The sequence below is a fragment of the Acipenser ruthenus genome, chromosome 53 (genome assembly GCF_902713425.1).
Source record: "Acipenser ruthenus chromosome 53, fAciRut3.2 maternal haplotype, whole genome shotgun sequence".
Taxonomy (NCBI): Eukaryota; Metazoa; Chordata; class Actinopteri; order Acipenseriformes; family Acipenseridae; genus Acipenser; species Acipenser ruthenus.
The window spans coordinates 3638435-3710523 of record NC_081241.1 but is presented as its reverse complement, the minus strand read 5'-3'; the positions used below and the strand labels follow the sequence as shown (position 1 = coordinate 3710523).

The 72089-nt window shown below is 42.4% G+C and overlaps 1 protein-coding gene across 5 annotated transcripts; it reads right to left on the bottom strand.

Moving 5' to 3' along the window:
• Positions 1-40795: 40795 nt before the first annotated feature.
• LOC131723097 (disks large-associated protein 5-like) lies at positions 40796-67283 on the bottom strand. 5 transcript variants are annotated; one of them, XM_059016459.1, is made up of 18 exons: positions 67179-67283; positions 65748-65993; positions 64621-64835; positions 60832-60906; positions 60463-60571; positions 54550-54654; positions 54040-54107; positions 52524-52813; positions 49222-50043; positions 47770-47858; positions 46606-46766; positions 44282-44383; positions 43627-43843; positions 42897-43092; positions 42559-42616; positions 42034-42253; positions 41436-41494; positions 40796-41106 (listed from the first exon to the last, which is right to left on the bottom strand). In XM_059016459.1, exons 2-18 carry the CDS (start codon positions 65983-65985, stop codon positions 41002-41004), a joined length of 3129 nt encoding a protein of 1042 aa, XP_058872442.1. In that variant the 5' UTR covers positions 65986-65993; positions 67179-67283; the 3' UTR covers positions 40796-41001. The 5 variants fall into 5 exon arrangements, with proteins under 5 accessions (XP_058872442.1, XP_058872443.1, XP_058872444.1 ...); XM_059016460.1 differs by having other exon boundaries at positions 42034-42250; XM_059016461.1 differs by having other exon boundaries at positions 54550-54651.
• Between the last annotated feature and the right edge of the window lie 4806 nt (positions 67284-72089).

Here is a 72089-nt window from a genome sequence, read left to right as displayed (position 1 = left end):
ATCAGCACTCAACACACCCCTCAATATACACAGACATATCAGCACTCAACACACCCCTCAATAAACAGATACACCAGCACTCAACACACCCCTCAATAAACACAGATACATCAGCACTCAACACTCCCCTCAATAAACAGAGATATATCAGCACTCAACACACCCCTCAATATACACAGATATATCAGCACTCAACACACCCCTCAATAAACACAGATACACCCGCACTTAACACTCCCCTCAATAAACACAGATATATCAGCACTCAACACACCCCTCAATAAACACAGATACATCAGCACTCAATTAACACAGATACACACCAGCACTCAACACACCCCTCAATAAACACAGATACATCAGCACTCAACACACCCCTCAATAAACACAGATACACCAGCACTCAACACACCCCTCAATAAACACAGATACACCAGCACTCAACACACCCCTCAATAAACACAGATACATCAGCACTCAACACACCCCTCAATAAACACAGATACATCAGCACTCAACACACCCCTCAATAAACACAGATACACCAGCACTCAACACACCCCTCAATAAACACAGATACACCAGCACTCAACACACCCCTCAATAAACACAGATACACCAGCACTCAACACACCACTCAATAAACACAGATACATCAGCACTCAACACACCCCTCAATATACATAGACATATCAGCACTCAACACACCCCTCAATAAACACAGATACACCCGCACTCAACACTCCCCTCAATAAACAGAGATATATCAGCACTCAACACACCCCTCAATATACACAGATATATCAGCACTCAACACACCCGTCAATAAACACAGATACACCCGCATTCAACACACCCCTCAATAAACACAGATACACCAGCACTCAACACTCCCCTCAATAAACACAGATACACCAGCAGTCAACACACCCCTCAATAAACACAGATACACCAGCACTCAACACACCCCTCAATAAACACAGATACACCAGCACTCAACACTCCCCTCAATAAACACAGATACATCAGCACTCAACACACCCCTCAATAAACAGAGATACATCAGCACTCAACACTCCCCTCAATAAACACAGATACACCAGCACTCAACTCTCCCCTCAATAAACACAGATACACCAGCACTCAACACTCCCCTCAATAAACACAGATACACCAGCACTCAACACTCCCCTTAATAAACACAGATACACCAGCACTCAACACACCCCTCAATAAACACATACACCAGCACTCAACACTCCCCTCAATAAACACAGATACACCAGCACTCAACACACCCCTCAATAAACACAGATACACCAGCACTCAACACTCCCCTCAATAAACACAGATACACCAGCACTAAACACTCCCCTCAATAAACACAGATACACCAGCACTCAACACTCCCCTCAATAAACACAGATACATCAGCACTCAATTAACACAGATACACCAGCACTCAACACACCCCTCAATAAACACAGATACATCAGCACTCAACACACCCCTCAATAAACACAGATACACCAGCACTCAACACACCCCTCAATAAACACAGATACACCAGCACTCAACACACCCCTCAATAAACACAGATACATCAGCACTCAACACACCCCTCAATAAACACAGATACATCAGCACTCAACACACCCCTCAATATACACAGACATATCAGCACTCAACACACCCCTCAATAAACAGATACACCAGCACTCAACACACCCCTCAATAAACACAGATACATCAGCACTCAACACTCCCCTCAATAAACAGAGATATATCAGCACTCAACACACCCCTAAATATACACAGATATATCAGCACTCAACACACCCCTCAATAAACACAGATACACCCGCACTTAACACTCCCCTCAATAAACACAGATATATCAGCACTCAACACACCCCTCAATAAACACAGATACATCAGCACTCAATTAACACAGATACACACCAGCAATCAACACACCCCTCAATAAACACAGATACATCAGCACTCAACACACCCATCAATAAACACAGATACACCAGCACTCAACACACCCCTCAATAAACACAGATACACCAGCACTCAACACACCCCTCAATAAACACAGATACATCAGCACTCAACACACCCCTCAATAAACACAGATACATCAGCACTCAACACACCCCTCAATAAACACAGATACACCAGCACTCAACACACCCCTCAATAAACACAGATACACCAGCACTCAACACACCCCTCAATAAACACAGATACACCAGCACTCAACACACCCCTCAATAAACACAGATACATCAGCACTCAACACACCCCTCAATATACACAGACATATCAGCACTCAACACACCCCTCAATAAACACAGATACACCCGCACTCAACACTCCCCTCAATAAACAGAGATATATCAGCACTCAACACACCCCTCAATATATACAGATATATCAGCACTCAACACACCCCTCAATAAACACAGATACACCCGCACTCAACACACCCCTCAATAAACACAGATACACCAGCACTCAACACTCCCCTCAATAAACACAGATACACCAGCACTCAACACACCCCTCAATAAACACAGATACACCAGCACTCAACACACCCCTCAATAAACACAGATACACCAGCACTCAACACTCCCCTCAATAAACACAGATACATCAGCACTCAACACACCCCTCAATAAACAGAGATACATCAGCACTCAACACTCCCCTCAATAAACACAGATACACCAGCACTCAACTCTCCCCTCAATAAACACAGATACACCAGCACTCAACACTCCCCTCAATAAACACAGATACACCAGCACTCAACACTCCCCTTAATAAACACAGATACACCAGCACTCAACACACCCCTCAATAAACACATACACCAGCACTCAACACTCCCCTCAATAAACACAGATACACCAGCACTCAACACACCCCTCAATAAACACAGATACACCAGCACTCAACACTCCCCTCAATAAACACAGATACACCAGCACTCAACACTCCCCTCAATAAACACAGATACACCAGCACTCAACACTCCCCTCAATAAACACAGATACATCAGCACTCAATTAACACAGATACACCAGCACTCAACACACCCCTCAATAAACACAGATACACCAGCACTCAACACTCCCCTCAATAAACACAGATACATCAGCACTCAACACACCCCTCAATAAACACAGATACACCAGCACTCAACACACCCCTCAATAAACACAGATACATCAGCACTCAACACACCCCTCAATAAACACAGATACATCAGCACTCAACACACCCCTCAATATACACAGACATATCAGCACTCAACACACCCCTCAATAAACAGATACACCAGCACTCAACACACCCCTCAATAAACACAGATACACCAGCACTCAACACTCCCCTCAATAAACAGAGATATATCAGCACTCAACACACCCCTCAATATACACAGATATATCAGCACTCAACACACCCCTCAATAAACACAGATACACCCACACTTAACACTCCCCTCAATAAACACAGATATATCAGCACTCAACACACCCCTCAATAAACACAGATACATCAGCACTCAATTAACACAGATACACACCAGCACTCAACACACCCCTCAATAAACACAGATACATCAGCACTCAACACTCCCCTCAATAAACACAGATACACCAGCACTCAACACACCCCTCAATAAACACAGATACACCAGCACTCAACACTCCCCTCAATAAACACAGATACACCAGCACTCAACACACCCCTCAATAAACACAGATACACCAGCACTCAACACACCCCTCAATAAACACAGATACACCAGCACTCAACACTCCCCTCAATAAACACAGATATATCAGCACTCAACACACCCCTCAATAAACACAGATACACCAGCACTCATCACACCCCTCATTAAGCACAGATACACCAGCACTCAACACACCCCTCAATAAACACAGATACACCAGCACTCAACACTCCCCTCAATAAACACAGATACATCAGCACTCAACACACCCCTCAATAAACAGAGATACATCAGCACTCAACACTCCCCTCAATAAACACAGATACACCAGCACTCAACTCTCCCCTCAATAAACACAGATACACCAGCACTCAACACTCCCCTCAATAAACACAGATACACCAGCACTCAACACTCCCCTTAATAAACACAGATACACCAGCACTCAACACACCCCTCAATAAACACATACACCAGCACTCAACTCTCCCCTCAATAAACACAGATACACCAGCACTCAACACACCCCTCAATAAACACAGATACACCAGCACTCAACACTCCCCTCAATAAACACAGATACACCAGCAGTAAACACTCCCCTCAATAAACACAGATACACCAGCACTCAACACTCCCCTCAATAAACACAGATACATCAGCACTCAATTAATACAGATACACCAGCACTCAACACACCCCTCAATAAACACAGATACATCAGCACTCAACACACCCCTCAATAAACACAGATACACCAGCACTCAACACACCCCTCAATAAACACAGATACACCAGCACTCAACACACCCCTCAATAAACACAGATACATCAGCACTCAACACACCCCTCAATAAACACAGATACATCAGCACTCAACACACCCCTCAATATACACAGACATATCAGCACTCAACACACCCCTCAATAAACAGATACACCAGCACTCAACACACCCCTCAATAAACACAGATACATCAGCACTCAACACTCCCCTCAATAAACAGTGATATATCAGCACTCAACACACCCCTCAATATACACAGATATATCAGCACTCAACACACCCCTCAATAAACACAGATACACCCGCACTTAACACTCCCCTCAATAAACACAGATATATTAGCACTCAACACACCCCTCAATAAACACAGATACATCAGCACTCAATTAACACAGATACACACCAGCACTCAACACACCCCTCAATAAACACAGATACATCAGCACTCAACACACCCCTCAATAAACACAGATACACCAGCACTCAACACACCCCTCAATAAACACAGATACACCAGCACTCAACACACCCCTCAATAAACACAGATACATCAGCACTCAACACACCCCTCAATAAACACAGATACATCAGCACTCAACACACCCCTCAATAAACACAGATACACCAGCACTCAACACACCCCTCAATAAACACAGATACACTAGCACTCAACACACCCCTCAATAAACACAGATACACCAGCACTCAACACACCCCTCAATAAACACAGATACATCAGCACTCAACACACCCCTCAATATACACAGACATATCAGCACTCAACACACCCCTCAATAAACACAGATACACCAGCACTCAACACACCCCTCAATAAACACAGATACATCAGCACTCAACACACCCCTCAATATACACAGACATATCAGCACTCAACACACCCCTCAATAAACAGATACACCAGCACTCAACACACCCCTCAATAAACACAGATACACCAGCACTCAACACTCCCCTCAATAAACAGAGATATATCAGCACTCAACACACCCCTCAATATACACAGATATATCAGCACTCAACACACCCCTCAATAAACACAGATACACCCGCACTTAACACTCCCCTCAATAAACACAGATATATCAGCACTCAACACACCCCTCAATAAACACAGATACATCAGCACTCAATTAACACAGATACACACCAGCACTCAACACACCCCTCAATAAACACAGATACATCAGCACTCAACACTCCCCTCAATAAACACAGATACACCAGCACTCAACACACCCCTCAATAAACACAGATACACCAGCACTCAACACTCCCCTCAATAAACACAGATACACCAGCACTCAACACAACCCTCAATAAACACAGATACACCAGCACTCAACACACCCCTCAATAAACAGAGATATATCAGCACTCAACACACTCCTCAATAAACACAGATACACCCGCACTTAACACTCCCCTCAATAAACACAGATATATCAGCACTCAACAAACAGATATAGCACTCAACACACCCCTCAATAAACACAGATACACCAGCACTCAACACACCCCTCAATAAACACAGATACACCAGCACTCAACACTCCCCTCAATAAACACAGATATATCAGCACTCAACACACCCCTCAATAAACACAGATACACCAGCACTCAACACACCCCTCAATAAACACAGATACACCAGCACTCAACACACCCCTTAATAAACACAGATACACCAGCACTCAACACTCCCCTCAATAAACACAGATACACCAGCACTCAACTCTCCCCTCAATAAACACAGATACACCAGCACTCAACACTCCCCTCAATAAACACAGATACAGCAGCACTCAACACTCCCCTTAATAAACACAGATACACCAGCACTCAACACACCCCTCAATAAACACATACACCAGCACTCAACACTCCCCTCAATAAACACAGATACACCAGCACTCAACACACCCCTCAATAAACACAGATACACCAGCACTCAACACTCCCCTCAATAAACACAGATACACCAGCACTAAACACTCCCCTCAATAAACACAGATACACCAGCACTCAACACTCCCCTCAATAAACACAGATACATCAGCACTCAATTAACACAGATACACCAGCACTCAACACACCCCTCAATAAACACAGATACATCAGCACTCAACACACCCCTCAATAAACACAGATACACCAGCACTCAACACACCCCTCAATAAACACAGATACACCAGCACTCAACACACCCCTCAATAAACACAGATACATCAGCACTCAACACACCCCTCAATAAACACAGATACATCAGCACTCAACACACCCCTCAATATACACAGACATATCAGCACTCAACACACCCCTCAATAAACAGATACACCAGCACTCAACACACCCCTCAATAAACACAGATACATAAGCACTCAACACTCCCCTCAATAAACAGAGATATATCAGCACTCAACACACCCCTCAATATACACAGATATATCAGCACTCAACACACCCCTCAATAAACACAGATATACCCGCACTTAACACTCCCCTCAATAAACACAGATATATTAGCACTCAACACACCCCTCAATAAACACAGATACATCAGCACTCAATTAACACAGATACACACCAGCACTCAACACACCCCTCAATAAACACAGATACATCAGCACTCAACACACCCCTCAATAAACACAGATACACCAGCACTCAACACACCCCTCAATAAACACAGATACACCAGCACTCAACACACCCCTCAATAAACACAGATACATCAGCACTCAACACACCCCTCAATAAACACAGATACATCAGCACTCAACACACCCCTCAATAAACACAGATACACCAGCACTCAACACACCCCTCAATAAACACAGATACACCAGCACTCAACACACCCCTCAATAAACACAGATACACCAGCACTCAACACACCCCTCAATAAACACAGATACATCAGCACTCAACACACCCCTCAATATACACAGACATATCAGCACTCAACACACCCCTCAATAAACACAGATACACCCGCACTCAACACTCCCCTCAATAAACAGAGATATATCAGCACTCAACACACCCCTCAATATACACAGATATATCAGCACTCAACACACCCGTCAATAAACACAGATACACCCGCACTCAACACACCCCTCAATAAACACAGATACACCAGCACTCAACACTCCCCTCAATAAACACAGATACACCAGCACTCAACACACCCCTCAATAAACACAGATACATCAGCACTCAACACACCCCTCAATATACACAGACATATCAGCACTCAACACACCCCTCAATAAACACAGATACACCAGCACTCAACACTCCCCTCAATAAACAGAGATATATCAGCACTCAACACACCCCTCAATATACACAGATATATCAGCACTCAACACACCCCTCAATAAACACAGATACACCCACACTTAACACTCCCCTCAATAAACACAGATACATCAGCACTCAACACACCCCTCAATAAACACAGATACATCAGCACTCAATTAACACAGATACACACCAGCACTCAACACACCCCTCAATAAACACAGATACATCAGCACTCAACACACCCCTCAATAAACACAGATACATCAGCACTCAATTAATACAGATACACCAGCACTCAACACACCCCTCAATAAACACAGATACATCAGCACTCAACATACCCCTCAATAAACACAGATACACCAGCACTCAACACATCCCTCAATAAACACAGATACACCAGCACTCAACACTCCGCTCAATAAACACAGATACACCAGCACTCAACACACCCCTCAATAAACACAGATACACCAGCACTCAACACACCCCTCAATAAACAGAGATATATCAGCACTCAACACACCCCTCAATAAACAAAGATACACCCGCACTTAACACTCCCCTCAATAAACACAGATATATCAGCACTCAACAAACAGATATATCAGCACTCAATAAACATAGATATATCAGCACTCAACACACCCCTCAATAAACACAGATACACCAGCACTCAACACACCCCTCAATAAACACAGATACACCAGCACTCATCATACCCCTCAATAAACACAGATACATCAGCACTCAACACTCCCCTCAATAAACACAGATACACCAGCACTCAACTCTCCCCACAATAAACACAGATACATCAGCACTCAACACTCCCCTCAGTAAACACAGATACACCAGCACTCAACACTCCCCTCAATAAACACAGATACACCAGCACTCAACACACCCCTCAATTAACACAGATACACACCAGCACTCAACACACCCCTCAATAAACACAGATACACCAGCACTCAACACACCCCTCAATAAACACAGATACATCAGCACTCAACACACCCCTCAATATACACAGATATATCAGCACTCAACACACCCCTCAATAAACAGATACACCAGCACTCAACACACCCCTCAATAAATACAGATACACCAGCACTCAACACTCCCCTCAATAAACAGAGATATATCAGCACTCAACACACCCCTCAATATACACAGATATATCAGCACTCAACACACCCCTCAATAAACACAGATACACCCGTACTTAACACTCCCCTCAATAAACACAGATATATCAGCACTCAACAAACAGATATAGCACTCAACACACCCCTCAATAAACACAGATACACCAGCACTCAACACACCCCTCAATAAACACAGATACACCAGCACCCAACACTCCCCTCAATAAACACAGATACATCAGCACTCAACACACCCCTCAATAAACACAGATACACCAGCACTCAACACTCCCCTCAATAAACACAGATACACCAGAACTCAACTCTCCCCTCAAAAACACAGATACACCAGCACTCAACACTCCCCTCAATAAACACAGATACACCAGCACTCAACACTCCCCTCAATAAACAGAGATATATCAGCACTCAACACACCCCTTAATAAACACAGATACACCAGCACTTAACACTCCCCTCAATAAACACAGATATATCAGCACTCAACACACGCCTCAATAAACAGATACACCAGCACTCAACACACCCCTCAATAAACACAGATACACCAGCACTCAACACACCCCTCAATAAACACGGATACATCAGCACTCAACACACCCCTCAATATACACAGATATATCAGCACTCAACACACCCCTCAATAAACAGATACACCAGCACTCAACAAACCCCTCAATAAACACAGATACACCAGCACTCAACACACCCCTCAATAAATACAGATACATCAGCACTCAACACACCCCTCAATATACACAGATATATCAGCACTCAACACACCCCTAAATAAACTGATACACCAGCACTCAACACACCCCTCAATAAACACAGATACACCAGCACTCAACACTCCCCTCAATAAACAGAGATATATCAGCACTCAACACACCCCTCAATATACACAGATATATCAGCACTCAACACACCCCTAAATAAACTGATACACCAGCACTCAACACACCCCTCATTAAACACAGATACACCAGCACTCAACACTCCCCTCAATAAATACAGATACATCAGCACTCAACACACCCCTCAATATACACAGATATATCAGCACTCAACACACCCCTCAATAAACAGATACACCAGCACTCAACACACCCCTCAATAAACACAGATACACCAGCACTCAACACACCCCTCAATAAATACAGATACATCAGAACTCAACACACCCCTCAATATACACAGATATATCAGCACTCAACACACCCCTAAATAAACACAGATACACCAGCAGTCAACACACCCCTCAATAAACAGATACACCAGCACTCAACACACCCCTCAATAAACACAGATACACCAGCACTCAACACACCCCTCAATAAACACAGATACATCAGCACTCAACACACCCCTCAATAAACAGATACACCAGCACTCAACACACCCCTCAATAAACACAGATACACCAGCACTCAAAACTCCCCTCAATAAACAGAGATATATCAGCACTCAACACACCCCTCAATATACACAGATATATCAGCACTCAAAACACCCCTCAATAAACACAGATACACCAGCACTTAACACTCCCCCCAATAAACACAGATATATCAGCACTCAACACACCCCTCAATATACACAGATATATCAGCACTCAACACACCCCTCAATAAACAGATACACCAGCACTCAACACTCCCCTCAATAAACACAGAAACACCAGCACTCAACACACCCCTCAATAAACACAGATACACCAGCACTCAACACACCCCTCAATAAACAGAGATATATCAGCACTCAACACACCCCTCAATAAACACAGATACACCCGCACTTAACACTCCCCTCAATAAACACAGATATATCAGCACTCAACAAACAGATATAGCACTCAACACACCCCTCAATAAACACAGATACACCAGCACTCAACACACCCCTCAATAAACACAGATACACCAGCACTCAACACTCCCCTCAATAAACACAGATACACCAGAACTCAACTCTCCCCTCAATAAACACAGATACACCAGCACTCAACACTCCCCTCAATAAACACAGATACACCAGCACTCAACACTCCCCTCAATAAACACAGATACACCAGCACTCAACACACCCCTCAATAAACAGAGATATATCAGCACTCAACACACCCCTCAATAAACACAGATACACCAGCACTCAACACACCCCTCAATAAACACAGATACACCAGCACTCAACACTCCCCTCAATAAACACGGATACACCAGAACTCAACACTCCCCTCAATAAACACAGATATATCAGCACTCAACACACCCCTCAATAAACAGATACACCAGCACTCAACACACCCCTCAATAAACACAGATACACCAGCACTCAACACACCCCTCAATAAACACGGATACATCAGCACTCAACACACCCCTCAATATACACAGATATATCAGCACTCAACACACCCCTCAATAAACAGATACACCAGCACTCAACACACCCCTCAATAAACACAGATACACCAGCACTCAACACACCCCTCAATAAACACAGATACATCAGCACTCAACACACCCCTCAATATACACAGATATATCAGCACTCAACACACCCCTAAATAAACTGATACACCAGCACTCAACACACCCCTCAATAAACACAGATACACAAGCACTCAACACTCCCCTCAATAAACAGAGATATATCAGCACTCAACACACCCCTCAATATACACAGATATATCAGCACTCAACACACCCCTCAATAAACACAGATACACCCGCACTTAAGACTCCCCCCAATAAACACAGATATATCAGCACTCAACACACCCATCAATATACACAGATATATCAGCACTCAACACACCCGTCAATAAACAGATACACCAGCACTCAACACCCCCCTCAATAAACACAGATACACCAGCACTCAACACTCCCCTCAATAAACACAGATACACCAGCACTCAACACACCCCTCAATAAACACAGATACACCAGCACTCATCATACCCCTCAATAAACACAGATACACCAGCACTCAACACACCCCTCAATAAACAGAGATATACCAGCACTCAACACTCCCCTCAATAAACACAGAAACACCAGCACTCAACACTCCCCTCAATAAACACAGATACACCAGCACTCAAGACACCCCTCAATAAACACAGATACATCAGCACTCAACACACCCCTCAATATACACAGATATATCAGCACTCAACACACCCCTCAATAAACAGATACACCAGCACTCAACACACCCCTCAATAAACACAGATACACCAGCACTCAACACACCCCTCAATAAACACAGATATATCAGCACTCAACACACCCCTCAATATACACAGATATATCAGCACTCAACACACCCCTCAATAAAAGATACACCAGCACTCAACACACCCCTCAATAAACACAGATACACCAGCACTCAACACACCCCTCAATAAACACAGATACATCAGCACTCAACACACCCCTCAATATACACAGATATATCAGCACTCAACACACCCCTCAATAAACAGATACACCAGCACTCAACACACCCCTCAATAAACAGAGATATATCAGCACTCAACACACCCCTCAATAAACACAGATACACCCGCACTTAACACTCCCCTCAATAAACACAGATATATCAGCACTCAACACACCCCTCAATATACACAGATATATCAGCACTCAACACACCCCTCAATAAACAGATACACCAGCACTCAACACACCCCTCAATAAACAGAGATATATCAGCACTCAACACACCCCTCAATAAACACAGATACACCCGCACTTAACACTCCCCTCAATAAACACAGATATATCAGCACTCAACACACCCCTCAATAAACACAGATACACCAGCACTCAACACTCCCCTCAATAAACACAGATACATCAGCACTCAACACACCCCTCAATAAACAGAGATACACCAGCACTCATCATACCCCTCAATATACACAGACATATCAGCACTCAACACACCCCTCAATAAACAGATACACCAGCACTCAACACACCCCTCAATAAACACAGATACATCAGCACTCAACACTCCCCTCAATAAACAGAGATACACCAGCACTCATCATACCCCTCAATAAACACAGATACACCAGCACTCAACACACCCCTCAATAAACACAGATACACCAGCACTCAACACACCCCTCAATAAACACAGATACATCAGCACTCAACACACCCCTCAATAAACAGAGATACACCAGCACTCATCATACCCCTCAATAAACACAGATACACCAGCACTCAACACACCCCTCAATAAACACAGATACACCAGCACTCAACACTCCCCTCAATAAACACAGATACATCAGCACTCAACACACCCCTCAATAAACACAGATACACCAGCACTCATCATACCCCTCAATAAACACAGATACATCAGCACTCAACACTCCCCTCAATAAACACAGATACACCAGCACTCAACTCTCCCCACAATAAACACAGATACATCAGCACTCAACACTCCCCTCAGTAAACACAGATACACCAGCACTCAACACTCCCCTCAATAAACACAGATACACCAGCACTCAACACACCCCTCAATTAACACAGATACACACCAGCACTCAACACACCCCTCAATAAACACAGATACACCAGCACTCAACACACCCCTCAATAAACACAGATACATCAGCACTCAACACACCCCTCAATATACACAGATATATCAGCACTCAACACACCCCTCAATAAACAGATACACCAGCACTCAACACACCCCTCAATAAATACAGATACACCAGCACTCAACACTCCCCTCAATAAACAGAGATATATCAGCACTCAACACACCCCTCAATATACACAGATATATCAGCACTCAACACACCCCTCAATAAACACAGATACACCCGTACTTAACACTCCCCTCAATAAACACAGATATATCAGCACTCAACAAACAGATATAGCACTCAACACACCCCTCAATAAACACAGATACACCAGCACTCAACACACCCCTCAATAAACACAGATACACCAGCACCCAACACTCCCCTCAATAAACACAGATACATCAGCACTCAACACACCCCTCAATAAACACAGATACACCAGCACTCAACACTCCCCTCAATAAACACAGATACACCAGAACTCAACTCTCCCCTCAAAAACACAGATACACCAGCACTCAACACTCCCCTCAATAAACACAGATACACCAGCACTCAACACTCCCCTCAATAAACAGAGATATATCAGCACTCAACACACCCCTTAATAAACACAGATACACCAGCACTTAACACTCCCCTCAATAAACACAGATATATCAGCACTCAACACACGCCTCAATAAACAGATACACCAGCACTCAACACACCCCTCAATAAACACAGATACACCAGCACTCAACACACCCCTCAATAAACACGGATACATCAGCACTCAACACACCCCTCAATATACACAGATATATCAGCACTCAACACACCCCTCAATAAACAGATACACCAGCACTCAACAAACCCCTCAATAAACACAGATACACCAGCACTCAACACACCCCTCAATAAATACAGATACATCAGCACTCAACACACCCCTCAATATACACAGATATATCAGCACTCAACACACCCCTAAATAAACTGATACACCAGCACTCAACACACCCCTCAATAAACACAGATACACCAGCACTCAACACTCCCCTCAATAAACAGAGATATATCAGCACTCAACACACCCCTCAATATACACAGATATATCAGCACTCAACACACCCCTAAATAAACTGATACACCAGCACTCAACACACCCCTCATTAAACACAGATACACCAGCACTCAACACTCCCCTCAATAAATACAGATACATCAGCACTCAACACACCCCTCAATATACACAGATATATCAGCACTCAACACACCCCTCAATAAACAGATACACCAGCACTCAACACACCCCTCAATAAACACAGATACACCAGCACTCAACACACCCCTCAATAAATACAGATACATCAGAACTCAACACACCCCTCAATATACACAGATATATCAGCACTCAACACACCCCTAAATAAACACAGATACACCAGCAGTCAACACACCCCTCAATAAACAGATACACCAGCACTCAACACACCCCTCAATAAACACAGATACACCAGCACTCAACACACCCCTCAATAAACACAGATACATCAGCACTCAACACACCCCTCAATAAACAGATACACCAGCACTCAACACACCCCTCAATAAACACAGATACACCAGCACTCAAAACTCCCCTCAATAAACAGAGATATATCAGCACTCAACACACCCCTCAATATACACAGATATATCAGCACTCAAAACACCCCTCAATAAACACAGATACACCAGCACTTAACACTCCCCCCAATAAACACAGATATATCAGCACTCAACACACCCCTCAATATACACAGATATATCAGCACTCAACACACCCCTCAATAAACAGATACACCAGCACTCAACACTCCCCTCAATAAACACAGAAACACCAGCACTCAACACACCCCTCAATAAACACAGATACACCAGCACTCAACACACCCCTCAATAAACAGAGATATATCAGCACTCAACACACCCCTCAATAAACACAGATACACCCGCACTTAACACTCCCCTCAATAAACACAGATATATCAGCACTCAACAAACAGATATAGCACTCAACACACCCCTCAATAAACACAGATACACCAGCACTCAACACACCCCTCAATAAACACAGATACACCAGCACTCAACACTCCCCTCAATAAACACAGATACACCAGAACTCAACTCTCCCCTCAATAAACACAGATACACCAGCACTCAACACTCCCCTCAATAAACACAGATACACCAGCACTCAACACTCCCCTCAATAAACACAGATACACCAGCACTCAACACACCCCTCAATAAACAGAGATATATCAGCACTCAACACACCCCTCAATAAACACAGATACACCAGCACTCAACACACCCCTCAATAAACACAGATACACCAGCACTCAACACTCCCCTCAATAAACACGGATACACCAGAACTCAACACTCCCCTCAATAAACACAGATATATCAGCACTCAACACACCCCTCAATAAACAGATACACCAGCACTCAACACACCCCTCAATAAACACAGATACACCAGCACTCAACACACCCCTCAATAAACACGGATACATCAGCACTCAACACACCCCTCAATATACACAGATATATCAGCACTCAACACACCCCTCAATAAACAGATACACCAGCACTCAACACACCCCTCAATAAACACAGATACACCAGCACTCAACACACCCCTCAATAAACACAGATACATCAGCACTCAACACACCCCTCAATATACACAGATATATCAGCACTCAACACACCCCTAAATAAACTGATACACCAGCACTCAACACACCCCTCAATAAACACAGATACACAAGCACTCAACACTCCCCTCAATAAACAGAGATATATCAGCACTCAACACACCCCTCAATATACACAGATATATCAGCACTCAACACACCCCTCAATAAACAGATACACCAGCACTCAACACCCCCCTCAATAAACACAGATACACCAGCACTCAACACTCCCCTCAATAAACACAGATACACCAGCACTCAACACACCCCTCAATAAACACAGATACACCAGCACTCATCATACCCCTCAATAAACACAGATACACCAGCACTCAACACACCCCTCAATAAACAGAGATATACCAGCACTCAACACTCCCCTCAATAAACACAGAAACACCAGCACTCAACACTCCCCTCAATAAACACAGATACACCAGCACTCAAGACACCCCTCAATAAACACAGATACATCAGCACTCAACACACCCCTCAATATACACAGATATATCAGCACTCAACACACCCCTCAATAAACAGATACACCAGCACTCAACACACCCCTCAATAAACACAGATACACCAGCACTCAACACACCCCTCAATAAACACAGATATATCAGCACTCAACACACCCCTCAATATACACAGATATATCAGCACTCAACACACCCCTCAATAAAAGATACACCAGCACTCAACACACCCCTCAATAAACACAGATACACCAGCACTCAACACACCCCTCAATAAACACAGATACATCAGCACTCAACACACCCCTCAATATACACAGATATATCAGCACTCAACACACCCCTCAATAAACAGATACACCAGCACTCAACACACCCCTCAATAAACAGAGATATATCAGCACTCAACACACCCCTCAATAAACACAGATACACCCGCACTTAACACTCCCCTCAATAAACACAGATATATCAGCACTCAACACACCCCTCAATATACACAGATATATCAGCACTCAACACACCCCTCAATAAACAGATACACCAGCACTCAACACACCCCTCAATAAACAGAGATATATCAGCACTCAACACACCCCTCAATAAACACAGATACACCCGCACTTAACACTCCCCTCAATAAACACAGATATATCAGCACTCAACACACCCCTCAATAAACACAGATACACCAGCACTCAACACTCCCCTCAATAAACACAGATACATCAGCACTCAACACACCCCTCAATAAACAGAGATACACCAGCACTCATCATACCCCTCAATATACACAGACATATCAGCACTCAACACACCCCTCAATAAACAGATACACCAGCACTCAACACACCCCTCAATAAACACAGATACATCAGCACTCAACACTCCCCTCAATAAACAGAGATACACCAGCACTCATCATACCCCTCAATAAACACAGATACACCAGCACTCAACACACCCCTCAATAAACACAGATACACCAGCACTCAACACACCCCTCAATAAACACAGATACATCAGCACTCAACACACCCCTCAATAAACAGAGATACACCAGCACTCATCATACCCCTCAATAAACACAGATACACCAGCACTCAACACACCCCTCAATAAACACAGATACACCAGCACTCAACACTCCCCTCAATAAACACAGATACATCAGCACTCAACACACCCCTCAATAAACACAGATACACCAGCACTCATCATACCCTTCAATAAACACAGATACACCAGCACTCAACACACCCCTCAATAAACACAGATACATCAGCACTCAACACTCCCCTCAATAAACACAGATACACCAGCACTCAACTCTCCCCTCAATAAACACAGATACACCAGCACTCAACACTCCCCTCAATAAACACAGATACACCAGCACTCAACACTCCCCTCAATAAACACAGATACACCAGCACTCAACACACCCCTCAATAAACACAGATATATCAGCACTCAACACACCCCTCAATAAACACAGATATATCAGCACTCAACAAACAGATATATCAGCACTCAATAAACACAGATATATCAGCACTCAACACACCCCTCAATAAACACAGATACACCAGCACTCAACACTCCCCTCAATAAACACAGATACATCAGCACTCAACACACCCCTCAATAAACACAGATACACCAGCACTCAACACACCCCTCAATAAACACAGATACACCAGCACTCAACACACCCCTCAATAAACACAGATACACCAGCACTCAACACTCCCCTCAATAAACACAGATACATCAGCACTCAACACACCCCTCAATAAACACAGATACACCAGCACTCATCATACCCCTCAATAAACACAGATACACCAGCACTCAACTCTCCCCTCAATAAACACAGATACACCAGCACTTAACACTCCCCTCAATAAACACAGATATATCAGCACTCAACAAACAGATATATCAGCACTCAATAAACACAGATATATCAGCACTCAACACACCCCTCAATAAACACAGATACACCAGCACTCATCATACCCCTCAATAAACACAGATACACCAGCACTCAACACACCCCTCAATAAACACAGATACACCAGCACTCAACACACCCCCCAATAAACACAGATACACCAGCACTCAACACTCCCCTCAATAAACACAGATACATCAGCACTCAACACACCCCTCAATAAACACAGATACACCAGCACTCATCATACCCCTCAATAAACACAGATACACCAGCACTCAACTCTCCCCTCAATAAACACAGATACACCAGCACTCAACACTCCCCTTAATAAACACAGATACACCAGCACTCAACACTCCCCTCAATAAACACAGATACACCAGCACTCAACACACCCCTCAATAAACAGAGATATATCAGCACTCAACACACCCCTCAATAAACACGGATATACCAGCACTTAACACTCCCCTCAATAAACACAGATATATCAGCACTCAACAAACAGATATATCAGCACTCAATAAACACAGATATATCAGCACTCAACACACCCCTCAATAAACACAGATATATCAGCACTCAATAAACACAGATATATCAGCACTCTACAAACAGATATATCAGCACTCAATAAACACAGATATATCAGCACTCAACACACCCCTCAATAAACAGAGATACACCAGCACTCAACACTCCCCTCAATAAACACAGATACATCAGCACTCAACACACCCCTCAATAAACACAGATACACCAGCACTCATCATACCCCTCAATATACACAGACATATCAGCACTCAACACGCCCCTCAATAAACAGATACACCAGCACTCAACACACCCCTCAATAAACACAGATATATCAGCACTCAACACACCCCTCAATAAACACAGATATATCAGCACTCAACACTCCCCTCAATAAACACAGATACACCAGCACTCAACACTCCCCTCAATAAACACAGATACATCAGCACTCAACACACCCCTCAATAAACACAGATACACCAGCACTCATCATACCCCTCAATAAACACAGATACACCAGCACTCAACACACCCCTCAATAAACAGAGATATATCAGCACTCAACACTCCCCTCAATAAACACAGATACACCAGCACTCAACACACCCCTCAATAAACAGAGATATATCAGCACTCAACACTCCCCTCAATAAACACAGATACACCAGCACTCAACACTCCCCTCAATAAACACAGATACATCAGCACTCAACACACCCCTCAATAAACACAGATACACCAGCACTCATCATACCCCTCAATAAACACAGATACACCAGCACTCAACACACCCCTCAATAAACAGAGATATATCAGCACTCAACACTCCCCTCAATAAACACAGATACACCAGCACTCAACACACCCCTCAATAAACACAGATACACCAGCACTCAACACACCCCTCAATAAATACAGATACATCAGCACTCAACACACCCCTCAATATACACAGATATATCAGCACTCAACACACCCCTCAATAAACACAGATACACCAGCACTCAACACTCCCCTCAATAAACACAGATACACCAGCACTCAACACACCCCTCAATAAACAGAGATATATCAGCACTCAACACACCCCTCAATAAACACGGATATACCAGCACTTAACACTCCCCTCAATAAACACAGATATATCAGCACTCAACAAACAGATATATCAGCACTCAATAAACACAGATATATCAGCACTCAACACACCCCTCAATAAACACAGATATATCAGCACTCAATAAACACAGATATATCAGCACTCTACAAACAGATATATCAGCACTCAATAAACACAGATATATCAGCACTCAACACACCCCTCAATAAACAGAGATACACCAGCACTCAACACTCCCCTCAATAAACACAGATACATCAGCACTCAACACACCCCTCAATAAACACAGATACACCAGCACTCATCATACCCCTCAATATACACAGACATATCAGCACTCAACACACCCCTCAATAAACAGATACACCAGCACTCAACACACCCCTCAATAAACACAGATATATCAGCACTCAACACACCCCTCAATAAACACAGATATATCAGCACTCAACACTCCCCTCAATAAACACAGATACACCAGCACTCAACACTCCCCTCAATAAACACAGATACATCAGCACTCAACACACCCCTCAATAAACACAGATACACCAGCACTCATCATACCCCTCAATAAACACAGATACACCAGCACTCAACACACCCCTCAATAAACAGAGATATATCAGCACTCAACACTCCCCTCAATAAACACAGATACACCAGCACTCAACACACCCCTCAATAAACAGAGATATATCAGCACTCAACACTCCCCTCAATAAACACAGATACACCAGCACTCAACACTCCCCTCAATAAACACAGATACATCAGCACTCAACACACCCCTCAATAAACACAGATACACCAGCACTCATCATACCCCTCAATAAACACAGATACACCAGCACTCAACACACCCCTCAATAAACAGAGATATATCAGCACTCAACACTCCCCTCAATAAACACAGATACACCAGCACTCAACACACCCCTCAATAAACACAGATACACCAGCACTCAACACACCCCTCAATAAATACAGATACATCAGCACTCAACACACCCCTCAATATACACAGATATATCAGCACTCAACACACCCCTAAATAGACTGATACACCAGCACTCAACACACCCCTCAATAAACACAGATACACCAGCACTCAACACTCCCCTCAATAAACAGAGATATATCAGCACTCAACACACCCCTCAATATACACAGATATATCAGCACTCAACACACCCCTAAATAAACTGATACACCAGCACTCAACACACCCCTCATTAAACACAGATACACCAGCACTCAACACTCCCCTCAATAAATACAGATACATCAGCACTCAACACACCCCTCAATATACACAGATATATCAGCACTCAACACACCCCTCAATAAACAGATACACCAGCACTCAACACACCCCTCAATAAACACAGATACACCAGCACTCAACACACCCCTCAATAAATACAGATACATCAGCACTCAACACACCCCTCAATATACACAGATATATCAGCACTCAACACACCCCTAAATAAACACAGATACACCAGCAGTCAACACACCCCTCAATAAACAGATACACCAGCACTCAACACACCCCTCAATAAACACAGATACACCAGCACTCAACACACCCCTCAATAAACACAGATACATCAGCACTCAACACACCCCTCAATATACACAGATATATCAGCACTCAACACACCCCTCAATAAACAGATACACCAGCACTCAACACACCCCTCAATAAACACAGATACACCAGCACTCAACACTCCCCTCAATAAACAGAGATATATCAGCACTCAACACACCCCTCAATATACACAGATATATCAGCACTCAAAACACCCCTCAATAAACACAGATACACCCGCACTTAACACTCCCCCCAATAAACACAGATATATCAGCACTCAACACACCCCTCAATATACACAGATATATCAGCACTCAACACACCCCTCAATAAACAGATACACCAGCACTCAACACTCCCCTCAATAAACACAGAAACACCAGCACTCAACACACCCCTCAATAAACACAGATACACCAGCACTCAACACACCCCTCAATAAACAGAGATATATCAGCACTCAACACACCCCTCAATAAACACAGATACACCCGCACTTAACACTCCCCTCAATAAACACAGATATATCAGCACTCAACAAACAGATATAGCACTCAACACACCCCTCAATAAACACAGATACACCAGCACTCAACACACCCCTCAATAAACACAGATACACCAGCACCCAACACTCCCCTCAATAAACACAGATACATCAGCACTCAACACACCCCTCAATAAACACAGATACACCAGCACTCAACACTCCCCTCAATAAACACAGATACACCAGAACTCAACTCTCCCCTCAATAAACACAGATACACCAGCACTCAACACTCCCCTCAATAAACACAGATACACCAGCACTCAACACTCCCCTCAATAAACACAGATACACCAGCACTCAACACACCCCTCAATAAACAGAGATATATCAGCACTCAACACACCCCTCAATAAACACAGATACACCAGCACTCAACACACCCCTCAATAAACACAGATACACCAGCACTCAACACTCCCCTCAATAAACACGGATACACCAGAACTCAACACTCCCCTCAATAAACACAGATATATCAGCACTCAACACACCCCTCAATAAAAAGATACACCAGCACTCAACACACCCCTCAATAAACACAGATACACCAGCACTCAACACACCCCTCAATAAACACGGATACATCAGCACTCAACACACCCCTCAATATACACAGATATATCAGCACTCAACACACCCCTCAATAAACAGATACACCAGCACTCAACACACCCGTCAATAAACACAGATACACCAGCACTCAACACACCCCTCAATAAACACAGATACATCAGCACTCAACACACCCCTCAATATACACAGATATATCAGCACTCAACACACCCCTAAATAAACTGATACACCAGCACTCAACACACCCCTCAATAAACACAGATACACAAGCACTCAACACTCCCCTCAATAAACACAGATACACCAGCACTCAACACTCCCCTCAATAAACACAGATACACCAGCACTCAACACTCCCCTCAATAAACACAGATACACCAGCACTCAACACACCCCTCAATAAACACAGATACACCAGCACTCATCATACCCCTCAATAAACACAGATACACCAGCACTCAACACACCCCTCAATAAACAGAGATATACCAGCACTCAACACTCCCCTCAATAAACACAGAAACACCAGCACTCAACACTCCCCTCAATAAACACAGTTACACCAGCACTCAAGACACCCCTCAATAAACACAGATACATCAGCACTCAACACACCCCTCAATATACAGATATATCAGCACTCAACACACCCCTCAATAAACAGATACACCAGCACTCAACACACCCCTCAATAAACACAGATACACCAGCACTCAACACACCCCTCAATAAACACAGATATATCAGCACTCAACACACCCCTCAATATACACAGATATATCAGCACTCAACACACCCCTCAATAAAAGATACACCAGCACTCAACACACCCCTCAATAAACACAGATACACCAGCACTCAACACACCCCTCAATAAACACAGATACATCAGCACTCAACACACCCCTCAATATACACAGATATATCAGCACTCAACACACCCCTCAATAAACAGATACACCAGCACTCAACACACCCCTCAATAAACAGAGATATATCAGCACTCAACACACCCCTCAATAAACACAGATACACCCGCACTTAACACTCCCCTCAATAAACACAGATATATCAGCACTCAACACACCCCTCAATATACACAGATATATCAGCACTCAACACACCCCTCAATAAACAGATACACCAGCACTCAACACACCCCTCAATAAACAGAGATATATCAGCACTCAACACACCCCTCAATAAACACAGATACACCCGCACTTAACACTCCCCTCAATAAACACAGATATATCAGCACTCAACACACCCCTCAATAAACACAGATACACCAGCACTCAACACTCCCCTCAATAAACACAGATACATCAGCACTCAACACACCCCTCAATAAACAGATACACCAGCACTCAACACACCCCTCAATAAACACAGAAACACCAGCACTCAACACTCCCCTCAATAAACACAGTTACACCAGCACTCAAGACACCCCTCAATAAACACAGATACATCAGCACTCAACACACCCCTCAATATACAGATATATCAGCACTCAACACACCCCTCAATAAACAGATACACCAGCACTCAACACACCCCTCAATAAACACAGATACACCAGCACTCAACACACCCCTCAATAAACACAGATATATCAGCACTCAACACACCCCTCAATATACACAGATATATCAGCACTCAACACACCCCTCAATAAAAGATACACCAGCACTCAACACACCCCTCAATAAACACAGATACACCAGCACTCAACACACCCCTCAATAAACACAGATACATCAGCACTCAACACACCCCTCAATATACACAGATATATCAGCACTCAACACACCCCTCAATAAACAGATACACCAGCACTCAACACACCCCTCAATAAACAGATATATCAGCACTCAACACACCCCTCAATAAACACAGATACACCCGCACTTAACACTCCCCTCAATAAACACAGATATATCAGCACTCAACACACCCCTCAATATACACAGATATATCAGCACTCAACACACCCCTCAATAAACAGATACACCAGCACTCAACACACCCCTCAATAAACAGAGATATATCAGCACTCAACACACCCCTCAATAAACACAGATACACCCGCACTTAACACTCCCCTCAATAAACACAGATATATCAGCACTCAACACACCCCTCAATAAACACAGATACACCAGCACTCAACACTCCCCTCAATAAACACAGATACATCAGCACTCAACACACCCCTCAATAAACAGATACACCAGCACTCAACACACCCCTCAATAAACACAGATACATCAGCACTAAACACTCCCCTCAATAAACAGAGATACACCAGCACTCATCATACCCCTCAATAAACACAGATACACCAGCACTCAACACACCCCTTAATAAACACAGATACACCAGCACTCAACACACCCCTCAATAAACACAGATACATCAGCACTCAACACACCCCTCAATAAACAGAGATACACCAGCACTCATCATACCCCTCAATAAACACAGATACACCAGCACTCAACACTCCCCTCAATAAACACAGATACACCAGCACTCAACACTCCCCTCAATAAACACAGATACACCAGCACTCAACACACCCCTCAATAAACACAGATATATCAGCACTAAACACACCCCTCAATAAACACAGATATATCATCACTCAACAAACAGATATATCAGCACTCAATAAACACAGATATATCAGCACTCAACACACCCCTCAATAAACACAGATACACCAGCACTCAACACTCCCCTCAATAAACACAGATACATCAGCACTCAACACACCCCTCAATAAACACAGATACACCAGCACTCAACACACCCCTCAATAAACACAGATACACCAGCACTCAACACACCCCTCAATAAACACAGATACACCAGCACTCAACACTCCCCTCAATAAACACAGATACATCAGCACTCAACACACCCCTCAATAAACACAGATACACCAGCACTCATCATACCCCTCAATAAACACAGATACACCAGCACTCAACTCTCCCCTCAATAAACACAGATACACCAGCACTTAACACTCCCATCAATAAACACAGATATATCAGCACTCAACAAACAGATATATCAGCACTCAATAAACACAGATATATCAGCACTCAACACACCCCTCAATAAACACAGATACACCAGCACTCATCATACCCCTCAATAAACACAGATACACCAGCACTCAACACACCCCTCAATAAACACAGATACACCAGCACTCAACACACCCCCCAATAAACACAGATACACCAGCACTCAACACTCCCCTCAATAAACACAGATACATCAGCACTCAACACACCCCTCAATAAACACAGATACACCAGCACTCATCATACCCCTCAATAAACACAGATACACCAGCACTCAACTCTCCCCTCAATAAACACAGATACACCAGCACTCAACACTCCCCTTAATAAACACAGATACACCAGCACTCAACACTCCCCTCAATAAACACAGATACACCAGCACTCAACACACCCCTCAATAAACAGAGATATATCAGCACTCAACACACCCCTCAATAAACACGGATATACCAGCACTTAACACTCCCCTCAATAAACACAGATATATCAGCACTCTACAAACAGATATATCAGCACTCAATAAACACAGATATATCAGCACTCAACACACCCCTCAATAAACACAGATACACCAGCACTCAACACACCCCTCAATAAACAGAGATATATCAGCACTCAACACACCCCTCAATAAACACGGATATACCAGCACTTAACACTCCCCTCAATAAACACAGATATATCAGCACTCAACAAACAGATATATCAGCACTCAATAAACACAGATATATCAGCACTCAACACACCCCTCAATAAACACAGATATATCAGCACTCAATAAACACAGATATATCAGCACTCTACAAACAGATATATCAGCACTCAATAAACACAGATATATCAGCACTCAACACACCCCTCAATAAACAGAGATACACCAGCACTCAACACTCCCCTCAATAAACACAGATACATCAGCACTCAACACACCCCTCAATAAACACAGATACACCAGCACTCATCATACCCCTCAATATACACAGACATATCAGCACTCAACACACCCCTCAATAAACAGATACACCAGCACTCAACACACCCCTCAATAAACACAGATATATCAGCACTCAACACACCCCTCAATAAACACAGATATATCAGCACTCAACACTCCCCTCAATAAACACAGATACACCAGCACTCAACACTCCCCTCAATAAACACAGATACATCAGCACTCAACACACCCCTCAATAATCAGAGATATATCAGCACTCAACACTCCCCTCAATAAACACAGATACACCAGCACTCAACACACCCGTCAATAAACAGAGATATATCAGCACTCAACACTCCCCTCAATAAACACAGATACACCAGCACTCAACACTCCCCTCAATAAACACAGATACATCAGCACTCAACACACCCCTCAATAAACACAGATACACCAGCACTCATCATACCCCTCAATAAACACAGATACACCAGCACTCAACACACCCCTCAATAAACAGAGATATATCAGCACTCAACACTCCCCTCAATAAACACAGATACACTAGCACTCAACACACCCCTCAATAAACAGAGATATATCAGCACTCAACACTCCCCTCAATAAACACAGATACACCAGCACTCAACACACCCCTCAATAAACACAGATACACCAGCACTCAACACACCCCTCAATAAACACAGATACACCAGCACTCAACACACCCCTCAATTAACACAGATACACCAGCACTCAACACACCCCTCAATAAACACAGATACATCAGCACCAGCAGACACACCACCAGCACTCAACTCAGCACTCGCAGCACCTTTTCTGCTTTTTAAAATTGCTAGTTTAGCTTGACCAAAGAGAACATTAGCCAATTTAGCTCTTCACTTATCCCCCTTAGAATAATTAACCCCATAGATTGAAAACAACATGGGAGATTTTCATTTTTTAATTATTAACCAGATCTTCCAGTACAATCATCAGAGACTGCAGCCTTGGACAGGAAAGAAAACAGTTTCTCCCTGCTGACAAAACACACACATCATCTGCCTGTGAGTGAATAATACTGAGAAAAGAGTTCACATCCACAATGGTGTGCAGAACTCTCCCCTTGAGATCCCCTACTCTTTTTCTGGATTGACCATACACACCGAAGTGACACAGAGGCGATGCAACAGGTTTTAAAACTGACAGATTTATACAACTAAAAAATTACAATTGACAAAACTATGATCAAGACTGGTACATATTTGTCAACATGATGTGGAAATAACAAGTGTCTTCTCTGACGTTATTCAACACATACATCATACATAACAGGCTTATCCAGTTCCTTCGAAATGGACTCCCATATATATTCTTTTTCAAATCTGTATCTATAATTGTGATGATCTTTGGCATAGAGCTCTGGGTATTTTTTCCATGGCAGTTCTCTGTAGCCACCCCTTCCCCTCCCAAGAACACTGCCAGGTATCTAATCAGTGCTCGACTCCACTTTAACCCTGGGGGAGATCTGGAGGCCTGTTGCCTTCCCAATCATCTCATAAAAAAGCACTCGTTTTCACAGAGGAGACTTCTCTAAACAGTGTGTATCTACCCAAGCACCTCATAAAAAAGCACTTGTCTTCACAGAGGAGACTTCTCTAAACAGTGTGTACCTACCCAAGCACCTCATAAAAAAGCACTTGTCTTCACAGAGGAGACTTCTCTAAACAGTGTGTACCTACCCAAGCACCTCATAAAAAAGCACTTGTCTTCACAGAGGAGACTTCTCTAAACAGTGTGTACCTACCCAAGCACTCGGTTTTAAATGAATTCAGTTGACAAAGTCTGTAGCCAACACTCTAAATAACCTGTAATCCACAGTGCTTGGAATTTAGATTTTATTGAACCAGTACTACAGAAAGGAATTATGAAAAAATCTTATTTTTAGGTATGTTTTCAAACAATAAACCACATGGGGGTGAAACAGGGTGGGCACTTTTCATTTGAAACAGGCTGGACACTTTTCATTTGTTTGTATTTTTGCTTTACCCTCTACTGTATGGCTCTTTGTTTCTGAGAAAAAAAAACTTTGTTCTTTGTTCTTGTTTTAAATTCAATTGATTGGATTTAAACCACTGCATTGCAAATGTCATCGTCAGATGCACCCGGAACAAAGCCCACGAAGTTGCCATGCCCCTGGTGGAATGGGCAGTGAGCTTTTCTGGAGGGTGCAAGTTGGCTCGCTCATAGGCCGTCCTGACTGTCTGTTATCCATTTTGATAGCTTCTGTTTAGACAGGGCTTGCCCATGGGACAGCCCCATAACAGACAAAAAACTGTTCGGACCGCCTCCAACTTTGTGTCCTGTCCACATAAGCTAGTGCCCACACAGGACACAGCGTATGGAGCTGTCGCTCCCTGTCAGACTGGAAAGGAGGTAGATGGAAAGCCTCCAATTCCACAAACTGGTTGATGTGGAATGCAGAGATGGTTTTAGGCAAAAAAGCAGGATTGGTAAGAAGCATAACCTTTGTCCTGACTTCTGAAAAAATTAAGCTGACTTTTGCAATTGAAAATGCCTGCATCTCACTCACTTGCTTAGTGGAGGTGATTGCAAGCAAGAAAGCTGCATTAAGTGACAAAAATTTCAGCTCAGCTGAATGTAAGGGCTCAAATGGAGGCTTCATGAGTGTCTCAAGCACTATGTTAAGCCTCCAGCGAGGAACAATATCCTTCAGAGATGGCCAAAGCCATCAAGCTCCTTTCAAAAATTGTCCCGCCAGGAAGTGAGCTCCTGGGGAGACCGAGCCAATTTTGACATGGCAGGCTGAAATGACTGCCAGATAGACCTTTAACATGGATGGGGATTTCCCCTCATCAAACGGGTCCTGCAAAAATTGCAGTATTACTGCCATGGAACAAATCGTGGGGTCAAACCCATGAGGCAGACACCACGTCTGAAAGACGCCCCACTTGTACTCATACTGGGAACGTGTGGACGCTGCTCTGGCATCTTGCAGGGTGTCAATGACCCTACTGGACAGACCCAGACGGCTTAATTGCCATAAGGGGTGCCATAAGGTTCCCTGCAGATCGCGGCAATTGGGCAGGCTCCAAGGCTGGTTTCTCAGGAGCTGCATCAGAGTTGAAAACCAAAGTCTCCTGGGCCAGTAAGGGGCTACTAATAGCACCCTGGCCCAGTCCTGCCTGATTTTTTCTAGACACAGCAGGAGCATAGCGAGCGGTGGGAAGCCATACACAGTTGCCTCAGCCACTGGTGTGCCAAGGCATCTATTGCCAGCGTGTCCCCGTCTCCTGTTATGGAGAACCAAAGGGGGCAGTGGGTCGATTCCTGGGAGACAAAGATCTATTTCTGCTCTCCCGCAGCTGTCCCAAATGAGGCTCACCACCTCGGGGTGAAGCCGCCACCCTGAGGCGCTGGGAACTCTCTTGGAAAGGAGGTCCGCCACTCAGTTTACCACCCCAGGCAGGTGTACCGCCCGCAGTGAGAGGAGGCATTTGTGTGCCCAGAGCAACAGCTTGAGGGCCACACGATGGAGACTGGGAGACCTGATAGTGTTGTCTGTCCGGACAAGCACGTGTCTCCCTTGAACCTCCTGTAAAAAAATTCTGCAGGACCAGATAAACTGCCTGCAGCTCCAAAAGATTTATGTGGTGACCCTGCCCGGGGGGGGTTCCATATCCCCCGTGCACCCCTGCCGTTCCACGCAGTGCCTCAGCCGTGGCTGGACGTGTCTGTGGTGATGACCTCTCTTCTGGTGACGACCTCTCTTCTGGTGACGTTGCCCAGTGTTACGCCTAGACGTAGATGGGCAGGCTGTGCCCACCAAGAGTGCACCTTTAGACAGGGCTGAAAAACCCTGTTGCTGAACCAGGCTTGGAAAGGGCACATGTGGAGGAGACCCAAAGGAAGGGTCTGGGAAGTTGCTGCCATCAAGCCCAGAAGTCTCTGGAACGTCACTACTGTAAGTGCTGTATTAAGCTGAAAAAGCTTCAAACAGGCTGCTATTGTCTGCACTATGTTGTCCTACAGAGTGGACAGCATGGAGTTGGAGTCCAATTGCACTCCTAGACAGGAGAATATCTGCATAGGTGTGAGCTGGCTCTTTGCACGATTCACCGTCAGGCCCACCGATGAAGATGGCTGGTGACGAGTTCCGTGTGGGCCTCTGCCTGTGCTGGGCACAAATGAGCCAGTCGTCAAGGTAATTGAGCACTCTGATGCCACTGAGTCTCAATGGGGCCAGGATAGCTTCCATGTACTTTGAAAAGACACGGGAGCTAGAGAGAGGCCAAATGGCAGCACACAGAACTCTTACACTGTTCCTTGGAAAGCAAACCGCAGGTACCTCCTGCGCCCTGGCGTTATGGGGATGTGGAAATATGCGTCCTTTAAATCTCAGATACAGGTTGACCTGCCAGAGGTTGAGGATTGGTCTGAGGCCACCATCCTGCTTGGGCACTAGGAAGTACCTGGAGTAGTACCCTTCCATCAGGTGGAGGGGTTGTACCGTGCAAATAGCTTGCTTTTGTAGCAGAGCTGTCACCTCCCGAGACAGTACTGCAGCGTCTCGTGGGTCTGTGACTAATGTTGTAGGGAAAAGGGAGGGGGACTGTGCTTGAATTGGAGAGAATAGCCGATCTGTACAGTAGAAAGCATCCAGATGTCCGCGGTGCACTGATGCCAATACTCCAGGTGGTTCTCTGAAAAGGAACCCTGGGCTTGTGGCTTAGCCTGAGGTCTTTGCTTCTGCGGCTGACGGTGGAACTTGTTAAAGCTGCCACGGTGTGCAGCCGCAGGCCAGTTATGAGAAGCCCCTCTGGCTGTGCCAGTCTCTGGGGCTGCGGAGGCCTTGGGCGCCAGTTTGCCACTGGTTTATGCACCTGTGGTGGTCGCTTGGGAAGCAGACGCACCAGTTCCTTTGTGGACTCCCGGGCACGGTGAGAGTGCTGCAGCATCTCATCCACCGCAGGACCAAAGGTATGCTCCAGTGTAATGGGGGCATCTAACAGCTGTGCTTTATCCCTGTCAGAAACTCGTGCCTGGGAAAGCCAAAACTGTCTTCTGCAGCTACCAAAGCAGCAAGATTCCTGCCCACAGCCTGTCCGTTCAGTTTGGAGATACAGAGCAGGTTTTTATTCACCAAGCGCAGCTCCTCTAGCTGCTGTGGTGAGGGTCTATGACTCTCACAGAGCCCTCAATAAACATGTCTGGTAGGGTACCAAAGTACTGTTATAGTCACCCAGGCGTGCGGCGAACACACCGGCTGAGTAAGCCCACTTCAGAATGTTTTCCGAGACCCGACACTGTTTGTTAGGGCAGGTAGCGTTGTCAAGAATTATCCGCAACGTACACTTTTTATTTATGTATATGCTCTGAGCACACTCTTAAACTCAGGGGAGATGTTCAGGAGGACATAAAGATGTTTCAAACTCCTGTAGTGGATTGTTGGTACACTGGGCTTGCAACGTATCCAGATGACTTTTTAATAATAAAGAAAATCACACAGACTCATTTAATTTGAAGTTTTAACAAATCAGAGCAGTAGTAGTGCTCTTTTCGGTTTATTAAATGCTTATGTTAAAAATTTGATTGGTTGGTTGCGCAGACCACCATAAATCCCAAGTAATAAGCAATCTGGGCGATCCAGTGCTTTACAGGTTTACAACATTAGTACTTCAATACAGTAATACAAATATGGTTATCATATATGTAGCTCTTAGGCTATAAAATGCAAAAAGCTAAAAACGCCCTCTGCTAAATTCTAGAACATTCAATATATATCACTCTAAGACTAAAACATAATTTCTATACCTTATAGCAATGCATCAATATAAAAGAGATATTAAATTCAAATATATGCTTACCTTCCAGTATATGGAAGTGTAGTGTAGGATATATTGAAAAATAAGAACTGTCTTCAAAAGGCAGAGACTTGTGAATATGACCAAACAGCAATCAGTTTTTCAGAGATCCTCAGACCATGGATCACATCAGCTTGTCAAGCAAGTTGAGCGATGCTTGACTGGTGTTTTACCTTGATTTTTATAGGATTTTCCCTCCATTGAATACATCAGTCCCAAGTAAATCTAATCATCACTCAGCCTTGACATTTCTTATCTTTAAGTTATTGATACATTCTAGAAGGATCTGTTCAACTCCTTTTTCAAAACTGATTGAATATAACTTCTTGCCAAAAAACATTGAAACATGATGTCATCGCTCTCTTTTTCCAACTTCTCCTTTTTCTGAAAAGTCAGGTGGACCAAAGTTCACAGAATCCTTGCTATAATATAATACAAGTATATGTATTATTAAGAATGTGTTCTTTCAACAATAATACTGTTATTTGTATAACAGTTTAACTTTAAATTATTTTATAACATGTATTTCTAATTCAGTTACTTCAGTATAACAGTTGCTAATATTATTTTACTGAATTAAGTCTGACCCCTTTCTCTGTTCATACAAAATCCAGTTGAAGCAGGTTTTAAGACATCCTAGCCTTTTGCCAATTTTTTGGTGTCGATTAATATGAGTCATGAAGCAAAGAAAGTTAAGTATCGAAAGAAGCTACTTTTTCTCATAAAACTGGAATGTGTTAACAAGGCCTTATGATAAGAGCCTGCCAAGTTTAACTCCTTCTAGCAGGTGCTTTCATAGACTGCACACAACTATCCATTGTTTTCTACTGAGTATACAGATCTTTTTGAAAGGAACATATACAGCATCACTATAATTATTGACAAAGAGTATATCATATTATTTCAATCAATACAGGTTAGTTTAAATCATCCAATAACTCAGCACATTCTCAACAGGATTCGAACTCTGCGCCAGGCTCAGCTCGGACTGGTTCTGCAAACACCATGACAGGCCTGTGCACATCTGCTAAAAATATTTTCTAAAACACATTACAGTCATTACAATATTTGTTGCAGTTTCACAAATGTTCAATTGGTCTCCCAAAGATCAGCCTGGTTCCAGTAGCTGTGACAGTCTTGGGTCAGTTTCTGCTCTCAGTGAGTCAGTTTCTGCTCACAGGTGTGGGTGACAGTCTTTAAAAACCTGACACCTGCAAAAAAACTTAAATCTTGTTAGCAGGGCTCCCATCTCTGCATTTTCATTCCCATCGTCAGTGGGCAAAAACATTTTAACTGAATCTGGGTCCATCAAAGAACCGTACACCCTTGCAACCGAGGCCTTCCATGCAAAAGGATTTGATGACTTCTAGCACAAAAAGGACGTGCCAGAACCGCCTGTGACAGCGTCCTTGCTCAAGAGCGCTAGTGTAGGCGCCTGCACCAGCGAGGCAATTGCAGCGTCTACAGGATGAAAGTGAGCCAACCCCAGTCTGAGTCATGCAGGCTGTATAAACAACCCATTGACCAGGAAACAGCCAGTGCTGTAGCAGGGCCATCCCATGACGACATGGACTTCAAAAATAATATCTGGGCACACTGAGACAAAGATGGACCATTTCCTTGTCCCATCTGCAGGCCAGGGCACTTGCAATTTTGCAGTGACCCTATTAATTAATGACAACAGCTCTGCCGATAGGGATACATGAACTGGTAATGGGCTGTCAGAGTCTGTCTTCTCAGAGGGGAACTCTGGGCCGGCAGCCTCATGAGAGGCGGCGATGGACAGCATATTGTCGTGGTGCCAGTCTGTACTTAAAGCCCCATGTTGTTCCAAGGTAATAGGGGCTGGGCAGGCGGAGCAGTGCACTCACGCAGCAGCTCAGCAAGCGCTGTGCCCTGATGGGAAACAGCTGCCCAGAGTTTCTCCATTTGTTCAGTCAGCTGATCTCTTAGAATGGTGACTCTTACTCTTTTTAGGAGGAGGCGGAGAAGGAGAAGCGGAGGCAGAGGAAGATGAAGACCGTAAGGGCGGCTTCTTACGTGGGCTCTTGCCTCGGGTAGTTTTCCTACTCTGCCTTGGCACCGAGCCATCTGCAGAGGACGCAGACACGTCTTTAGCAGGCGATGGGGAAGGGCCCTGCCCAAGAGGAATGGATATCTCTTCAGAGCTGAGAGACGCACGCTTTTTTCTAGTGTGTGCTTAGAAAAAGTTGCACAAAACGTGCAGAAGCTGCAGTCAGCGAGTGCCTGTATTGCATGCTCTGGCCCTAGGCAGGAAGAGCACCTGTCGTGCTTATCCTCCACTGGGACACTGACCTTGCATATGTCACAGGAAATCGGCATGATGCAACAGCAGTGCAGTGAAAACCTGTTACCTCAGTCTACCCAAGCACCGCTGAAGAGTAATGTACTACTACAGTACTGCCTCAGTCTACTCAGCAGCAGCACCGATGTACAGAATGTAACAGGGCAGTATACAGTACGGAAAACTGCCCAGAAAATTAAAACATAAACTGAACAGCCTCGGTGCTACAGTAACTTGGGTACGGTACACATGCGGTGACTTGCACCGGGTCAGTACGGTACCCTTGGTACGGTACACATGCGGTGACTTGCACCGGGTCAGTACGGTATCCTTGGTACGGTACACATGCGGTGACTTGCACCGGGTCAGTACGGTACCCTTGGTACGGTACACATGCGGTGACTTGCACCGGGTCAGTACGGTACCCTTGGTACGGTACACATGCGGTGACTTGCACCGGGTCAGTACGGTACCCTTGGTACGGTACACATGCGGTGACTTGCACCGGGTCAGTACGGTATCCTTGGTACGGTACACATGCGGTGACTTGCACCGGGTCAGTACGGTACCCTTGGTACGGTACACATGCGGTGACTTGCACCGGGTCAGTACGGTACCCTTGGTACGGTACACATGCGGTGACTTGCACCGGGTCAGTACGGTACCCTTGGTACGGTACACATGCGGTGACTTACACTGGGTCAGTACGGTACCCGTGGTACGGTACACATCTGGGATCTTTACAGGTAAACACCCATTCGGTAATGGTTACATTTCGTACTTGATAGGGAACACTCCACAGCATCAAGCAACATATAAACCAGCAACCACGACAGCACTGTGGTATTGCTTGGCATGTCAAAATACAGGGGTCTGATCAACATTTCCAATCTGTCCAAGCTGGTTCTGTTTGTTAGAAATGCTGAAATTGTAAATGTTTCTCATGAAATTCCTCAGCATGCTTGGTTTGTCTTTGCTGCTTGTGTATTTCGGAAAGGCGGCTTTGTTGTCTTTTCTCGGCAGTCAGTTACTTTGCTGTTTGTGTACTCGGGTAGCCACGTCTTTTGTTGGCGATTTTAATACACGCTTCACTATACTGTATTCGAATTTGAGATGCAGGCTATTTCTGAGAAGCATAAAATGGTTAAAAAAGCGTGTCTCAAATTCGAAGGAATACGGTACTTCTTTCATTTAAAATTTTCATCATTTTCTGTGCATAAAATCAGATTTCCTTTAAAGGTCTTGGTCCATGCTACCCTACTATAGCATCGACTCACAAGCCACTCCCTCCCAGCAACAGACAGCATGAATAGATAGACACATACATTTATAAATTACATATATAATTAGCTCAAAGAGCTCAGCATTTCAATATGTTTTACATATCTTTCTCAAGGGAGCAGGTGTTTGAATCAAAACATTAGAGTATTTATATTCATGTTCAGTCTATTTATCAATTTACTTTCTTTTATTCTTCTGTATGTCTAATTTTAGCTGTTCTAATACTACAAACTTTACATCATTTATGTCACGTCCTTGACTGGTGAAGTGCTGTACTATTGGTTCATTCATTTTTTTTTTTTTTCTTATTTATGAAAGGTGGTTCTGAATTATTTTATATAAAGTTGTTCCAGTCTCTCTAACATATTATATTTCATATTCTATTAGGCTATTCCATAAACATTGCTATTTTTACAGTAGGTATTCGTTTTTAGTGGATGTGTTGTTCTCATGTTATGTGTTGTTCTCATGTTTAATTATATTTTTACTTTTGTCCATGTATTTACATACTTTACATGTACTAGTGCAAGTATTGGTAGAACCTATTCTGTCAATTATTCTTTTAGGTTTACTGTGAACTAAAATATCACCTAAATTAGCTTTATGCTTCAACTGGGGACTTAAATACTTTTTTCAATTTTTCTGAATTATGTAGAAACTGCAAGTGTTTCCAAACTATCTTAGAAATATTATGTAAAAGTTTAGAGTAAGTCATTATTAATGGGACAATCCTCTTTTTTTAAGATTTGTTTTTAATACATTTCTTTGTTTTACATAGTCACCTTCTTTAGAGCATATTCTTTGTATTCTTATTCCTAGACCCTTTGGGATTGCCCTTTTAGTATGTATCGGATGTGCAGAGGACATGTGTAAATACTGGTGCATGTCAGTAGGTTTACAGAAGAGGTCAGTCTCAATTGAACCTTCTTCAAGTTTCACTATGGTATCTAAAAATTCTATTTCTTTTCTTGACCATCGAAGGTCCACCTTAATATTGCTGTGTATTTAATTTGCCATTTTATGAAACTGGAAAAGAGATTCTTCTCCAAGTGTCCAAACCCCCCCAATAATCTACAAACTGAATGTATTCTAAAGGTTCCCTTTCCAATTTTTTAGGTGATTGTTCTTCCCATTTCCCCATGTATGTACTGGTAAAATGCATTCCTAATTTAGATCCTATTGCTGTATTATTATTATTATTATTATTATTATTATTATTTATTTCTTAGCAGACGCCCTTATCCAGGGCGACTTACAATTATTACAAGATATCACATTATTTTTACATACAATTACATTATTGTTTTCACATTATTTTTACATACAATTACCCATTTATACAGTTGGGTTTTTACTGGAGCAATCTAGGTAAAGTACCTTGCTCAAGGGTACAGCAGCAGTGTCCCGCACTGGGGATTGAACCCATGACCCTCCAGTCAAGAGTCCAGAGCCCTAACCACTACTCCACACTGCTGTACCATCATTTTGTTTGTAATTCTCATCAACAAATGTAAAATAACTTTTCTAAAACTACGTTGATTATGTTCAGCACCTCTGCTATTGGTACTGACTTATCTAGTCTAGGGCTCTGGACTCTTGACCGGAGGGGTGTGGGTTCAATCCCAGGTTGGGGACACTTGTGCAAAGTATTTTACCTGGATTGCTCCAGTAAAAATAAACGGTATAAATGGGTAATTGTATGTAAAAAAAAAAAAAGAAGTGATATCTGTATAATGTGATATCTTGTAACAATTGTAAGTCGTCGTGGATAAGGGCGTCTGCTAAGAAATAAATAATAATCAGGTGCTTTTTGACAAGCTTCTAAAGTTTCTTTATGAGGGACACTTGGATACAAGGATTTACATCCATGCAAAAGAAAATTGTATTCTTTGGAAGGTTGTGCTTTAGTGATTAGTCTTTTTAAAAATTGCGTTGTATCCTTAACATAGCTTGGTAATTTCTCAACGTGTGACCTAAGCTGTTTTTCTGCTATTTCTGCTATTGTGTGTTGGATTATCTATCGTGCTGACTATCATATCGCATAGGGTGATTGTCTTTGTGCAATTTAGGATTTCCTCTTGCTAGGCCTGTTCTTGCGTTATGTGGCTGCATGTATTTTTTTAATTCCTTTGATATAATGCCTTTATTGTATAGTCTCTCCGCAATTTCCTTAACCTCTTTTACCGATTTATTGATCTTATTGCTTTTAACTTCTTCATATGTAAATGTATTATTTAATTCACATTCTACAGATTTCATACAGTCACCTGTGTTCATTATCACTATTCCTGAGCCTTTATCTGCTGGTCTTATATCATCATCATTTAACAACTCAGTCATAGATTATTCTTCAATATTGGTTAAATTAAGTTGACATTTTTTTCTTTAGTCCGATTATAATTTCTTGTTTAACTACTTCAATATACATATCTAACCATTTATCTCTTTCATCCAGAAGAGTCCAAGTGCTTGTACTATTATAACCTTAATCCCATGCTCATAATTATCCTCTGAATCCGAGAGAATTTCATTGAAAAAATGTTCTGCTCATCTCGTGCATTTCTCCCACTCCTTTAATTGGGTGGCCAGTTTATCTTTATCAGTGTATTTTGTGGTCAGTATAAACTTAAGTCCTTTACTCAGTACCGCTTTTTGGGATGTGGTTAAAGTTTTACTTGATAAATTAAATACTATGTCTTCTGTCTTATCTAGTGTATTTGGTACCATTTCCATTTTTGGATCTCCTATCTTTATTTTGAATTCTCTGTCCTATCCATGTTTAATTCTCTATTTTGCATTTTATTATTTACTTTAAAACTGGTGTATTTTTACTGTTTTAGATTTATTTTGATTATCTTTAATTATGCCACAATATTCAGATTTTCTTCCGGTTTCATGGGTCTTTAAATAAAAGAGAAATGTTTTCTGTTGTATCAAAATTGGATCACTCTTATTTTTTCTTATTTTTAATAGTTTATATTGTGCCTTCATATGTAAAACAATCCTTATTCTTTAAGTCTATGTATACATGTATGAGCCTATTTAGGAGGTCTACACTGCTAGAACTTCTGCCTCTGCAGCCAGAGAATCTATACTCCCGTCACTTAATTTCATTTTTTCAATATGGGTCACTGATCGTTTTATGTTGCTTTCCATTAGTTCTATTACATTGTTTAATTGTTCGATGGTCATTGTGAACCGTATAAAACCACACCTAAACATCTAAAGAAACAGTTCCCATCCGTCTCTATTTGAACTATGTTGTAACCGTCATAACTTTTACTCACACTGCTCAAGCAATGTAATCGAAAGTGTTTCAGCAGTGTTTTCCTTATTCAGATTTGTTTCGATTTGAATTTTTTTTTTTTCTAGACCTATTCTATTTTGTAATCCTGGTTGATCTATTCACTTGTGTAATTTCATTAACTTTTTGTTGAGTTTTTTTTTTGTTCTCAAGGTTTTTTACTTTACGAAGTAACTGTCATTTCTGATGGAGGGAACATGAAATTTATAACTATTTCATTTTTTATTTCTCGAATTCATCTTGCCGATGTCAATTTAGCTTCCTGTATTATCTTAAAGTCCTTTCAATATCTGATTTACATTTAATCTTTCTGCTTCGTTAGTCTTCATGTTTACACTTAGTTTTATCTTGAAACCAGATGTAACCGCTGCATCCTCTCTAAAGTTTTGATGAGAACTATACTTAGCTCTCTGTGCCGTCAGTCTCTTAAGTCTATTATCCACCCGTCTCGCCCTCCTGGATTGGTGTACCTCACTCCCTCCCTCCATTCATTAATTTCCTTTGTAGGATGATATTATGCATAAAACACAATAAGGCAGCTGCCCAACATTTCAATATGTTGTACATATCTTTCTCATCTTTCTCTTTTTGAAGATGTCCAAGTTAGAGAAGAATGTAACTGGTAATTGTAATAATGATATCTATCTGATTCACGCTACATCTCAGGCTTGCAGAACAGATGACCAGTGAGCAGGTTTTGCTGGGCTTGTATTTTCAGGTTCTGGCAGACAATGACCACTGCATCAGGTATAAATGCCATTTTATTACTCAATTACTTTCAACATCTGAAATGGGCATGTGACAATAAAAAAAAAACACAAAAAAAAACTAAAAACAGATTTTTCTTTTGGTTTAACATGCAATACAAAATTGCTTTACATTTTTTTTTTTTTTTAAACTGGTTTACAACATATTTTACACGCCCCTCCCGTCCCTCGAGTCTCTCCACCTAGCTGCTGGGAGGGGTAAACATCATGAGGTCCTGCAGTGCGAGTGACTGGCGGGCAGGGTTTATGATCATTGGTGTGAAGGGTAGAAACGCAGCAACTTGGGGCTGCAGAGAGAGAAAGAGAGAGATATTTCTATGCTCTTGTAAAGCGGTTAATGACATTCCAACGGTAAAGGCATGGCTTGCTTGGGATACAATACAATTGCGACAGGCAGGCAGTGTGTCAGTGCTACAAAGGGAATGTTTTGCTGGGCGTGCCTTTCTGCCTGCACCATGGTCTGCAACCGAAAGCACAAGCCCCAATGCTTGTCCAGTGGACTGTTTCTTACAGTAATAGCTTGCCAATGTCATACTGTGACTTTGCTTAGCATGACATTCACTGGCTTTTTTTTTATTTTAAATAAAGTGGTAAAAAAAATAAGAGCAAAACTTACAGAAGAAATGGGGGCAACAGTCTCCAAGTTCTTAATGACATCATTGCAGGGTGTATGAACTGTGGGTACAAAAAAGATATGTAAATAAATTCCACTCTAAATTTGGAGGGATCGGCATCACCTACTGTTGTACATCAAGAGTAGAATTTATAAGACTGACATGGCCATTTTTCTAAATTTCTTTTTTTATATAAAAATAATATATATATATATATCTATCCTCAAATCATGTACTTATACCAGGTTCCAAAACAATTGGAGAAGTTATTTAAATATATGCACACATGTACAGGACTTCCACTATATCTCATTGGTGTAAATCAACACAAAAGCTTTTATTTGGCAAGTAAAAAAGTAACAAAACTTAAATCTGCTGACATGCTTGAGAGAGTGAGGAGGTTGTTTTGTTCATTACAAACTTGTATTAGCTAGGTGATTAAGGCACAGTTCACAGCAAAATAATTACAAAATGGCCAACACTTTTTCCAAATCATACACGTCACCCAGATCTTGGGAAAACACCAACTATGAGAAAGTTGAGAACAAGACATGATTGAATACAAATGTACACAAACACCTCAGACTGTGCTGCGAGTACCTGTGCGGGTGTGTCCCGGCTCCTCTAGCTGCGTGGGGGGCACAGGGCTGTCCATCTCCACGTCCTGCAGTTGAAGTCCTGGAGAAGACATCTCCATGGCGTCCCCCAGGCTCTGCAGGGGGGCCACGCTGTCCCAGGGGGCGAGGCAGGTAGCAGGGGACTCCGATAACCTCGCCATGGGCTGCAGGTACTTCTCAAAGTCAAACACCTGGAACTCCTGCTAAAAGAAAGACTGTCTGTTTAAACTTTATACCAGGGATAGAAATAAAGCTCCCATTGCATAGCAGTTCACTCCATTTCTGGTTTTACCAGGACACACTGGGGCTAATCAAGCACAATTTAAAACCAGGAATAGGGGAAACTGCTATGCAGTAGGAGTCTTATTGCCATCCCTGTTCCATGTAATTTAATTGGACAAGGGGAAACAAATTCAATGCAGTATCCCCTCTGTTGTTGAGGAGACAGAAATGTTATGACTTTACATGCCCCTTCATCACTTCACACATTTGTGGTTTATTCACTTACATTTTCTGTATTGGGTGTCCTGGATAACACATCTTGTGCAGCAACTCTGGTGTGAGCACTGGAAAATACAAAAATGACATAAAAGCCAGTCTAAAACACCAATATCTTAAATAAAAATAGAGCCTCTGGGTTGGAGAGCAATTACATCTTCAGTCAATATCAGCTAGACTGTTACCTGACTGTTCTGAACAGGACTGCATGTCCATACAGAAGTTTAAAACCCTTTAGACAGGCTCTAGAAAAACTGAAACTGCAGACAACTTGCCCCCCAGCTTAGGGAGCAGGTGTGCATTAAATGGCATTCCGCACTAGTAATCTGGTATGGTCAAAGCCCTTACCTGTGGTTCATCTCTTGTGTGTGGTCAGGAGAGCAGGGGGGATTAAGGGCTGGGGGAGAGCAGGGTCTCTCAGGGGTCTGGAGCACATTGTGTAAGGGAGAGCCAGTGGTCCTGGAGGAGTCGGGCCCCTCAGCAGAAACAGCGCGCAGAGGAGTGGCACAGCTATGGGCTGTACTGCATCTTGAGATCCTCTTACCTTCATCAAGAGAGGAAAAAAATAAATAAATAAAACACACATTTTACCAAGGCTCCCACCATACATCACCTGCTGCAAAATGGGAAACTATTGTTGAAACTCAAGGCCCTTAACGAAAGTATCAGTCACAATTTACTGCAATGTAGGCCAACTCACACGAGAAAATAAAAACATTTAGAAATTGTGTCTTTACATAACTAGTCTACATTTATACATTTGTACAAAAGAAAACTGCTAAATGAATTAAACTAAATCAGTAAGGAGTAAAACAGACCAGGTACCACATCAAATTAAATTATAAAAAAAGGACACAAATGAGTTATCTACAGGAAGAGGAACAAAAACCAGATAGAAAAAGCGCTGATCCTTTACTGACAGACTAACATTGAGATCACAATAATCTCTTGTCCCTTTGGTTTACAAAACGTCTTCTTACAAAAGAACAAATGCTACACAGCTATAAAATTGTGTTGAACATTGTATTTGCCTTCAATACATATCATTTAAATAAGTAAGTATCTCGGCGCGTCTCACCTGGCTGCAGTTTGGCAGGGCTCTCCACTTTAAAGAACCCGGCATCAAACACAACAACGGGCACGGTCTGCTTGGGCTCCTCCTCTGCCACCTTTCTCTGGAGCTCCGCCTCTTGTTTCCGAGCCTTCATCGCTGCCTTCACTGCGGCCAATCTGCTCCTTGCAGCCGTGACACTCGGCCCCTCTGCCTTCCCAGCTTTCGAGGGGGGCGCTGCCTTCTAATTGGGGGCGAGTGGGAACCACACACAGCTTCAATACACTGGTTTTTGACCATAAGCACATTTGTCAAGGGTATAATACATTTCTATTCTAAAGTGTAAAAAAAGCCATTATGACTCCTTTGCATGAGACTGATAACTGGGAATCTGACATAGGAGTGCGGACTGTACAATCTGAGATAGGAGTGTGGACTGTAGAAATGTCCTTCACACCTCATTTCTTTTCTCCTCGACATGTAAATAACTACAAAATGAAGATATTAACTGAAAAGGTGTACCTATACAGTAAGGTCCAACTTTTGTTTTTGAATAGTTGGACACCACTTTTCACGGATACAAGATTGCACTATACAGTCAAACTGGTATGGCTCACCCAGTTACATAAGCAGCTTGAACCAGAGCCCTGAGTTTGCTAGAGTGTGCACAGGAAGCTCCTACCTTGACAGCCTTCTTGGCTCTGGGCTGGAAGTGGCTGATCTGCTGCCATCCGCTCTCCTGCAGTTCAGTCAGGTTGGTAAACTTCTTATTGACATCTTCCACCTGCCAGAGAGGGGGCACTGTTAGACTATCCGATACTTAATGCAACATAGGCAGGGCTTCACAGAACTGTAGATATAGCATACAGAAAAACTACTAAAGAAACAAAACCATACCAAAAAGGGGAAAAGGTTTGGTCACAGATTTCTCTGTCATTGGAGTGTTAATGGTTAAAACACACAAAAAAGAATTACCAAAACGTTAGTCCTTTAGAATTTTGGCTAAACAGGATCACAAAATATGCTTGCGAAATAGATGTTGGCCTCAGTGCAAGGTGGTTTAGAGAGCCCCATGTTTTTTGCAAATACGAAAATAGCACAAAAAAAGACAACTGAATACAACCTAGAAAATGAAAAAAACTAAAATGCAAATATAAAGCAAATTATAAAGCAAACATTGAACAGCATTTTTAAAATTGGGAGGTTTATACAATTTTTTTTTATTTTGAAACACTTGAAATTGTATTTGTCAAGACTCAGCCGTTACCACAGACATGGTCTGAAAGGAAACGGAAGCTCTGACTAGCACTTGCGCAAATGTAGAATTTGGAGCGAGTCATTTAGGAAATAAAATTGATGGAAGAGACTTTTGTTTCTAAAATGCCGAACCGTGCATAACAAAACGCTGCAAAAATGTCTCTGTTTAATCCACTGGCGATGGCCACTCAGGCATCAGTGTATAAAAATATGCTGAAGGAATGTATTGTGAACGTGCAACTGCTAGGGGAAGGTGAAATATAATTTAGTGTTGAGGTACATGAAATGAAGCGACAGTGTGAAAGATGCTGTTCAGAATACTTTTGATGGCTGTGTAGATGTTACCGACATGCTGTTTGGGCCAGAATGCCAGTTTATCCAATACCATGATTTCTTGTCTCATGTACCCTGCGGTTTCCTGTTAACCGTGAACCCCCCCCCCCAAAAAAAATATTCACTGGTTGTGACAGACGATAAACCATGAAGAAAGAAGAGAGTTCTGTTGCATGCTTGCATTTAATTCTTCATTCGAATATTTGTGCTAGATTGAAGCTCCGTAAAATATCCAAATTCTTACAGTAACCTGCTTTGCGTTAATGCTGAATTGTACAACATTCTGAATTATCCTTCATGCCGATTTGATGTCCATTGTGCAGTAAAAGTATTTTTAGGAGGGCATGGGCAGTATTTACTGTAAATAGGGAGTTAAATATTGGGGGACTTCACGTACATTACTGTTGCTAAGGAGAAATTATGGTAACTAAATTATTGTTCTATTCTAGGTCTGTTAAAATGGATAATGTTTAATAAATATGTAAAGTTAAAACATGTATACTTTGTTTTATATACATCTATTGAGTTATTTTATTAATGTGTATCTAATAAAAAACATTTAGTGTTTAAAACGAAATGTGAAAAATAAAAAACATTAAAGAATTTCACAGGGCTTTCGTTATTTTTTTGCTTTCCAGTAATTATTCAGTCTTCTCCACACACACAGTATTCTTCGCTGCACTGCGACTAATATCTAGAACCCTGTGAAATTATTTTTTATGTTTTATTTTTCACAATGTTTTATTACAAGATGCACATTAATAAAACAACTCTGATGTTTATCAATAGTATACATCATGTTTTAACTATACATATTTATTAAACATTTTGGAAAACCATAATTTCTCATTAGTGGCAGTAACGCTAATGTACAGTCCTTCCACTCGCTATTTACAGTAAATACTGCCTATGCCCTCAAAATACATTAAGATCATATATATTTACATTGCTCTGCTATTGTGGGGCTGTCAATTGCAAAAAAACGACAGGAATTGCATTTCAATCCCTTTGCACTGAAGCAGGGTGTATACAACAAGCTTGGGGGTTTCAGTATTTATAACACTAAGCATAGCAGATTCATTCATTCATTCAAATTCATCCAAAACAGCATTTGCTCCAGTGCAAAGTTTGCACCACTTTAAATAAAATAATTTGCATACCAATACAAAATAAGCAAAACAAGCCATACCCCCCCCCCCCCCCCCCCAAAAAAAGGAATAAACAGTTAATGACTCGCTCTAAATTATACATCTGCGCAAGTGCTACTCACAGCTTCTGTTTCCCTTAACTACGATTGCAAGGATTTATTTAAAAGTATTTTCATAAAGATTTTTCATTTTATTTGCATTTCGTTTTATTTAATATTTGCAGAAAACACGGGGCTCTAAATATCCATTGAAAATAGTTCCAGCTCACTTGGAAGTAGACCATATCCCAGAATCCCTCCAGATCAGTGCACGTCGTCTCCTTCTCTCCCCTCTTGAACTCGCAGTCATCAACCAGCCCAGCAAACTGCCTGAACCGTTCAGCCATCAGCAGCCGTGCCTGCCCCACTGTGGTCCTCATCAGGTCTTGAACTGCAAAGAAACTCACTCTGTCACTTCAGTGTTTGTACCAGTAAGGAAGATTGCGGATGCTAGCAGCACCTGCTTAGCACTTAAATGATAAAACATGCACTTAAGCTTTTACAGACACCAGTTAGCACTACCTAATGCTGCCTTCGGTAAGGTAGTCAAATCTGGGTTTCCATTTATAGAAATAACTAAAGTATGTTACTCAAAATAGAAATAAAAAAAAAATGAATACCTGAAATCAATTCTGCCCTGCATGAAGTCCAATATATTTGATTAGTGACGGATCAATAAGGCAGATTAACCAACCCCCAAACCCCTCCTCCTCAAATGTGGACATAAAATGTTACCAGTAATGACACCATAGTTCAGATAGAAATGATTTCTGTTAAAATACAGTATTTTTTTATTATTACTGCAATGTTAAAGGGACATCTGATGCGTACGCACACATATTATTTTATAACATAATAATTATTATTATTTAGTCCTTTGTGTTCTAATTTGAATGTTGTGTCTAACTTATGCACAACAGTGTTTTTGGATATGGATCTTCTGATTAAAAACCTAATGTTTGTTCTTTATTTTGAAAATAAAGATCAATGCATCAATTATCGTTGATAAATGCCTATGCGATCAAATAAGAAAATAAGGTTGCTGATTGCACCACTACTTTACACTGAAATCTATTGCTTTTTTAAAAAAAAAAAATTTTTTAATGTCACCAATGACTCGATATTGGCCTTACGCCAGTCAGAATTCACATATCGATTTGGTTCATCTTGGGGGGGGAGGGGGAGAAATGCCACTCCAAGGTCATTGTCCATTTCTAGAGGATCTAATCTAAGTTTGGACGCTGAAAAAGCTGTATTTCATGAGCCTGTAGGAATGCAACATTTCCTCACGTTCCTAATAAGACATTTAAAATGACAATGCAGGGAAGCTGAGAAGTTCAAAGCCTTTAGCAGCCTGGGCTGGAGACCAGCTCATGCACACTGGGGACACTCACTCTCCTCAGGGATCCCTGCCTCCTCAGTCCTGGACTGCCACTGTTCAGACAGGAAAGTCAGTCTCTCCGTCTCCTTCTCTATAGCACCTCTGTGGAGAAACACACAGCTGTCACATTCCACCGACAGCAAAGCCTGCACTATCCAGCCAGCATGATCCCTCCATAATCAATGAACACGCTCTCTTATTGCACTACAATGCAGCCCATCACAAGTATCATTGTGTGTCTACAAGCTTTTTATTTATTTATTTATTTATTTATAAAAACACTTTATACAAAAAATAAATAAATCACAAAACCACAACACATTTGTATAGCATGTCACACATACAACTGCCACAATCAGATTATAAATACAACTTTTAAATGACAGAACACAATTCAAAAGCAGCAATTTTAAAATCTCAAAACAAAGGAAAAAATAATTGATGTAATAAATACACAAGTGTTCTGTAAACAGCTAAACTAGTGTGGTCAATGGATCTTCTGTAGCGATGTTTCCCAAACCCTGTTTGCTGGTTTTTCATTCCAGCTAAACTCTCAACTAGACCCTTAATTGAACTGCTAATTTGCTTAATTCGATCTTTAATTGTTTTTAGATTTAAAAGTTAGCTATTACATTTTATAAGTAACTTGAACTCTGCAAGTTTAAGAGCTGAAAACAATAAAAAAAAGTCTAAGCAAATTCAGTTCAATTAAGGGTCTCGTTAATTAATTGAAAGCTTAGTTGCATGGAAACTGGTAGACCCGGGGTCCCCAGGACCAGGATTGGGAAACCCTGATAGAGTAATGAATGACCTTGTGGCAGGGCAGAAGCCCTGCTGCTATAAATAGTGTGTGTAGTGGGAATGCATGATTGGCAGGGATGGGGTTAAATCTATCCCTGCCAGCAATCACAGGTGTGGCCATTCCCCAGTTAGGTAACTGGTGCTAACTGGGGAGTGGACACATGTATAAAAAGGAAGGAGACATCCTGTGTCTGGTGGAGGAGTTTGGGGATGAGTGTGATTGGATTTTTGTATTGTTTGAGAGCTTGGTTAGTGAAGGCGAATGCCCAGCCCAACAGCGAAATGGCTTTGTTTAGTCTTTTATTTTTGCCTCGTGCCTGTTTGTTTAATAAATGTCCACATGCGCTTAAACTGCAGCTTTCTGTCTCTGGGTCTCTTTCCTGCTTGCAACAGCATGGGTCGTGATGCTACCCTGAAAACCTAAAAATGCAGGTAATTAAACTGCATTGCTGAACCAGTAGTGCTTACTATTTCAGTAAAAAATCCAGAAGGTTCCAAAAAAATGTGCAACTGATAAAGCAAGAGTGTAGGTCAAACATTTAGTAAATGGTTAAAACGAAGTACACATTATGTCTTTTTGCAGACCCAGATTAGCACCAGTCTTGGAATACCCAAAGTTACTAATGCTTCGATGAAACCCACTTACAGCATGGAGGTTACTGACCTGAAATAGGGCACATCGTGTGGCGGCTCAGCAGGTTGTCCCTGCGTTCCCCAGGAAGCAGCGTTCCGGGCCTCACGCTCTCCTCCTGGGGCTGGAACAGACTGATCCTGTTGACTGGAAGAAGCAAACCCTGCCTGGCTCTCTCTACTGGGAGAAACGGCTTGTGTTCGGTCATCTTTATTGGGACAGCTTAGGGCTTGGTCAACCTTACTGGAAGTATCTTCCAATGTATGGTCATCTTTATTATGGGGACAAAACACAACGGAATTGTCACCTGCCATTTCTTGGTCATCTTTCCTTGGAGAAGACATCTTCTGGTAGTCAGCTTTGCTCGGAGAAGACACCTCCATGTCTTGATCACATTTCCTGGGAGAACCTGCCACCTCTTGGTCAACTTTCAGGGGAGCATCTCCCAACTTCCTTGGAGAGCCCAGAACTGCTTGTTCATTCTTCACGGGAGAAGACGTCATCTCCTGGTCATCTTTCCTGGGCGAACTCCCAAATGCCGGATCCTCCTTCCTTGAAGAAGTCTGCATATCTTGATATTCTTTCAGGGGACAATCTACCATCTCCTGGTCATCTTTTCTGGGAGAAAACATGTCTGGAATACTATTCCCAGACTCTGCTGTGGGACTGGGAGCTAGATTCTCACTCTTAGAAGAATGCAGATAGTTATCTGGAGACTGTGGGGCAACATCAAGCCTCTCGCTGTCAGGGGTCTCCTCAGGGGGAGCTGTGGAGTTGGAAGGCTCATGTGCCTTGCAGTCAGGCCTGAGCACTTCATTCCTGAAGTCAGTGACTGCAGTAGGTTGGCAGCTGCCACTGGTGAGGGGGAGAGAAAACAAAAGAGGTGGTTAACTGCAAGAAATAAAGAATCTTGAGTTGATAGTCACAGGGAAATCAACGAATTGTGATATTTTGTCCTTAACACACGCTCACACATTATTTATATATATATATATATATATATATATACACACACAGACGTGCTCAAATTTGTTGGTACCCTTACAGCTCATTGAAATAATGCTTCATTCTTCCTGAAAAGTGATGAAATTAAAAGTTATTTTATCATGTATACTTGCATGCCTTTGGTATGTCATAGAATAAAGCAAAGAAGCTGTGAAGAGAGATGAATTATTGCTTATTCTACAAAGATTTTCTAAAATGGCCTGGACACATTTGTTGGTACCCCTTAGAAAAGATAATAAATAATTGGATTATGGTGGTATTTCAAACTAATTAGTTTCTTTAATTAGTATCACACATGTCTCCAATCTTGTAATCAGTCATTCAGCCTATTTAAATTGAGAAAAGTAGTCACTGTGCTGTTTGGTATCATTGTGTGCACCACACTGAACATGGACCAGAGAAAGCAAAGGAGAGAGTTGTCCGAGGAGATCAGAAAGAAAATAAGACAAGCATGGTAAAGGTAAAGGCTACAAGACCATCTCCAAGCAGCTTGATGTTCCTGTGACAACAGTTGCAAATATTATTAAGAAGTTTAAGGTCCATGGAACTGTAGCCAACCTCCCTGGGCGCGGCCGCAAGAGGAAAATCGACCCCAGAGTGTACAGAAGGATAGTGCGAATGGTAGAAAAAGAACCAAGGATAACTGCCAAAGAGATACAAGCTGAACTCCAAGGTGAAGGTACGTCAGTTTCTGATCGCACCATCCGTCGCTTTTTGAGCGAAAGTGGGCTCCATGGAAGAAGACCCAGGAGGACTCCACTTTTGAAAGAAACATAAAAAAAGCCAGACTGGAATTTGCTAAAATGCATATTGACAAGCCACAATCCTTCTGGGAGAATGTCCTTTGGACAGATGAGTCAAAACTGGAGCTTTATGTTCACAGACGAAAAAATGAAGCTTTCAAAGAAAAGAACACCATACCTACAGTGAAACATGGATGAGGCTTGGTTATGTTTTGGGGCTGCTTTGCTGCGCCTGGCACAGGGAGCCTTGAATCTGTGCAGGGCACAATGAAATCTCAAGACTATCAAGGCATTCTGGAGCGAAACGTACTGCCAGTGTCAGAAAGCTCTGTCTCAGTCGCAGGTCATGGGTCCTCCAACAGGATGATGAGCCAAAACACACAGCTAAAAGCACCCAAGAATGGATAAGAACAAAACATTGGACTATTCTGAAGTGGCCTTCTATGAGTCCTGCTCTGAATCCTATCGAACATCTATGGAAAGAACTGAAACTTGCAGTCTGGAGAAGGCACCCATCAAACCTGAGACAGCTGGAGCAGTTTGCTCAGGAAGAGTGGGCCAAACTACCTGTTAACAGGTGCAGAAGTCTCATTGAGAGCTACAGAAAACGTTTGATTGCAGTGATTGCCTCTAAAGGTTGTGCAACAAAATATTAGGTTAGCGGTCCCATCATTTTTATCCATGCCATTTTCATTTGTTTTCTTATTTACAATATTATGTTGAATAAAAAATCAAAATAAACAATGGTGGATGCCAATTACTTTTGTCAGTTTCAAGTTATTTCAGAGAAAATTGTGCATTCTTCGTTTTTTGTGGAGGGGTACCAACAAATTTGAGCATGTGTGTATATATATATATTATATATATATATATATATTTTAAAGTATTTATGAAGATCTAAAAAGTAAAAACATACAGAAAAGGTCACAGACAACATTCTAGCTAATGCTTTCGGTGACATATTGATAGAATTTTTAAATGAACCAATGTGATTTATAGTACAAATTCATGCTCCTCTCCATATGTATTGTGCTTGGATATCAGCTATTCCCATTCATCTGAAATTAAAGGTTTCTTCATTGCTTATGTGACTTGAACCATTCATACCTCTATTAGCCAAAATGTCCAATACATGCAAAATCCACATGCACACATTCCTCTTAATTGTCTCAATGATCTCACTCAAATTTTACCATTTGAAGGTGGAATCCACCTCCCACAGGGATACAAGAAATCAAAATTAATTTCAGCAGCGAGAAAAACTTCTAGCTGACATTTGCCACTGAATTTAATTTAGTATATACAGCACAAAACACCAAGTGTAGCAAACATTTATACTAGATATGGTTAATTCTCAGGCTTTCCAGATTTGTGATTGATTATGTCAAACCACATGGCCACTGGATGAGCGCAAGAACATTGAAATGCCAAAATTCTAGAATTAAATTGATTAATTGAAATGCTCAGATCCAGCCAGCCAGATCAAGGCAACATGTCCTGGGCAGTTAACTTCTCTCACACCAAGAGCAGAATGCTCCCTTGTGTTTTGAGCCGAGGTGTAACAAGTCCAGGGGGCTGGCGTGTTACCTCTTGCTCCTCTGCACTGGGCTCCAGGAGAAGGTAGGCACCAGGAAGGCACTGGCACTGCAGGGGCTCATGGGAGTGAGACGGTGTGCAGTGATCCATGCTGGCGGCTGGAACACGTAGTTGTCGGGAGCGAAGGAGGGGGGCTGCTGGCTCTCCACTGGCGCGGAGCTCTGCTCTGTAGGCACACTGGCTGGCGTTTCTCTTTCTGAAGTCTGACGGCAGGTCTCGAGGACATGTTCTCCCATCTCCACTGCGTCACTCTTCAGCTTCGGCACAGGAACCGTGCGACTCTGCGAACAAATTATACACAGCAAGACTCTCAACATGCCTTCAGCCGCAAAAGAAAGCGTGCAGGTGTAAATGGATACAGGGCATCAGGGCTGCTACAGCATTAAAATGAGGTTCAGTGCATCTGTTAAATATAGAGCCAGGTAGTTTGTGAAGGACTGAAAACTTTTCATTTTGTCTGCGGTTGTCATCCCAAAGCATTGAGATGTTATTTCTTTGAAAGATGCAGGGCTGTAAGCAGAATGGACTGCGACTTGCATCACAAAACCTCAACCGTCTCAAAACTAGTGAGCCTGGAGGTATATGGTCACCCCAGGAAGTTCATTCAACAAGGCTGGAATGGTTCTTTTGCACGAACCAGCCACTGGTCCATATTAATAAGAGCAAACTTAACACTGCAAATAGCGTACAGATTGTGTCCAACTCCTACTAAATATGCACATCACTTAGTAAGCCTATAAACCTACATCACCAGACTTCGTCTAATTACACGCAAGCTTAACCCTTTGCGGTCCATTGTCGGACTGGGTCCGACATTGCAATTATTCCTCACAGGTCCTTTGTCGGACTGGGTCCGACATCATTATAGCAACGCAATAAACGGGTGTCTAGTCGTTTTTTCTCCGGAAAAAGCCGAGAAAACCATTCAATTGCCGAGTGGGAGCGACAGGAGCCGAGACAAGTCGAAAAAAAAAAAGGGCGTATCTCATGGTATCAGGTATCAGATAACGGGGGCGGACATAAGTAAACAAGTTGGCTGACTGAATCAGCGCACAGAAAACACTGACATTTGCAGAGCTTTTTTGAGATGTTATAGTAATAAAATAATGACTTGGATCGCATTATTGAGGAGTTTGGTGATAAAAAAAGTGATCCGGAGATGATCGATCGGTATGTACGACTATTATTATTATTATTATTATTATTATTATTATTTATTTCTTACATAGGTGAACGCTATAGCAAACGAAAGGGTGGGGCGGGGCTGGAGATGCCTAGTGAGTGCTTTGTTGATATGCAGGGCCATTTAAACCCGTTTGACTGTGAGTATACATTATGCCCCCTATGTGAGGGGCACACACCCCGGTTTGAAAACCACCGGCTTGGGGCATATGCATCAATCTAGGTGATGTAGAGCATTTTGGTAACGGTGCAGAAAAAAGCAATAAACACACTGTAAATAAGGACAGCAAGTAAAATGCATAGAATGGGAATATCATAAGATTACCTCTTCTGGAACTTGTGGATCCTTCACTGGTTTCTTTTTCAGCTCTGTCTCTTTAGTCTGCCCTTTAGCTGAAAGGGATCAAATTGTTACTGGTGTACGCCAACGGCAATTCCACTTGCATTACTTCTTGTAAAGCTTTCCAGAGAACTCTACTAACAAAAACACCTCTGCAGGGACCAGTTACATATTTGTTTTTGTTTTTAAAGTTTCTTAATACTACTTTAGTCGAAGGTTTACTTGATTCAATTTATGACAATTGTTGGCACAAATACCACGACTGGAAGTTAGGAGGTGTGGACTACCTCAATATACGATGCCTGTTCATAATCTCAGGTCCCCTTTAGTAGTAGTTTGCACCCTCATGAGGGTACTATGCATTTTAATCTTCCATATGTCCCCATATAAAGACTAGAAGAGTTTATTATATTTTTGAATCTGTCCCCATATGAAGTCGCCATGCACAAAATTACATGTGAATCAACCTCATTTGCATCTCCGAAATTGCCGTACCTGTGGCAGCTCGGTGCGAGGTCCTGGTCTTCACGGTCACAGGAGCGGCACTGGGTTTGGAGGCTCTAGTGACGGGAGCTCTGGTCAGGGCTGGCTGAGGCACTGCTAGGACACAGGAAGTGGAAAGTATCAAATACCTGTAAAACAGCCCTCTCAATACTAGGGGTGTAACAGTTCATCATACTTTCTTTACAGGATATAACCTGGATCATACTAAAGGTATGTATTGTGACCAAAAGCACAACAGAGCTTATTGTAGTTCACCAAGTGGTTCTTGAATGAAGAATAAAGTTGGGTTATTACCAGAACCCTGGTTCTCTGAAATAGAAATGTAACCATTACCTCATAGGTATTAATCCTTTAATACCATCTAACCTGAATAGATATAACAAAGATGCACATAGTGCTTGTGACGTAGTCATGCCCTCCCCAAGGGTATAAACAACCACCGACACAAATAGTCATCATTTTTCCTTCAAGAACGCTGCAGTATAGACGCTGTGACCTTGAAGGTAGCGTGCCTAAATAAAGTTCTGAGTCAACATGAACATATATTTTTTCGTCTGTTGCATCTTGCATCCCAGACATAAGTTACATTGTTCACCGTCGGGAGTTCAAGGATGATTTAGTTGCGCAGCAGATTCCCCAGTTGGATAATTCTCTTCAGCCAAAGAAGCAGGCACAGTAATTTAAGAGTACCGTCACCATAATGAAAAACAGTAATGTAGTGCGAGTTTTGTACTCAAGCAGGGTCAGCTGTTGCAGGGAAAACAAGTTTTTTTTCTCAAACTTACCATTTAAAAAAATGTGAAACCAGAACGCACAAAAATACTTGGGACTGTAATTAGGAAGCATACTATGTACTGCAGCCATTCACTAAATGAAAATATGTGCTTGCTGTGGTGTATTTAATATCGTAAATATAGCAGAACGAACAAACCCACTGCAATTTAAAACTTGTTTTTACTGAAAAAACAAACTGATGTAAATCATAAGAGTGGTCTGTGTTACATGCTGTCAGTTCACTAACATGAGCACGGGAGCTGCAGCATGCAGAGTTAATTACAGTCATCAGCTGCATAGATTAACCATTCAGCAGAATGAGCAACAAACAAGTGAGTACAGACACAACAAACCTGGGGCCATATTCTTGAAATGTTCTTAAGAAAAGAAAGTTGGATTTAAGATTTTTTAAACTTTGGACTTAAGAAAAAAGTTAACTGCTATTCCTTAGGAATCTTCATAACTTTCTGAACAAACTTAAAAAAATTGGTCTTCAAAAAGAGAATTAAATCCTTGTCTTAAAATAAGTAGCTCTTGGCAGGTATGCAGAAGAATATACCTGCCAAAGTTTTAATAGTTTAATAAAGAAATAATTATTGTGAATCTTATGAGCTGCTTAATAAGCAGCTTATTTTAGCGCCAGCACGAAGCGCCAGCCAACAGAAGAGCCTCAACAAAAGAGCCGGGAGTCTAGCTGTGGGAGTCGACAGGTAACCAGGTAACCAGGTAACCAGCATTTGAAGCAAGATAGGTATTTGATCCTGCTCCTAGTAATTTTTCCATTAACTATATAGTATTACCTGGTGTTTCTAATTGGGGAGGAGTGTGTGATTTTATCCCAGGCAGTGTGCTTATTTTGAGTACTTAAATTGTAATTTGTAAATTTGAATCAGGGTGGGTTAACTTGATTAGAGCAGTTTGCATTTGAATTGGTCTCCACACAGCTCCTGCAGTTGTGTGATCCCATCAAAGTGTGTGAAACTATTGTCTCCAGAGCAGTTAGCAGCTAGTTCCCTTGCTAAGTGAAGGGAGTTATTTAAGAGTGGGCATCTGGTAATTAGTTCAGTCTTCAGGGAACCAGGGAGAGAGGCAGATAGATAAGTTCCTGCTTTTTGTAATTGTAACTACCACATTTGGTGACATTGTAAGGTGGTGTTTGAATTGGCTGAGTTTGTGTGTGATTAGTACCAGGTGAGTGGCTAAATTGATTAGCAGTTGATTTTGCTATTTGATTGGTTTCCACACAGTTTAGTTGGTTCTTTTGCCAAGCAGGGGTAACAACATTTATTCAAGCAGCTTATTTTAGCGCCAGCACGAAGCGCCAGCCAACAGAAGAGCCTCAACAAAAGAGCCGGGAGTCTAGCTGTGGGAGTCCAGCGAGGGGAGGCCTGCGCTGAGACGCTGTTCGACTAGATCCGAACCTACCAGCGCTCTGGAAGAAGCCATCTACTAGTCAGGTCTGTATCCTCCACCCCACTGCTCCTACTGTGCCTTTTGTCTTGCTTGTCCTGCTATGACTGTCTCTCACATCCCTGTTCTGTCCTCCCGTCCTCGTCCTCTGCCCTCCCTCCGCTGTTGCTCCTCCAACCCCTCTAACCTCATTTCTCTGCCTCTCCCCCCCTCCCGCACACTCTCTGGTGCACTCTGGAACTGCCACTCTTCTGCTAACAAAGCTGATTTCATCTCTGCCTTTGCCTCCCACCTCTCGCTCGATTTCCTTGCTCTCACTGAAACCTGGCTGTCCCCTGATAACACTGTTACTCCTGCTGCCCTGTCCTCTCTCTACGTCCTGTCCCATACCCCGCGTCTCACCGGACGGGGAGGTGGGACGGGTCTTCTCCTCTCTCCCTCCTTACTCTTTTCTGTCCCCTCTGATCTCACCTCCCTCTCTGTCACTACCTTTGAATTTCATGCAGTCCAACTAACCTCTCCCTGTCAACTCCTGCTCATTGTTTTGTACCGCCCCCCTGGGCCTCTCACTCACTTTCTGGATGAACTCGACTATCTACTCTCCTCCCTCCCCTCTCTGTCTACCCCGACTGTCCTGTTGGGTGACTTCAACATCCATCTCTCCAACCCCAGCCACTCTGGATTCCTCCCTCTCCTTCACTCCTTCGACTTCTGTCTCTCTCCGTCCCCTCCTACCCACAAAGCTGGCCGTCAACTGGACCTCACCTTCTCCAGGGCCTGCTGCCCCTCCAACCTCTCTGTCACCCCCCTGGACCTCTCTGATCACTATTTCATCTCTTTTTCTCTGTCTCTCCCCCCTCTCCCTGCTCCTCCTACCCCCACTGTCACCTCTCGCCGTAACCTCCGCTCTCTCTCCCCCTCTGTCCTTGCCTCCACTGCTCTCTCTCACCTCCCTCCTATCGACTCCTTTTCACAACTCTCCGTAGACTCTGCTACCTCCACCCTCTTCTCCTCACTCACCTCCTCCCTCGACTCCCTCTGTCCCCTCACCTCCCGACCCGCTCGCCCCTCCCCTCCACATCCCTGGCTCTCCTCTGTGCTCCGCTCGGCAAGAATCACACTGCGATCTGCTGAAAAGAAATGGAAGAGAACCAAACTCCCTGCTGCCCTAGACCTTTACCGCACTCTTCTCTCCTCCTTCTCCTCTACTCTCTCCTCTGCTAAATGTGCTTATTTCCAATCTGTAATCCAAGCCTCCACTAACAACCCACGTAAACTATTCTCTACCTTCTCCTCCCTCCTAAACCCTCCCCCCCCTCCTCCTCCCTCCTCTATCTCCCCTGACGACTTTGCCTCCTTCTTCTCTTCTAAAATCTCAGATATCCGCAAACTCTTTAACACCTCTCCCTCCCCCGCACCCCCTCCTGCTCCAACCCCTACACCCACTACATCCCCTACTAACTCGCCCTCCCTCTCCACCTTCTTGCCCCTCTCAGACTCTGACCTCTCCTCCCTGCTCCAGGGTCACAAACCCACCACGTGTGCCTTGGACCCCCTCCCCACTCACCTCTTTCAAGCTGCTGCTCCTGCTCTACTCCCCTTCATCTCCTCCCTCCTCAACACCTCTCTACTTTCTGGCATCTTCCCCTCTGCCTTCAAAAAAGCCTCTATCACTCCCCTCCTCAAAAAACCTACCCTCGACCCCACCTCCCTCCAGAGCTACCGTCCTGTCTCCCTCCTACCCTTCCTCTCCAAAACCCTCGAGCGGACTGTACACCGCCAGCTCTCTGCTTTCCTGTCCAACCACTCTCTGCTTGACCCTCTCCAATCTGGCTTCCGCTCTGCTCACTCCACTGAAACCGCCCTTCTCTCTGTCACCAACTCACTTAAGTGTGCCCGAGCTGCCTCTCTCTCCTCTGTCCTAATTCTCCTCGACCTCTCTGCTGCCTTTGACACTGTTGATCACTCTATTCTACTATCATCTCTTGCTGACCTGGGGATCTCTGGCACTGCTCTGGCCTGGTTCTCCTCCTACCTCTCCAACCGCACTTACCAGGTAACCTGGCGTGGAGCAACCTCCACACCTCACCCTCTCTTGACTGGAGTCCCCCAAGGGTCAGTCTTGGGTCCTCTCCTGTTCTCTCTCTACACCCGCTCCCTGGGCCCCCTCATCGCATCCTATGGTTTCTCATACCATTTCTATGCTGATGATGCTCAGATTTTCCTCTCCTTCCCCACCTCTGACTCCACCATCTCCTCCCGTATCTCTACCTGTCTGTCTGCTATTTCCTCCTGGATGCACTCGCATCACCTCAAACTCAACCTCTCTAAATCTGACCTCCTTTTCTTTCCCTCCTCCTCCCCCTCCTCTGATCTCTCTATCTCTGTTCCTCTGGAATCTACCACACTCTCTCCCTCTTCCTCAGCTAAAAACCTTGGAGTCACCCTGGACCCCTGCCTCTCTTATTCCCAGCACATCTCCACTCTGGCACGCACTTGCAGATTCTTCCTGAGCAACATCCGAAGAATCCGACCCTTCCTCACCAACTATGCTACCCAGCTCCTGGTCCAGGCCCTGGTACTCTCCCGCCTAGACTACTGCAACTCCCTCCTGGCTGGCCTCCCTGCGTCCGCCACCCGTCCGCTCCAGCTCATCCAGAACTCTGCTGCTCGCCTGGTGTTCTCTCTACCTCGCTTCGCCCACGCTACTCCACTACTCCGCTCGCTCCACTGGCTCCCGATCACCGCTCGCATCCAGTTCAAGACTCTTGTACTAGCCTACAGATGCCTTGATCAGACTGCACCCAGCTACCTCCAGACCCTCATCTCTCCCTACACCCCCACTCGACCTCTCCGCTCCGCCTGCACTAGAAGACTGGCTCTACCTCCGCTACGCTCCCCTGCCTCCCGAGCCCGCTCCTTCTCCACCCTTGCTCCGCAGTGGTGGAACGACCTTCCTACAGATGTCAGGACTGCCCAGTCCCTGACCACATTCCGGCGCCTCCTTAAGACTCACCTCTTCAAACAGCACCTGTAGAACTCCTCTGTTGTATCCTGGGACACTATCACCCTTCATTTAAATATGCTTTATTTTGCTCTTATCTGCCCCCTATTTTACTGCATTTAATCCTGTACCTCAGAATATTGTAATCTCCCAAGTGTTTAATCTGTAGTATTTTGTACTTAATCATATCCTGATGTAACTATCACTACTTAATCATATCCTGATGTAACTTTCACTATTATCTGCTGTATTATTGAATTGTGGTTTGTCACACTTGAGAATTATTGTATTTCTTGTTCTTATTGTATGACTTATATTGTAACACTTGAATGTATTTGCTTGCGATTGTAAGTCGCCCTGGATAAGGGCGTCTGCTAAGAAATAAATAATAATAATAATAATAATACACAGCACCATTCCTCAGTCTCATATCTGTGTTGTGTATAGAGGGGTGCTGCAGAGCACAGCTCTTTTCCTCAGTCTTACCTCTGTGTGTTGTGGAAGCAGGGGGTGCTGCAGTACACAGCACCATTCCTCAGTCTCATATCTGTGTTGTGTATAGAGGGGTGCTGCAGAGCACAGCTCTTTTCCTCAGTCTTACCTCTGTGTGTTGTGGAAGCAGGGGGTGCTGCAGTACACAGCACCATTCCTCAGTCTCATATCTGTGTTGTGTATAGAGGGGTGCTGCAGAGCACAGCTCTTTTCCTCAGTCTTACCTCTGTGTGTTGTGGAAGCAGGGGGTGCTGCTGCTGCCGCTTGTTTCTGGCCTCGTGTTAGCACTGTGGCCTTCCTTACTGGAGCTTCCAATGGCTGGCTGACAACACCCTGCAAGAAGAAAAGCGTTGACTTGTCATTGAAACTGTCAGGTTTTTTAGCTTTTCTACATACATCACCTACTGTAGCCCGTTTCAGCAATTTAGGTAATTTCCGACTTTTAAATGTTAGGTAGGAAAAATATGACGGGAGTATGGCAGTTCCATTAAAAGTGGAAAGACTTCCTGTAGGCAACTCACATTTTGGACACATTACAGACAAGGGTTAAAAACCAAGCTAACAGTATTTGTGAACAAGCCCTACACTGGTACCTTTTTTGGAGGGTCTGGCTTCTTTGCCATCGATCGTGTGTTTACTCTATTTGCGCACACTGGAGCTGGAGGATCCTGTAAACACAGCAGGGAAACAAACACACAGAGAGTCAGGGGTGCAAAAGACTTAAACCAGGGCACTCACCTTCGAAGCAGTCAAGACTTTTGCTGGTTATAAGGGAGTCTGCAGTCTTTATACTGTCTAAATATAAATTTAATATAAAAGCAATATTTATATTAAAAAAAGGGGGGGGTCAAACCCTAAAGATCCCAGTGGCTCAACATCCCAGCGGTAACCCATTCCACACTGCGGAGGGCCGCCATTAAAATGTGCACGGTAACATAACCATCAAAAAAATACTGTGGTAACTTTAATATCACGGTAAACAAAAAAAACCAAACAAAAACACTTTCACGGAATGATTTAACTTTGGAATTTATTTTAACACTGAAAAAAGGTACAGCAATTTAATGTTTGTTTACTTTTTTATTTATTTTTTATGACAATCAGAATTTTAAAACACCCTAAAAAGTTAAAACATTATACTACCATAGCATGTATTAGTGTATTAAGATCTACCATTTGCTCAAAACAATGAGGAGCTGCAGTTTGTTAGAAAAACTGTAACGTATAAAATAAACTTTGTTCAGCTGATGGTAAATAGAATCAGGAAATGATCGCGATATTGCTTAAAAACATAAACTTTTACCAATAGTAAGCTTACGATGTTACTAACAGGGTTCGTACACTTCAAAGAATTGCATGACCTACTTATTTCCATGACCATTTTACCCATCAAGGGACATATTCCACATGACTGAAACAGGGATGAGTGGCAGGATTTGGTCTATCAGACACTAACAAAGCAGAACAAAAAGGAACACATGGGGGAAAGAAAATACAACAAAACTGAAAATGTTACGCTGCTGGTTAATGCATTCTAATTAACAGATCAAGTAAACAAATTAAATAAAATCACTGCAGGGAACTGAAATGGCTTTTTGGATTATGACCACGTTCCAGAAATCAGAGAATTCTGGATCAATCCATAAAATACTCACTCGGTCTTGTGAAATGCTATTGTAAACTAAGTAAAGGAAAGCACTACTTTTAAAATAAACAAAATTGGTTTATTTCTCAATTACCGTAAAAAGCTACCGGTAAATAAAGTACCAGTGTGTTAGTTCATTTAGTATGTTTGTGTCCCTTTTTCGGTTCTAGACTTTTCTTCACTATTTGTGTAACTTGTGTCATTTTCATTCTCTTAATTAGCGTCAGACATCAATTCTGTAGCTACAATTTACTGCTTTCTTAAATGATGCTTCAAAAGCTTGTTTATAAACTAAGTGTCAAGACCGGGAAAAGAGAAAAGACTGCAGGCTCTAATTTATCTTAAACAAGGCGACTATTTCTCACACTTGCTTGTCATCACTGCACCTGCAATCTGGCACCGGTCACAAAACATCTAAAGCAGATGTTTTATTGGTATTTGTACCATGACAAAATAAAGTTTGCTATCGCCAAACACTAGACATTTAAACTTGAACCTAAATGACTATACATACTGCTACACAACACAGAGAGGCTGCACTTGGGGTGATTATACTGTGCAGCAAAATGACAATGCGCTGCATTTCTGCTCTGCATGTTTTGATTCAGACGTGTTTTACTCAAACTCAATCAGCATTCATAAGCCCCATACTCCGGCACTCTGTTTTCTACAGTACACAATTTGTCTTTCAAAGCTTTAGCTATCAAAAAATGCACGTGAAGTCTGCCGTGTACTCGTTTTAATAAACCAGTATTGTAGGCTATGACTACCGGCAATTACTGTGTACAGTATAGCTCCTGTTCAAGTCCGCTATGATAACTTAAATGTTAACTATTCTAAACAATTATAAATTGATCGAAGCATGCCCTAGAATCCAGATTGGGGCTGATTTGAGCCTAAATTACTGAAACACATGGATTAGCCAAAATTGAGTTTACTGTTTGAGAAATCCCTGTGCTATTAATTGAAAACTCAGAAAATGCAATACAAATAATAGAACGTCCATAATCAGCGTTGTTCAGAGGCAGAGAGCTGGTTTAAAATAGTCACTGATCTTGCTCAGAGTCTTTGTCATAACTGCTCTTCATATTCAGACTGCCAGGCTAAGACAGTCTTAAGTTTGCTTTCTGGTTTCAGTAACTACAATACAGTACTGTCCTTTGACTTGCACTATACTGTACTCAATTTAATTGAATTAAATTTAATGATGACCGTGTGTAAAGTGCGTCCTGGATTTGAATAAAAAGTGGTAATTTGTTTCAACAAAACAAAAAAAATGTACCCCATCGTACAAATTACGTAGACCTACCTGTAGACTGACGACTTGAAGGGCCAATGTGACCGAATAATTTTCAAGCACTAGAGAATCTTGGCTTCCAATGTCTGATTTGTCGACACCCCAAGGCCTCTCGCTCCGTCACCTCTTTTTCTCTCAGTTACAGCACCAGGTGTGGATAGACCGTTCGCGGCTGTGACTACTTTGCCTGACTCCTTGGCCCTTGAATCACATTTACGCTTTTACTCAGAAACATGGTCATGTCCATGTTTTGAGTTTTTTGTATTTCGCCATTGCAAAAGAGATTGATGTTTTCTGCTCTTAGCGTGGTTGCTAACGCTCCCTCGCTCATGTTGGACAAATCTACCTTTGTGCCACACAACACACTTTGTGCGCCTGTCTGCTCGGGCCACCCATGATTCGTACCTTTCGTCACTCAGACAAAGTTAATTTAACCTGCACTTTTCAGGCATAATTTATTACGTGCATAAATCCGATCAATGTAAAAAATATGTTTGCTTAGTCGATGGCAACAATCGAATGACAAATAAGGCAGACCTCGTTCTCACCCAACATGTTAATATTACGTACTAACCAATGAAAGTCATGGTTTACAGGTAACCGTGGAAGCATTACATCAGAAAACCAACAAGCTCGATATTTCTACCTCATTCTTACTACTGTATGCCGGAAAAAAAAAAAATCACATAACATGAATAGCGGGAAATAACAGGCTTCAAGATCAAAGGCATTAAAACAGGGGGCGAATCGGAAGTCCGCTATAACTATACTGCACGCAATTTATGTAGTAAGCTCGCCTCCCATTTGATTTTCCCTGACATTCCACGACCACAACTAGAATTCATGAAAATTCCCTGACTTAAGGTCTGGAAAGCATATTATATTTTTCCCCTGACTTTCCAGAAATTCCATGACCCATACAACCCCTACACTAAGGATTACTAAACTTTTTTTGTAAAATTTATTTTTTTATTTAGTCGTTGCCAGTTATTTTTTATTATTTTCTCCCAATTTAGAATGGCAAATTATTTCTTAGGGTCAGCTCACCGCTACCACCCCTGCGCTGACTCGGGAGGGCGAAGACGAACACACGCTGTCCTCCGAAGCGTGTGCCGTCAGCCGACCGCTTTTTTTTTTTTTCACACTGCGGACTCACCATGCAGCCACCCAAGAGCTACAGTGTCGGAGGACAACGCAGTTCTCGGGCAGCTTACAGGCAAGCCCGCAGGCGCCCAGCCAGACTACAGGGCTATAGAGCGCATCCTGCACTCCACGCAGAGCGCCTTTACCGGATGCGCCACTCGGGAGCCACTGGATTACTAAACATATTTGACTTGGCAATCTCTTTAGCCCATTTAAGTGCCTCTGCTCCCGGTTTCTGACCTGAATTTATATTGGCTAGAGGTAACTTGGTCAATGCCCCAGCTAAGCAAGCCTTACCTTGACTTTGTGCTGTGCACGGGTGTTGGGTTGGCCTAGCACAGACGGCAGGAAGAACTGGAGGTCCGGTTTGAACACCCCCACCTTGAAGACTCCCTTCTTGGCCTTCTCCCTCTGCTCCTTCATCTTCTGCAGCACCTTGGCCTCTTTGTAGCGCTCCAGCATCTGTTTGCGCTCCACCACAGCTTTGCTGACACCTGCTGGGGCTGCAGGTTCTGCAACGTAAAGTAGGCCAGGACTTTACCACAACAAACTGCATTCAGTAACATTTATTGATGTATTGATTTTTAACACCCATGTTCTGCATACCAATTACTGTATTCCTCCCTCCTCCTAAATGTGAATTCTCATTTTGGCATACTCATTAATTCATACCTACAACAGTAGGCATAGGTTTATTTCTCAGCTTTTGCCCAACCGACACTTAAGCGTTAATTATCATAATATCAATAATTTGTTTAGTGGCTACTATTGTACTGAAGTGTTATGGATAATCATATTCTCAGCAGAATGAATGTCTGACAGTCAGAAAGCTAAAATAGATCAGCGCCACTGCTAGAGAGGTCTTGCTTTGTTCCCGGTTTATTCATAAGCGTGGGTTTAGATAACCCTGATTGCGCTGACAGTTATTAGCCGATAAGAAGTCTTTGGTCCAACCCTAACTGTAACTGCAGTAAACTAAACTACTCTTGAGCTACTTCTAGCTATGCATTGAGGATGCCATATTAACAGACAAGCATAATCTAAGGTAGGGATGTTCACAGTTATTAATACAGTTTAAATGTTTTCCAAGTGCTCATTTCTTTTGACGGTTGTCAAAATATTTCATGTGTACAGTGGAAGGTTAAATCAACTCTTAGATGATGTCTTTTTCCAATAAGAACATAAGACAGTTTACAAACGAGAGGAGGCCATTCAGCCCATCATGCTCATTTGGTTGTTAGTAGCTTATTGATCCCAGAATCTCATCAAGCAGCTTATTGAAGGATTTTTTAAAAAAGGGTTTTAATCCTGAAGTTTAAACATTTAGGAAGAAACTATCCAACAACCCTTATCTAAGGATCACATTTACACTTCAGGAAAGAAGCTAACACTGAGGCTTCTACAGCCCCCCGATCACCACTCACTGCGCAGCACGGAGCGCGTCTCCTGCAAAGCCTCCTCAGCCTCCAGGACAGACAGCTCACTCTCCCTCACAGTGGAGATGTTGGGGTCCTGCAGCGCCAGCCCCCTGCTCTTTGCGATTGCAAGCTCCCTGTTCTCTTTCTGAGACTGTGAGCGTCTGCGGGCCATCTTCACCCGCAGCAGCTCCACGCTGGCATCCTTGCGAAACCGACTGGCAAATCTTGACACCGGCGGCTCCATTCCTACTACTGAAAAAAAAAAAAGTGCGAGTTCACCTTGTAGGCATTCAACATACAACAGCACTGGGATACTCTAATTTCACACAAACTGCTTGAAATGTATTTGGTGGCAAAAATGGTTTATTTCTTTACAAAAAAATTTACACATCAAAAAATTACAGGGATGAAAATAATAGCAGTGTGATCCATTCACAGTTTTACTATAACTTCAAGACACACCTGTTTGTTACCTATACATACCGGGGCTGATCAAGCTAGTAGTTAAACCTGGAATACGTGAAACTGCTTTGCGATAGACGTCTTACTTCCATGAGGGCTGCCAATGTCTAACTAGAGTCCACTACTGTAGCATAAGCTTTTTTTTTTTTTTTTAAATCAGAATTCAACATTAACAATTTCTGAGACATCCAACTTAACTTGATGATTGTAAGCAAGGCACGCAGCCAATAAAATCCCAGCACAAGTATCTCCTGGATTTCAAGACAAATATAGCCGAGCATCATCAGCGTAACAATGGAAATTCACCCCATGTCTGCGGATAATGTCACCTAAGGTAACGAAAACGGAGGACCTAAAATAGAGCCCTCTGGAACAACGCAGACAACGCCGATTTCACACACAACACAGACTAACTGAACCCTACAGAGATAGGGCAGTGTATACAATGCCAATGGAACAATTATTAATAATATATATAATATTAATTTGTACACTTACAGTAGTTATGTACAATTTACCGTTAAAAGGGCCTAACCTGGAACTAGAGGATCGTAAAACCAATTTGTAGTCATACTGTAAATACCATACATATACCGCGTATAGTTTCAAAGAGTACAGAAATGTCATTTTAAATGGATTACTGTTTGATAAAACAAATATTTTTTTTATCTACAGACTATACGCTACAGTATATAACACAAGACACACATACACGCTAAATAGCTTTGCATATTAAGAAACTGCTACTAAAATGTAGTTAGTTTATTTTTAAAGGTAGATTTAATTAGATAATAACGGTGAATGCATGTTGTTTACAAACACGCTACCTTTCTTTGCCAAAACTAAGACGTTTAAATAAACCAGGCCCCAACAAAATGCAACCCCGTTATTCGTTGGAAAGAAACAATACAAAATAAAACACATTTTGTTCCTTTTCCTGTGTGTCTTATAAGATTTAAAATGTAAATCACTCACCTAATTCACCGTCCCGAAAACTAAACTGCAACTTTTCCACTTCAACAACTTACAAGATGGCGGGTTATTTGAAATTTACATTCTAGACACGTCATTGGCTGTCGTTTGCGGCCAGCCAACGTGAGCCGCCGGTTGATTGGCTAATGTTTTTAATGTAGATCTTAGCTCGTTGGCAGTTCTGTGCTTGTCATATTTTTGACATGTTTCATTGGCTACCAGGGTATGCCGCCGCCCCTCAATTTTTTAAATAAAAAAATAAAAGACTCTCATTGGTTTAGAACAGTGGTTCCCAACCTTTTTCAATGCAGGGACCAGCTTGGTGTTTGGATTTTTCCCAAGGAGCGCTTGCCATGCACTTTTTTTTCACAACAGCATTTTGAAACTAATTTGTATGTGTGTATGTATAAGTACATGCAGTAAAGTATTTCTGTATGCCTACCTTGATTACTATTTACCATACTGAACTGCTTCACAGGGAAACTCCTGTTTCTGCAATCAGGGCAGCTTCTAAAAATAAAACTCAGAAAAACTGATTAGTGGGCTTCGTTTATTGCACACAGTCAAAAGATAGGATATGTAACACATTTCATCACCTTTAACAGTAATAGTTAGTGGAAAGTGGCTCCTAGTATATATTAATCATGGCACACTAATGATCCAAACAGAAACTGAATATATACAGTATATATATATATATATATATATATATATATATATATATATATATATATATATATATATATATATATATATATATATATATATATATACACACACACACACACACACACACACACACACACAGAACAAATATCAAATATCATGTAATATTAAATAGTAAGAAATTCAATGTCTTGAAAAAAATAGATTCCATGAAGTAACATTCCATTTAATAAATTCCATTTAATAAACAGAAATATTGAGATATGTAATGTTTTCATACAGGAAGGGCCTGGTTTGCAGATTGGACACTGGAGGATAGCACAGAGATAGAGATAGAGCGAGATGGAAAGTGGAAATCAGAGAGATAAGATGCCGTTTTTTAGGCAGACAATGGACTAGATTTGCAGCAGTAATCAGCAATAGCAATAGAATGTGTTATTATTGAATTGCTACTGTGTAATGTAATAATTATACTTGTGTAGAAATGACTTTACAATGACAATAAGATCATTTATTCACCAAAAAAGTTTCTCAAAGTAAAAGATTCCACTGTGAATATCACCATGAGCCTCTGCATTCACTTTCAATATGAGATTAGATCAAACAAATCCAAAGTGAAAATACAAACCCTGGAGCTTCTCCGTAGCTTGGAAGCTGGAAGTTATTCACAGTGTTTCCATACTGTCCCAGTTTAAAGACTTAACAAATCTGGTCACCTTATCTACATTGCACAGTGCATCTTGATGGAATAATAAAAAGGTAAAACACTAAGGGGGTGTAATTATCCTAGACTTTTTGTGGGAATCGTGCTAATTTATTACAATCCTGTATGCTGTTTATTGAAGATAAAACATAGATATTAAGTGCTTATGCTATTCAAAGCCAAAATAAAAGAACACATCGCTCTTTTAATGTGCCGAAAAATAAATCCTAATAAGAAGCGTGGTTTATGAGTGGGATACAATGGGTAGCTGTCGTACATTTCTTCAGCAGTGATGTGAAACCTCATAAAGTGACGTGCACTGTACAGGGAACAAGGATACATCTTTTAGATCTGTCTTTTTATTATTATTATTATTATTAACTGGCTGTAAGAAGCTTTTAACAAAAAACAAATCTGAACCAAGAATGTTAGTCCATTGCAGTTCCTGCGTTTATGCAAGAGAATGTTTGATTTAAAAACAAATTACAACTTTTTAATTGCTCGGGCTCCTCGTTAATTTGAGATTGCAGTGCTTACAGGGACTGACAGCACTGAATGAATGAGTTCCAAATAAATGTAATAGTTCCAATAGATTTAATAGATAAACAAATATTTTTTTTAATAATAAATTAAATAAATTCAAATAAATTAAATTAAATATAGAATATTTTTAGTATTTGTCTCATGAAGTTGACTGTACCAGGGAATGTAAAGTTTTCTAAATTAAATTTACAAAAAGGATATTGCTGCTCTAGAAAGAGTGCAAAGAAAAGCAACCAGAATTATCCTGGGTTTAAAAGGTATGTTGTATGCAGACAGGCTCAAAGAATTGAATATATTCAGTCTTGAACAAAGAAGACTACGTGGTGATCTGATTCAAGCATTCAAAATCCAGAAACAAGGACCAGGGGTCACAAATGGAGATTAGATAAAGGGGCATTCAGAACAGAAAATAGGAGGCGCTTTTTTACACAGAGAATTGTGAGGGTCTGGAACCAACTCCCCAGTAATGTTGTTGAAGCTGACACCCTGGGATCCTTCAAGAAGCTGCTTGATGAGATTCTAGGATCAATAAGCTACTAACAACCAAACGAGCAAGATGGGCCGAATGGCCTCCTCTCTTTTGTAAACTTTCTTATGTTCTTATGTTCTAAATGGCTGGTTACACAGTTGAACACATTGTCCAGTAGGTGGCACTGTTTGGTGAATAGGGGAGTTTGTTTCTGCCTTTTGTTTATGAGTTGACGACGGTACTTCGGACAGGATGTAACTCCACGACTTCCTGTGTGTTTGGGATCCAGCAGGGTGATGTTGTGACTTATCTTATTGTTGCGTGTAAATGAAGACGCTGTTTGCTGTTTTAAAGTGGGTGTCTGAAATTAGGTTCAAGATTGTCTCACTGTGGGAGAATTTAAAAAACAAATCAGGAGTTCGCAAGCTTGTGTAGCGGCTAACTGAATATTGTGTGCCAGCTGATGTTATCACTTCAGCAAAGAAAATTCTTAAAACTGTGTTTATTTCAGTCTTATATGCAGTTTTCCAGTCCATATTATTTTTTGTTTGTGCTGACCAATCATTAAAACGGACACAGCCACACAGCCCAAGCGGTTACTTTTTTTTTAGTTTTTATTTTAGTATTCCGCTCTTCTTTATTGGCTTCAATTGTATTGATTTCAGCAGCACTGAGAGAGAGAGCTGTCTTGTAGTACTCACAGGTTCATTTTTTTCTGACTGTTGTGGTCTAAATCCTCAAGAAATGTGTGGAAATTGGAGTCACCAAACAAGTTAGAATTGACATGGAGGAAGTCTGACATTGTATTTTTATTTTGTTTTTATTGGGGAAAAAATGGCGGCCAATTAAAAATTATTTTTTTAAACGCTCGGCGCAATAATATCTGTTTGTAAAAAGTCTTAGTTGCTGGGACTTGTTTTTTCCTGTTGGTTGTACTGTAATAATTCAATGGCTTGGAATGCCCATCAGCCAGTCAGGACACAGATATCTCCCAACCCATTTTATAAAGGTTGATATACATTATCTGGTATTGTATGTAGTTGCAGTTCTGGGTAGTGCCAGTAGAGGGCACTGAAATAAAAAATGTTCAGCGGAAATAAACAGGCCTATGTGTTATCGCAGCTCCAGTGTGTGTCTCAGTAAATATGACATGGTGCCAGAAAAGGATAAAAAAAATCCACATAAAAAAATGGAAGGGTTAAAGCCATCGGAGCCGATGAAGATGGAAGGGAATAGCTGGGAGAACTGGGAAAAAAAGAGAGTACAGCCAGTCCTGGGACTAAAACCATGTGCACAAATGGGTCTGTTACAACGATAAAACATCTGAACAGTCAAGAATTGCAAGAAAAGTGTGCTGATGTGTTCCATGGACTGGGGTGCCTTGAAGGAGAGCAGCATATCAGAGTGAAGCAGGATGCAAGACCTGTTGTTCATGCCCCACGGAAAATTCCAGCTGCGCTTCGAGAGAAAGTAGATGAAGAGTTAAACAGAATGGAACGATTGGGAGTAATGGAAAGAGATGAAGAACCAAGTGCATGGGTTAACAGCATGGTCACAATATGGAAACCAGAACGTGAGAAAGTGCGAGTATGCATGGATCCCAAAGGTCTGAACGCGTCAATTGAGAGAGAACATTATCCAATGAGAACAACTGAAGAAGTTACAGCAAGAATGGCGAAAGCCACAGTATTCAGCACCCTTGATGCCCAGTGTGGTTACTGGCAAGTACAACTGGATGAAGAAACCTCAAAACTATGCACATTTATTATTATTATTATTATTATTATTATTTATTTCTTAGCAGACGCCCTTATCCAGGGCGACTTACAATGATTACAAGATATCACATTATTTTTACATACAATTACCCATTTATACAGTTGGGTTTTTACTGGAGCAATCTAGGTAAAGTACCTTGCTCAAGGGTACAGCAGCAGTGTCCCCACCAGGGATTGAACCCATGACCCTCCGGTCAAGAGTCCAGAGCCCTAACCACTACTCCACACTGCTGCCCCGTTGAAAGATATCGCTACAAACGGATGCCATTTGGCATTCATTTAACACCAGTGATTTTCCAGAGAATAATAACACAAATGCTGGGGGACCTAGAAGGCGTAGAAGTAATTATGGACGACTGTGACAAAAAGACAATGATTCTTGGAGGTAAATCTCCCTCTCGACCTGTGAGGGCGCTAAGTAATGGGAACAGAGTACTCTGGACTACTTGGCCTGACACTTCGTTCCGAGAGGTAAAAGGAAGTCGGTCACGTAGAAAAGAGACAGAGCTTCAGTACACTAACATCCCTACCTTAGATTATGCTTCTCTGTTAATATGGCATCCTCAATGCATGGCTAGAAGTAGCTCAACAGTAGTTTAGTTTACTGCAGTTACAGTTAGGGTTGGACCCAGCGCAATCAGGATTATCTAAACCCACGTTTATGGATAAACTGGGAACAAAGCAAGACCTCTCCAGCAGTGGCGCTGATCTATTTGAGCTTTCTGACTGTCAGACATTCATTCTGCTGCTGATAT

Bases quoted from the DNA above. Each gene is read 5' to 3' on its own strand.
- LOC131723097 (XM_059016459.1), bottom strand. From the start codon at position 65,985: ATGGAGCCGCCGGTGTCAAGATTTGCCAGTCGGTTTCGCAAGGATGCC. The intron at 60,572-60,831 runs GTACCAGTGTAG...TTCTTCTTGCAG, and splicing joins AGCCAGACCCTCCAAAAAAG to GGTGTTGTCAGCCAGCCATT. The intron at 42,254-42,558 runs GTAAGTGAATAA...TCTTTCTTTTAG, and splicing joins GGACACCCAATACAGAAAAT to CAGGAGTTCCAGGTGTTTGA.